The following is a 72,089-nucleotide window of genomic DNA, read 5'->3' as shown; positions in this document are numbered from 1 at the left end:
GATGCAGATAAAAATTATATTCAATTTGCAACCTGATGGAGGTCAGTATAGATGGACTAATAGACCAAGTCCCACACACTGCTAGAAGCCCAAATATTTTTTCAGAGCTAGATGCAGAAAAAAATTATATTGAATTTGCAACCTGATGGAGGTCAGTATAGATGGACTAATAGACCAAGTCGCACACACTTCTAGAAGCGCAAATGTTTTTTCAGAGCTAGATGCAGAATTTTTTTTTTTTTAATTTGCAACCTGATGGAGGTCAGTATAGATGGACTAATAGACCAAGTCCCACACACTGCTAGAAGCACAAATATTTTTTCAGAGCTAGATGCAGAAAAAAATTATATTGAATTTGCAACCTGATGGAGGTCAGTATAGATGGACTAATAAACCAAGTCCCACACACTGATAGATGCCCAAATATTTTTTCAGAGCTAGATGCAGAAAAAAAATATTTTTAATTTGCAACCTGATGGAGGTCAGTATAGATGGACTAATAGACCAAGTCCCACACACTGATAGAAGCCCAAATATTTTTTCAGAGCTAGATGCAGAAAATAAATATATTCAATTTGCAACCTGATGGAGGTTAGTATAGATGGACTAATAGACCAAGTCCCACACACTGCTAGAAGCCCAAATATTTTTTCAGAGCTAGATGCAGAAAATAAATATATTCAATTTGCAACCTGATGGAGGTTAGTATAGATGGACTAATAGACCAAGTCCCACACACTGCTAGAAGCCCAAATATTTTTTCAGAGCTAGATGCAGAAAAAAATTATATTGAATTTGCAACCTGATGGAGGTCAGTATAGATGGACTAATAGACCAAGTCCCACACACTGCTAGATGCCCAAATATTTTTTCAGAGCTAGATGCAGAAAAAAAAATTTTTTAATTTGCAACCTGATGGAGGTCAGTATAGATGGACTAATAGACCAAGTCCCACACACTGCTAGAAGCCCAAATATTTTTTCAGAGCTAGATGCAGAAAAAAATTATATTGAATTTGCAACCTGATGGAGGTCAGTATAGATGGACTAATAGACCAAATCCCACACACTGCTAGATGCCCAAATATTTTTTCAGAGCTAGATGCAGAAAAAAAATTATTTTTAATTTGCAACCTGATGGAGGTCAGTATAGATGGACTAATAGACCAAGTCCCACACACTGCTAGAAGCCCAAATATTTTTTCAGAGCTAGATGCAGAAAATAAATATATTCAATTTGCAACCTGATGCAGGTTAGTATAGATGGACTAATAGACCAAGTCCCACACACTGCTAGAAGCCCAAATATTTTTTCAGAGCTAGATGCAGAAAATAAATATATTCAATTTGCAACCTGATGGAGGTTAGTATAGATGGACTAATAGACCAAGTCCCACACACTGCTAGAAGCCCAAATATTTTTTCAGAGCTAGATGCAGAAAATAAATATATTCAATTTGCAACCTGATGGAGGTCAGTATAGATGGACTAATAGACCAAGTCCCACACACTGCTAGAAGCCCAAATATTTTATCAGAGCCAGATGCAGATAAAAATTATATTCAATTTGCAACCTGATGGAGGTCAGTATAGATGGACTAATAGAACAAGTCACACACACTGCTAGAAGCCCAAATATTTTTTCAGAGCTAGATGCAGAAAAAAATTATTTTTAATTTGCAACCTGATGGAGGTTAGTATAGATGGACTAATAGACCAAGTCCCACACACTGCTAGAAGCCCAAATATTTTTTCAGAGCTAGATGCAGAAAAAAATTATATTCAATTTGCAACCTGATGGAGGTCAGTATAGATGGACTAATAAACCAAGTCCCACACACTGCTAGAAGCCCAAATATTTTTTCAGAGCTAGATGCAGAAAAAAATTATATTGAATTTGCAACCTGATGGAGGTCAGTATAGATGGACTAATAGACCAAGTCCCACACCCTGCTAGAAGCCCAAATATTTTATCAGAGCTAGATGCAGATAAAAATTATATTCAATTTGCAACCTGATGGAGGTCAGTATAGATGGACTAATAGAACAAGTCGCACACACTGCTAGAAGCCCAAATATTTTTTCAGAGCTAGATGCAGAATTTTTTTTTTTTTAATTTGCAACCTGATGGAGGTTAGTATAGATGGACTAGTAGACCAAGTCCCACACACTGCTAGAAGCCCAAATATTTTTTCAGAGCTAGATGCAGAAAAAAATTATATTGAATTTGCAACCTGATGGAGGTCAGTATAGATGGACTAATAAACCAAGTCCCACACACTGCTAGATGCCCAAATATTTTTTCAGAGCTAGATGCAGAAAAAAAATATTTTTAATTTGCAACCTGATGGAGGTCAGTATAGATTGACTAATAGACCAAGTCCCACACACTGCTAGAAGCCCAAATATTTTTTCAGAGCTAGATGCAGAAAAAAAATTGTATTCAATTTGCAACCTGATGGAGGTCAGTATAGATGGACTAATAGAACATGTCCCACACACTGCTTGAAGCCCAAATATTTTTTCAGAGCTAGATGCAGAAAAAAAATTATATTCAATTTGCAAGCTGATGGAGGTCAGTATAGATGGACTAATAGAAAAAGTCCCACACACTGCTTGAAGCCCAAATATTTTTTCAGAGCTAGATGCAGAAAAAAAATATATTCAATTTGCAACCTGATGGAGGTTAGTATACATGGACTAATAGACTAAGTCCCATACACTGCTAGAAGCCCAAATATTTTTTCAGAGCTAGATGCAGAAAAAAATTATATTGAATTTGCAACCTGATGGAGGTCAGTATAGATGGACTAATAGACCAAGTCCCACACACTGCTAGAAGCCCAAATATTTTTTCAGAGCTAGATGCAGAAAAAAATTATATTCAATTTGCAACCTGATGGAGGTCAGTATAGATGGACTAATAGAACAAGTCCCACACACTGCTTGAAGCCCAAATATTTTTTCAGAGCTAGATGCAGAAAAAAAATATATTCAATTTGCAACCTGATGGAGGTTAGTATAGATGGACTAACAGAACAAGTCCCACACACTGCTAGAAGCCCAAATATTTTTTCAGAGCTAGATGCAGATAAAAATTATTTTTAATTTGCAACCTGATGGAGTTCAGTATAGATGGACTAATAGACAAAGTCCCACACACTGCTAGAAGCCCAATTTTTTTTTCAGAGCTAGATGCAGATAAAAATTATTTTTAATTTGCAACCTGATGGAGGTCAGTATAGATGGACTAATAGAACAAGTCCCACACACTGTTAGAAGCCCAAATATTTTTTCAGAGCTAGATGCAGAAAAAAATTATATTCAATTTGCAACCTTATGGAGGTCAGTATAGATGGACTAATAGAATGATGCTATGTCCAAAAGGTTTTACTTCACTAGGTGCAGTAAATAAATTTGTATTCTATACACAGGTGGTGTAGCTTGCAACACAGATAGGCTACTCCACTGACTAACACACTCAGCAATAGGCCAAAAAGGATTAGCTTTGCTAGATTTAGCCAAATGCTGTGAAAAAAACTTGCACAGCACTGGCACAGACCTGCCTGGCAAAAACTAATAGGAACTGATGTAACTTAGTCCTGAAAAGGACTGCAATTACAATTAGTCTTTACTCCCAACCTATCTATTTAAGAGCACAGACCTGCCTGATAAAAGTCGTAGGAAATGCTGTAACCTAGTCCTTAAAAGGACTGCAATCACAACTCTTCCCTACTCCCAAGCTATCTGTAGATTTGTGCGAAAATTGGCTTTAAATTAACAAGGTATAGAGCACACAGCAACAGCGGTGCCGTCTAACACGCAGCTGCAGCAGTGAGAAAATGGTGGCGACGGGGAAAATGGCTGGGTCTTATAGGGCAAGGACATGTGACATACACTGGCAATGACACATGCCCTTGCTTGTGTGAAAAAAAGCAGTTCGCTCTGTGTGTGCTCTGCTGATATCCTGACAGATTGCACCTCCCCACTGTAAATGCGGGAAAGAGAAAAAAAAATGGAGATCTTCATTATTCCTGCAGAGATCCATCCCCTGCCCCTCCCCCCGCCCCGCTGAACACTCAAACTGCTTATTAACATTAATTTTCTGCATTACTGAGAAAAAATCCATTTATGATTTTGGTGCACGAACAGTTATCGAACATAACCTCGAACAGCCAAATTTTTTTCAAATTGTTTGTGTTCGCCGAACGGCTCGAACTCCGCCCAAAACAGCTCGAATTTGAGATTGGAGAACAGTTCGAGTTGAACAACGCTCATCTCTAGTCCCTACTACAATTATCCCCTGGTCCTTCAGCTCCACTCTTCCCACCTTTACAGTCACATTCTTAACCCCGAGTAGGTTAAGGGGGAGTCCATTTGAGGCATATACAGTCAAATTTGGAGCTAGCGGACGTAGGTCGTCCATGGACCAGAACCTCTTGTAGAGGACATCAGGCATGATGGTTACCTGAGATCCTGTGTCCAGCAGGGCATGCGTCGGGATCCCGTCCAGTACAATGGACAGGAAAGGTCTTCCTCCGACGAACCTGTTGTACCAGTCTGATGGGCCTGGTGAGTTTACTCCTGGGTGTCGGCCCTCGGACCCAGGGTTTTCTCGTTTAAAGGAGAATTCTGGGCGATGTGTCCGGTCTTGCGACAGCAGTAGCAGGTCGGGTCCCTTGATGGACGGCGCTAGTCACTGGTCCTCGAAGAGGGTGGTGTTGGCCTCCTCCTCCTTCGCATCCAGGGGACATCCTCAGGGCTATCGGCTAGCAGGATCTTCCCTCCTTCCTCGGGCTCTGTCCGCAGCTGCACAGCACTCAGCACAGTGGTCAGGGTTTTGCTCTTTGTTCTTTAGGGGATGTCGCTGGGACCTTGGCTTCAGCAGCCACTGAGGAAAAGGTGGGTGTTGCAGGCTCTGGGGAAGCCCCACCCTGGTAACGTTGGATGGCATTTGTTTCCAGGGGCTGCAGTCCTTTTAAAGCCATGTCCTTGAGATTGTCAAAGGTGGCATCTGGATGATCCAGGGACCACCAACGCACAGTCCTGCTTTCCTCTGGAGACCTTAGCCCCCAGACAAACTGTTCCTTCAGCATTTTGTTCTCATTTTCAACGCTGGTTGGACTAACCTGGTTCAGAGCCCGTAGGGCCCCCTGTAGACGCCAGGCGTAGTCCTGAACATTGTCCTCTGGTTGTTGGGAGCAGCTGTAGAACCTCATCCGGAGGTCCGCCTCAGTAAGGTCCTCAAAGACAGTCTGTAGTTTTTGGAATATTGCGGACACTGATTCCTGTTCTGCGGCCGACCATGTTTCCACTTCCCGTTCCGCAGCACCGGTCAGTTGTCCTAATACAACGGTGGCTCTTTGTTTTCCGGTCATAGAGTACATGTCCAAGATACCACATATCTTCCGTTTGAATCCAGACAGGGTATCTGGTTTGCTGTTGTACTGGGGGAGCCACTTTGCTCCAGAAATGTACGGTAAAGTCACGGGAATAACAGGTGTTATAGGCGCTGCCGGTGGAGTGGCGGCTTCGGCCTGCACATCATCGGGCGCGGGCTGAATATCAGGGACGTTGGCCGACATGTCGGCGTTCTACTGTTACCTGTCGGACATCTTGGCGCCCCCCCTAGTTAACCGTGGCCTATCTTTTTGTTTTTCTTCCGGTAGGCCGCAGCTCCGCAGGTGACGGTCGTCTTCAGGACCTTGCGTCGCTTGCGTCCTACGTCAGCGCGTTCAGCGACGCTCCTTACAGGACCTGGCGCTTGTTAGTTTGACGTCAAGGCATGGGGCGTGTCCGAGGCTTCGCGCTCTTTTGCAGCTACGCCCCTTATTTTCCCGCTGTTACGCCCTTCTTCTCGCTCAACGGCCCAACAATGGCGGAAATCTTCACCACAGTCAAATATACACAGTTCAGAATTTAGGCGCATAGTACCCGGTGGCAACGGGCAAAACAGGGCGTCGTTGCAGCGGGCAAGCAATCCTGTTTGTGACGCCAGTTGGAGATGACTAGCCCAGGGGATGGGGATGACTCGGTACCCGGGCCTTTAGCCTGGCTTCTAGGGATGTCGCGGTGGTCAGCTCCCGGGCCCGTACCCTGGGGTCGCTCCTTAAAAGGGGGCAGTTGGTTTATATTATAAAAGTTCGTGACGCCACCTGTGGCTTCTGGTGATATTCACCAGCGCTGCGCAGTCCACTGAGGCCGGTGATAAGGCAGCTGAATGGTATAGCTCCCCAAAGGTGGAGCTAGGCCTCAGGGCAGTGTATGAACGGGGAAAGCAGGACGAAGAGACCCAGCCGGGTCAGAGCAAAAACAGGGACAGACACGATAGTCACTTCAGTACCTTTTACTGATGGAATTTCAGACACGTCCCGGAGCACTGTAGGGTGAAGGGTGCATGTCTGGATCCTCCCTAATGAGCGGGTTTTGGGCCTCCTGTTACTTGCTTCTGCGTAGTAAGTATCTGACCTGCCTGGAGCTAGGCCTAACTTTGTCTCTGTCCTGCGCTGGCTGATCTTGTGGTAGGGCCTTTTCTTGGATTACACGCTCCCGACTTACGGGGCCTATGTGTCTCCTGGCTCTGGTACGTATCAGGACTTTAGCGATCCTGGGACTTGTAGTTCTCCACGGAATCCGATTATATCTTACTGTGTCGTGGAGATCCCGGTAAGCTTCGGACCCAGTGTCCGGTAACTGCTTCTTCGGGGTGAGCTAGTTAAGCTCCTCTGCCCCCTATGAACTAACTCTCTACTTGCCTTTGGCCTACTCGGGCCCTCAATAGGCTATTCACACTAACGGCAGCTTGCCTCACTTCACCGATCTTATGGCGCCGGAACACATAAAGTGCACTACTCTGAGCTACACTGAGTCTTGATCTGGATAAGCTCCACTGCGGGATAGCAATTGCAGGAGCTAAAACAGGCTTTTGTCCTCTGAGGTAACTCTTCTCAGACTGCACTGGACTCACTGCTAAACCAGACTCTGACTCCAACTTGACTCGACTCACTGCTGCCTGGCTCCACCTTCCCTTATATATCTATCCCTAACGGGCTCCCTCTGGTGGTCTGAGGTGGAAGGTGGAGATGTGTGAATGGTTATGGTGGCCTCTTGTGGAGGAATCCTTCCATACACCCTTCTAGGATCTGTGATACCAAGCGCAGCTGGGCTTCACAGATGCAAACTAGATGTAGGTAATATGACACATATCTTCTGGTCATGATCGAAGATTAGACCATTTTGGAGTAAGGTGGAAGTGACCTTAAAAAAACTAGGCCTGATAAGGCAAACATTAGAAATTTTACTATCCTGTCCAACAGATAACTGCAAGCCAAGAAACCACTACTTGATTCCCCTGTTGTTGGGAACAGCAAAACAGTTGATTTCTTTACATTGGAAGCAAGAATCCCCCCACCACACTCATTCGGAATGGATAAATAAGGTTACTATGATACGGTGCTTAGAGGAACTTACCAGTTGGGAAACTTATAGACACCCTCAATTCATTTATTTTTGTTCTTTTTTTTTTTTCTCTCTTTAGTGAGGTCTTACTTGTGGGCTACGAACTTGTTTATGTTCTTGTTGTTTTATGGGATATTTGTTTTTATGTCTTTATGGTGTATTAACACGATTGCTGTGATTTTGAAAGCCATGTTGACATGTTTTTCATTACCCTTGTACAATACTTATTTGTCGTGATGCTTCAATTTTCCATGTTCTATACCTTATTCAGAAATAAAGAATGTTTAAAAAAAATAAAATGTTATGATTGTACGAATTAAATGTAAACTGAAGATATTTGGATGTTTATAAATGGTAAAGAAATCTCTGTCACAAAATTAAATTTCTTATTTGAATTATCATGTGGACATGCAGTCTGATATCTCTGATGTCTCGGCAGATGTGTAACTTAAAGTTCGTCCTAATGCAAAATCTAAGTACACATAAAGAAAGCTTGGCACTTGGAACAATAAAGTCTCATTTGTGCCACACTGTATACCTGAAGAAAAAAAACAATAAATATAGACTAAGGGCCCAATTCATCAAAGCTTTTACTCCAGTATTTTTAAAGCTTTGAAAAATCGCATAATTTTGGCGCACGTAGAGGTTGTGCTAAAATTATGCCACTTTTAGCATTCTCAGGTCATTTTTACCAAGCTCTGATAAAGGGGGCAGAGCTGCGGAGGGACAGATGCTTGGTCACCACCACTCATCAAATTCACGATGAGCTACGGTGTTTGCTATGCCACAAACCCTAAAGAAGTTTTTGTGGTGAGGTGTACACAGAGGTATACGCCTCTCATCCAACACTCCTGATTCATGAAATTGCTACATCTCTTTATGAATCAGGACCATCTGACTCCATCCCATCTCCTCGTAAAGATAGGTGTGAGCCTCGTCGGTCTTGATGAAGGTCTAATTTGTAATATTGTAAACTGCATTTCGGCTTGTGCAGTTTGTGTGCCCTAATGCAAAGTCTGCAACAGAACCTCCTACCTACAAAATGCTTTTAAAGGGTTATTCTTGACTTTCTCCTTTAAGTCATAGACTTGCATTTTGACTTCATGATTTATGTGTGGGTTGGTGCTCCTTTTTAACTGACTGCTTCACAGTAAAAATTACTGTTTTAGAGCTAGTGCCCTGTCACTGCCCCAAGAATGTTGTCTAAAAGTCTACAAAATTGATGCATATCCAGCACCCATCGTAAAGACCTAAATGGGGAAAGAAAGAAATTGCACAAACTACCCAGCATAGACTGTAGAAAAATAAAGAATAAGAAAGGCCTGCACTTCTAGATCATACAGGAGATGTAATGAAATATAAACAACAAATTTGGTTAGGAGAAAATGGGACAGTTTTGGATTAGGATTTCAATTAATCAGTTTCAAATTGCTGGATGTAGGGGGTTACATGCTTTGAATAACCCTTTAATAATATAGAATCCTCATATAATAATCACTAATAATCATCTTTTCACATATTTTTGAAATCCTTGCATTTTTTGGATCGGTTTTTCTGCCATCTTTGACAGTTGTTCTTTTAAATAATATTGTCAGCAGCAGGAAAAAAGTGTTTCATTCATTAAGTTATGGAAGTAGCCTCTTTAGAAAAGAAAAGGATTTAAATTCTATTGCCACTTACTGGATGGTAATCCTAAAACCTTTAACGAGCCTGTCACATTACTTCAGATAAGAAGCCAAAACAGAAACTTAATTTCCAGATGCATGTTTCAGGATGTTTGCCCCAGCACAGCAAAGGCTGTAGATTATATCAGTAGAAATCTGTACTGTTGTCTGATGAGTCAAAATTTTAGGTTTTTGGTTCCAACCACCATGTCTTTTTGAGATGAAGAAAAGGTGAGCAAATTATTTCTACTTGCGTGTTGCCTATCGTGAAGCATCGAGAGCAATTACTGATTAGAATTTTGACATTCAAAATATTCTTTGTGATCTCTTTGTGTAGTTGATGCCTTGAGTTTGTGATAAAGTCTATGCTGAGTTTATGACACTTGAATTCTTAAGACCATATACTGTAAACATTAAACTAATGGTAGCTGAACCTGGCAATATAAATAGGCTTGAGTGACAGTTTAATGTGTATAGGAGTACAAACAATTTATAGTCTGGGGAAATATTGATCCAGGATGTCCGATTTCGGACTGCTGATCACATTGTCTGCCAGAGATAGGCCACCTCCAGACATGTATGGAAACAGCTCTCTCATAAAGAACACAGGAGACCTCTACCGAACTAACGAGCGCTGTTATTTATGGGACAGCCGACTGAGATGGCTGATGATCGAATGATTGGCCAAACTGTTGTTACAGCCATCTAATGTGTATGACAGGCTGTATGACTGTATGACTGTAGATGAAATTGAAGCATGTTCCTGTGTAAGATTTATTTGGCTGGAATTCCTTTGAAAATAGCTAACATACTGCATAATATTATTAATGATAGACATGTGTGTTACAAATACTGCAACTCCTGTGTAGCTAGAATAAGACCAAGATATATTTTCTTTTATAGGTATGTAAGCTAAAGATAGGAGACTAATTGTGGCTTGGATCATTTGTTTTTCCTTGATTGCACTGCAAATGCATGTCTGCTCCTCTGTTTACCCAGCTCAGTAATTAAAAACTTGAATAATGTCCCACAATGCCAGAAGTGATGAACACTGAATAATGTAAATCCCCAAATACTTCATATTTTAGAGAAAAAGCAGCTTGTGTTTCCAAACTTTGCAAGTTCACAAACATGCAGTTAACTATTATGGTAGTAAAGTACAGAATAATTTTAGAATTATGCAGAAAACAAAATTACTGTAAATGACTAGACATGATTCATTAGACAAAATGGAAATTATAAACTGAGTATAATCTATAGACTTTTCTTAAATATGAATTACTAGATTGAAGTAAAAACTAAACTTCAGGTACCTGAAAGAATATGTTTGTAATTTATAGTTAAGGTTAAACAGACCGAATATAATTGCTATCAGCAGCACATTGTCTTGTTTAAACGAGGGATATACTGTAAACGGTGTGATGCTATATATGCACAAAATTATAGCATTAAGTATGATAGATCATTCTGCTCCCATCAGAATTAATCAGCTTGTTATTTAATCAGGCCCATATGTGTGTGCAGTTCGCCTTGCATATAGTTGATCAGCTCTTGGTCCAAAATAGTCCTGTCTAAATGCACTCTTAGAGAGTACTCCTAACCAAGGTTGATTAAGATAGTATGGACCCCATGGGCAGGGCTGATTCTACCTTTTCTATTAGCTGAGGTGAAAATTTAAATGGCACCCCTCAGCATAGTTCAATTTAAACCTGTAGTAAAGAAATACAATTTGGTCATTGATTTTGGGGTTTACTTTTATAGTATTCATTCATATATTAATATTTTGTTCCTTTAGGAGACTTGAACATGTGATCATCTCTTTGCTTATACTATATACTGTAATAATATCACCAAACCTGAGCTTGAAAAAAACGCTCAATAGACCAGAGTCTTAATATCCAAACAGTAACACTTTATTAAACATATATAGGGACATATAAAATAGCACAGTGCTGCTACAAGAGGATACACAAATCACATAAGAGAAGTTCCTACTCTGTATTGCTCAGCTGCTCTAGTATGAATGGTGATAAAATTATGCAATTCTGGTGAGATATCCCCACACTATGTAAAGTGCTATGTGCTTAGTGCAAAAAAAGTAAATACCATGGGATTCATTTATCCTCGTGGTGTAATACCAGGGGAGATGGGGGGATAGTGGGATCAAATACCTACCAATTCTAAACCATATACTGTATACAAAGTTGTATGTGAAGAAGATTTGCTGCCAGCCTGCACCCAACTACCTGGAAAGTACAAGTCAGTAGTCCAACCCTCCTACCCGCGTTTCGCCCTCGCTTCATCGACGACGCACACTACACATCGGACGCTTAATGTAAGTATTGAAGCTCTCTACTAGCATGGCCCCTCCTGACTTGTACTTTCCTGGCAGTTGGATGCAGGCTTGCAGCAAATCTGCTTCACATACTACTTTGTATATATGGTTTAGAATTGGTGGGTATTTGATCCCACTATCCCCTAGTCTCCCTTGGTATCACACCACGGGGATCAATTAATCCCATGGCATTTACTTTTTTGCAATAAGCACATAAGCACTTTACATAGTGTGGGGATATCTAACCAGAATTGCATAATTTTATCACCATTCATACTAGAGCAGCTGAGAAATACATGGTCGGAACTTCTCTTATGTGATTTGTGCGTCCTCTTCTAGCAGCACTGTGTTCTTTTAAATTTCTCTAATGTCTCTATATATGTTTAATAAAGTGTTACTGTTTGGATATTAAGACTCTGGTCTATTGAAAATTGTTTCAAGCTCAGGTTTTGTGATATTGATATTTATACGGAGTTGAGGTCCAACAATATTTATAGGACACTGTGTGAGTATAATGTCGTTTATATACTGTAATAACTAGGTATTGGAGTATATAGAAGATTAAATCACTGTTTTTATAAAGGTATACAGCACCAGAATCACTATCAGTTCAGGAATATAGCTTCAGAACCAACATCAGTACATGAAAAATAAGAAATCGTATAGCACCAAATATATTTCCAGGTCTCGAACATACCAATGTATTTAGTTCCCCCTACTTCTAAAAATTAATTACTGAGAGGTGAAGTATTCCTAGACTATTATATACCTAAAGAAACCATTAGTAGAGTACCACAAAGATGAATTTAAAATAAATAAATTTGATTTAAAAATACTAAAATAATATAGCCAGGAATAACATACCAGCATAGCAACATGCAGCGAAGTATTTCTGCTGAGGAGCGTCATTATGTCAGACTAAGGTATCTGTTTTTCTTTAAAGTAATGCTGTTTTTAAACATTGCTTCTTCAGGCTCATCACAGGTTTAAGGCATACTGTGTGACTTATGTACCAAATGTTTTAATTTAATTTTTTTTTTACCATTTATTTGCTTTATAGCTAGGGACATCTATGTGGCCTTAGCTTTCAATAGTGGATGGACATGTCTGTGGATGTGTTTGTTGACAACTGTAGCTGCAATTGCTTCAATTTGTCCTATGTTTGTGTATTTAGAACTTCATATAATGTTGCCTTTAGTAATGTCAGCTTCTGAGAATGCCTAGTATAGTATTCCTAGCATGGTGGCTAAATTATTTTTTGTGGTTCCTTTTTTTTTTATTAAAAACTCATCCTCATATGTATTTTTATGATAAAAAATACTCAGACAAAATTATGCATTGTTACCTTTTTCAAATAGGTTCCTAGCTTCTGATTTAACATATTCCACACTTCAATTGAAGTTCCTACTGGCAAGTCAACAATATCTGGAATTGTCAGTAACACATGTGCCCAGATGTGGGACAGACTCCATTCTGTTATGATGCTGGAGCCTGCATAACCTGACTGGGGGTGGATAACACGTGGTTTTCCAACTGCATCGGGACCTTGGAGGGGAAACATATCCGGGTCAAGAAGCCGCCAAATTTTCCCACGCTGTCAGTGATGTACATGAGGTGAGCCTAGTTCATTGGACATGAGCTCACCTCATGCACGTCACTGACAGTGTGGGAAAATTCTCCTGCACTCACTGCATGCGCAGGAGAATTTTCCCACGCTGTCAGTGACGCGCATGAGGTGAGCTGAGTTCATTGGACATGAACTCGGCTCATCTGGATGCTGTCACAGCCTGACACTGAGGAGCGCAAGTATGCCTGCGCTTCTCAGTGTCTGCGGCATGGCAAGCTGGATGGCAGCATTCTGCTGTGGTCCAGCCTGTCATGTGAATGTAGCAGAGCTGAAGCTGTCATGGGAACCATGGAAAGGTAAGGATGATGTTACTTTATTATTTTACTTTTATTGCAGGAGATCGGTGGCTTCAGCTGGAATGGGTGTGATGGTAAGTATGGTTTAATTTAGAACAATAAAGAATTGTGTGTATATTTCAATTAAAGGACTTTATTCTGGGTGTTTTTGTTTTTTTGTAACTTTGACTATGGGGTTAGTAATGGGGGTGTCTTATAGATGCCTCTCCATTTCTAACCTGGGCTTGATGTCAGCTGGCATTATAAGCTGACATCAACCCCAACCCTATTACCCCACTGCCACCGCTACAGGGCAGTGGGAAGAGCAAGGCTAAGTGCCAGAATTGGCGCATCCTATGGATGTGCCATTTCTGGGGCGGCTGACGGCTGGTGTTTCCAGCCTGGGAGGGGGCCAATATTCATGGCACCCTTCCTGGGCTATTAATATCAGCCCCCAACTGTCTGCCTAGCCTTTGCTAGCTATTAAAATAGGGGGGACCCCATGTCATTTTTTTGGGGGTCCCCCATTTTAATAGCTAGTAAACGCTAGGTATTCAGCTGGGGGCTGATATTAGTAGCCTGGGAAGCTCCGTGGGTATTACCCCCTTCACAGGCTTCAAACATCTGCCCCAGCCGTCTGCTTAACCTCCGCTAGAGACTAAAATTACGGGGAACCTCACGCCAATTTTTTTTTTAATAAATCTTTTATTTTAACACTAAATGACAAGTACAGTAATCAACACTGTCACTGTACTTCTTATATATGTGACTGACATGTTTCTATCTATCTAATCTATGTGTGATGCTCTATTCTTTCTGTTATAAATTGTCGGGTACCGATGCTGATTTGCCGGACGGCTTTTTTAAAGAGACGGTGCATGAAAACACTAATATTTTTTTATATAAATCCTTTAACACTAAATGACAAGTACAGTAACCAACACTGTCACTGTACTTCTTATATATGTGACTGACATGTTTCTTTCTATCTAATCTATGTGTGATGCTCTGTAACATACCTGGCGGCGTCCTTGCATAGTGGTCCATCTCCCACTGTGCAAGAGCGCGCACTTGATCTCCAATCCAGAATGCTTCTCTGGCTTCCCTCCATGCTGTCTGTTTGCTTCTGTTTCTGCTGCTTAAGGGCGGCGCCCTATCACTTCCTGCTTTTTGTACCTGCTGCAGGCATACCCCTTGTGTGTCCTCAGCCTATTGCTGTCTGTCACCTTGAATTTAAACCAGCTGCTCCAATTAACCCATGCCTGAGCATCTTGACCTGTCAGTTGGCTTCTTGTCTCTGACATGCCAGGTCCTGTGTATGTTACCTGTCTTGCAGTATCTGTTCCCGTATCTGTACTGTGTCCTACCTGTGTACTCTAACCTGCAGTCTGTACACGCTCTCTAGCCTGTTGTCTTCTGCCTATCCTGGAGGCTGTATTTCCAGGCCAGTGTGAACACGCTCCTAGCCTGTTCTTTCCGCCTTCTAGGGGCCGCATACCTAGACCTGTTCCTGTATCTTGCCTGTTCTTGTCTGTATACTCTCCTAGCCTGTTACCTGTTTTTCTCCATGTCCGTACCTTCCCTTTTCTTGCAGAATCTGATCTCGTACCTATCTCCTACTCGTTGTCTCTGTACTCCCGTTTGTGAGTTTAGAGTCCACTCGCTACTTCATTGCAATTATCCTGTGTGTACCTGGTTCTGCCTTTCCTTTCCAGTCTGTTCAATGTGAACAGAGCCCTGTCCCCTCCGCTCTGCCTTGCTTGCCGCTTCGGCGGTTCTTGCCTGTTCAGCCCTGTCCACCGCGTCTGCGGTTTCGCTTTGCTTAGCCCTGTCAACCGCGTCTGCGGTTTCGCTTTGTTCAGCGCTGTCCACCGCGTCTGCAGTTTCGCTTTGTTCAGCCCTGTCCACCGTGTCTGCGGTTTTGCTTTGTTCAGTTCTGTCCACCTCGTCTGCGGTTTCGCTTTGCTCAGCTTTGTCTACCACGTCTGCGGTTTTGCTCTGCTCAGCCTTGTCTACCGCGTCTGCGGTTTTGCTCTGCTCAGCCTTGTCTACCGCGTCTGCGGTTCTGCTCTGCTCGGCCTTGACTACCGCACCTGCGGTTTCGCTTTACTCTGTTTGTTTACCGCATCTGCGGCTCCGAATTTGTCTCCCAGTCTGTACTGGACCCTACCCAGCCTGCGCTCTAGTCTGCCTGTTCCTGTATTCCCCGGTGTGGGTCAACAGCCGTGTCTGGAGTCTGACCTGGAGTAGACCCTGGTCCCTCTGCTCGATTCCTCCCTGGTGCACTGGCGTCGTATGCTGTCGTGCGACCTTGGTCGGATCGGGCAGATACTTAGTTACGCCCCTCCAGGCACTCTCCGGTTCATGGCACAGTGGAACCACTAAACACGCACATGCCAGTCAGTCCGGGCGTGTGCATTACATGTTCTATTCCTTCTTGTCTAAATTGTCGGGTACCGGTGTGTGCCGCTGCTGAATTGCCAGCCGGCTTTTTTAAAGAGTGTGTCTTCTGAGCAGTTTTTCAGCTTTTGGACACCTTTGAAAGTGTTTTCTATGTGTTTCTATGTGTTTTTGTTTGCCTGCCATTGGTTTTAACCGTGTTCGACGGTGTTCGACGGTGTTCTAAGGTGTTCGACGAACAGTTCCACAAACATCCCGGTGTTCGACGAACCGAACCAAACCCGAACACTACGGGGGTGGCTCAACACTAGTGCTGATTGTGTTTGTGGCAGCAAGTGTGGGTTAGAGGAACCTGAAGGGAAAGGAGGCTTCTGTGGATGTTGTTCTATGGGTAAATGGTATGGCCCACTTGCATAATAGGCACCTTCATTGGTCACATGGCTGGACCATGGTCATTGCATCCGGCCCCCAATTTAGCTGGCATTGAAGCTCCTGCCACAGTCCACTCCCCTTGCCTTTGGCAAGTCATGTGGCCATAGTGACTGTGTGGCGGTTGAGACACTTTGGGTGATGGTGGTGATAGTGGAAGCTGTTGGCGGCATCTGTTTTGTCTTGACTCTACTTGCTGCTCAACTTCCTCTGGCAGGAGAAGACGGTTTCTCTCAGACCGCTGCCAGCTTTGAAGGTAGTCAAATATTTTGTATGGATTGATGAGTGTGGAACATGCATCCAGCACAATGTGGATGGCATTCCTAGCACACAGTCACACAGGCCTGGTGATTTCACGCAGATAACGTGCCAGGCTATGTGCAAAAGTCTCCTCCCCATTATCATTCACCATTTGCGATAGATAATCTAAAACACCACTATCTACCTCACGCCTGGTGTTAATGCTTTGAATGACTTGCCTTGGGATGGCTGCAGCTAAAGAGAAGATGTCAAGCGGAAGGGTAGGGCTGCTGTTCCGGCGTCCTTCAACATCCTAACAGGCATGTGCTGGTGCGGCAGGTGGGGTTGGGTCTGATGATTGTGCTGCTCCAACTTCCTCCGTGTAATCGCCAACTGGATACAACATAGCATCTGACTCAGAGGACGTCTCCCTGTCACGTAAGTTGGATTCCGTTAAGCAAGGCAAAAAACTATGTTATAGTGGATGAAATGGCACAACATAACAAATTTTTAATCTTGGAGAATGAGGAAACATGCCAGCACTTACGAAAGTTGGTCCATAATGGGGGCCAGGATATTTAGGTGGTCCATATATGTATAGAGCCATTTCTTACAGGCTGCAGTTCCACTTCTGGCCCGCTGTTGGCACTCACACCTAAATGTGTCCTGGCAGCTGTACCAGCGGTCAGGTGATATCATTCACTGTAATTAAAAAAAAAAAATTGCTAACATATCACACAATTTAGAAATTATATTACGTATGGTTCACAAAATGACTAGTGTGAGCCATGATCTGGAAATTCAAAATGACATTTGGGCTAATGAAAAAACAATGCCATGCAAATCTGGAGACAACATGCAGCAACAAAAAATTTTGGTACAGGATTATGTAAAAAAAACATCATGCAACTGTGCATGTGTGGTAAATTAAATAGTATTGATGAAGTGCTGATCTACAGGGTGGGCCCTCTCATATACTAGTGTGCCACAAACAGTAAGTTGATATCACCAACCATTCGCATTTATTTTAGTTGTATCCATATAAATGTCCCACCCTGTATATGTATAAATTTAGATAGTGGAAATTATATACATCATAATGCTGCTTGTTAACAAACTCAGACTACTGACATGAATTGTTTTGGCCATACAGACACAAAACTTTATGAATTATGGAGTACTTACTAATTGTTGTTTGCTCCTCTCGTGAGCTGTCCTCAAAGGTAGGATACATCTGGCAGCAGATGTGTGTCCAGGATGTATTTTGACGGCTATGATCCTGGTAGTTGGTGTCACATTTGTCCCACAGTTATGGCCGCTCTTGGATCAGAGCGATAAGTATCTCTGCATTAAAGAGTGATGGCATGGTCCTGATCTCAATGGAGGCATATCCATGAAGATTTTTATAGGTTGTCTGGATGCTTTGGGATTAGTGTTGAGCCACCCCCGTAGTGTTCGAGTTCGGTTCGGTTCGTCGAACACCCGTGTGTTCGCCAAACTGTTCGTCGAACTGTTCGTTGAACACTTTCGAACACCGTTTAAACCAATGGCAGGCAAACAAAAACACATAGAAACACATAGAAAACACCTTCAAAGGTGTCCAAAAGCTGACAAACTGCTCAGAAGACATAACTAACACATGGAAAAGTGACAAGTACATATAGTCATGCGAAAAGAAAAGAGGTGGAGGAGTAAAAGGAGGGGGAGACACAGATATAGGCATGTCATGCCCTTCTAAAATCCAAAAAGTGAGAAGCCGACACGGCCAGTTCGTTCCTGCCCGTGCCACCTCCGTGTCGCCGGGTTTGTGCCAGAGCCGCGGTGGACCCTGACGGCAAGCCCCCCTCTCCCAATACTGGTGCCTGTCCGCTGGTGGGTCGAGCCCCCCCACAGTGGGGGGGAGGGTAACATCTGCAGAAGAAAGACCATCTTCCAGCCAAGCTAAGATGTCGACTTCTTTTCGTGGACAATGTGATACGATCCCTTTCTTACGGACACGCCCATCGCTACAAATTCCAGATGAGGCACAAAAACAGCAGGTGCTTCAGCGGATATCAAGTGCTCCTTCAAGTGGGCTCTCCTCCACCTCAATTTCAACATCACAAATATTCCAGTCCTCAGAGGTGTCACCCCAATCGCACTTGCTTCCTCACAGCTCCCAAGTCTCCAGCTGCCCGTCTGAGTATGGGGTAACACAGATGGTTGAGTCTGCAGAGCTGTTTACTCATACTATAGCCTGGGAAACGTAAGTCTGCTCCAGAGCTTCTGTTAATCCAGACGAGGAAATGATCTGCACTGATGCCCAGAATCTTTATAAGTCGGATCCAGGACCAGATGAAGAAGGTTCTGAGCATAATGTAGACCCTCGTTCCCAAACTGTCACTCCTGTTGGTGGAGACAATGATGAAGACGATGATGAGACTCAAATACCTGATTGGAGCGACAACTTGACTTTTCGGTCAGGGCAGGAAGAGGTTGGCTTTGAGGACGACGGGTGTGATAACGCACAGGGTGATGATGACGAGGTTGGAGATCCCACTTACTGTCAACCCACAGTCAGCCAGTCGATGAGGTCAACAGAGGAGGTGGAGGAGGATGTGACTAGCCCAGGGGATGGGGATGACTCGGTACCCGGGCCTTTGCCTGTCCTTGGGGATGTCGCGGTGGTCGGCTCCCTGGCCCGTACCCTGGGGTCACTCTTTAAAAGAGTGGATAATTGTTAATTTTATAAGAGTTTGTGACGCCACCTGTGGTATCTGGTGAGAAGCCCCAGCGCTGCAGCAGTCCACTGAGACCCGTGAAAAGGCTGCTCGATGGTATAGCTCCCCACAGGTGGAGCTAGGTCTCAGGGCAGTGTATGCAGGGGGAATGCAGGACAGGCGAGACCCAGCTGGGTCAGAGCAAGAACGGGAACGGACACGGTAGTCACTTCAGTACCTTTTACTGGAGGAAATTCAGGCACATCCCAGAGCACTGTAGGGTGAAGGGTGAATATCAGGATCCTCCCCAATGAGCGGGTGTAGGGTCTCCTGTTTCTTGCCTCTGCGTAGTAAGTTTCTGACCTGCCTAGAGCTAGGCCTAACTTTGTCTCTGTCCTGCGCTGGCTGACCTTATGGTAGGGCCTTCTCTTGGAGTTCACGCTCCCACTATGCGGGGCCTAAGCGTCTCCTGGCTCTGTTACGTATCAGCACCTTAGCCATCCTGGGACTTGTAGTTCTCCAGGGATTCCGATTATGCCTTACTGAATCTACTTAGCAGGAGCCTCGTGCTCCACTGCTGAACTATTAACTGAGTTCTCTAGACTAGACTGAGCTCCACTGCAGACTGACCTCTCTTAGGCTTCTCTACTGCAGGAACTCTTCAGAGGAACTGAACTGCCTAGCTCCACCTTCCCTATTTATATCCCTAACGGGCTCCCTCTGCTGGTCTGAGGTGGAAGGTGGAGATGTGTGAATGTTTATGGGGGCCTCTTGTGGAGGATTCCATCAATACACTCTTCTAGGATATGTGATACCAAGCACAGCGGGGCGTCACAGATGCTATTGACGACGAGGTTAGGTTGCGCCTTCCTGGATACAGATGGAGTACTGGAAGCACGTCAACAACTGCATCCTCAACCACAACTCTGCCTCTGACCACAAGTCGTAGTGGCTCTTCAGGTCGCATGGGCTCTAAGCCTTGCATAGCCTGGGCATTTATTCAGAATGATAAGGATGACCCAACTCGTGTTATCTGTAATATTTGTAACCAAAACATAAGTAGAGGCCAAAAAATCCATAGTTTGAGTACTTCATGCATGAACCGGCACATGGATATGAAGCATAAGTTGCAGTGGGAAGCTCACTGTGCTACAATGCGGCCTAGCAGGCTGGGCCAACCACCGTCTGCCCCATCTTGTGCATCCGCGGCCTCTTCATCCTCTGTGACTGGGGGGACAGCAGTCACACATGTTTTTGGACGCAGACCTGCCACCTCTTTACCTGCAACAACCAGTGTGATTGGCAGGTCATCAGTTCATTGGGAAGTGGAAACACCTGCTGGTGTTGAGCGCTCTCTGACATCGAGAGCACCAGCTTTGGATCAAGGCAATCTAACATGTCCGCCTGCATCTTCCTCACAGACCGGCACTTTGCCGGGGACATCCTACTCAACCCCGTCTAAGCACAACAGCCAGCCCTCGGTCCCTCAGATGTGGAAAAGTAAAAGACCATTTCCTCCTTGCCATGAGAAAGCTAAGAGGTTGAATTTCACCATCTGCAAGCTCTTGGCTACAGAAATGCTGCCTTTCCGCCTGGAGGACACAGTGGATTTTCGAGACCTTATGTCCGTCTCAGTGCCCCAGTACCAGATGCTCAGTCGGCACTACTTCTCAAAGAAGGTGTGTCTGCGCTCCACCAGCATGTCGCACACAACATCACCGCTTCTTTGAGAAACTCTGTGTGTGACAGGGTGCATTTCACCACAGACACTTGGACGAGTAGGCATGGACAGGGGCGTTATATGTCGCTGACTGGGCACTGGGTAACTATGGTGACAGCAGGACAAGGGGCTGCTGTCCAAGTCTTACCGTCCCCACGAGTTGTGCATCAATCCTCTTTATCTCGAAGTTCCTCCACTGCTTCTGCCTCCTCAACCTCCTCTCTGTCCTCCACCTGCACCCAAAGCCTGTCTGGTAATGCCACCTGCATTCTAACTGCGCAGAAGGAATCCTGCACACCTCCTTACTAAGGCATCAGTGTTTACTTTGAAATGTCTGGGAAATGTGAGTCACACAGCTGAGGAGTTGTGGTCAGCTCTCAAGACCCAGTTTCATGAATGGTTGTCTCCACTGGACCTGCAACCAGGGAAGGCCGTGTGCGACAATGCTGCATCGCCGGGGCAATGTCACACACGTGCCTTGTATGGCTCACGTGTTGAACCTGGCTGTCCATAAATTGTTAGCCCACTATCCCGGACTAGATGGCCTTCTGCAGGGGGCACGGTCGCTGTGTGCTCACTTCCGCCGTTTGCATCCCGCAGCTCAATGACTTACATCTCTACAGAAGTCGTTGGGCCTGCCAGTTCGCCGGCTGAAATGCGATGTGCCGACACGGTGGAATTCAACTCTGACCATGTTGCAGCGACTGTGGCAGCACCGACAAGCCCTGGTGCAATACGTTCTGACGTATAGCCTGGGCCAACGAGATCCAGAGGTGGGGCAAATCACGCTGCAGGAGTGGTCGCAGATCAGGGACCTATGAAGTTGACGCGCCCCCTGGGCCGTGGGGTACCCTGAGCCGGGCCGGTAGACGCTGGGGGTTGTAGTCACTGTGGCTGTGACCCGGTCCGTGATCCAGGGCGGTCAATCCAAGGGTAATTTGTATATATGGGTTTTATAATGTCCGACTACGCCACCTCTGGAGTGGGGCAGAAGGGGCCGCCGCTGCGGAACAGTCCTCTGAAGCTGGTGGTTTTGCAGCAAAGGTATTATTACTCACCACAGGAAGAGTGTAGCTTGAGGGCAGTGTGGGTGGATGATGGTGGTTGTAGTGCAGGGAGTCAGTAATGAACACAGAGTCCGTGTGATGCAGTCCCAAGATCTTTACTCACAGTTGTTGCAGTCCAGATTACAGGTACCAGAGCAATCTCACCCGTCGTGCTGTGCGTACTCAGTGAGGGGCTCAGTCCACCCCCAGAAAGCTCCGGAGTACTTAGCAGGACCCCCTTCTGTGTGTCCTTTCTCTGGCCTTCTACCTGCACCTGCACCTCACACCCAGTGACACTTCTATCCGGTATCCTCGGGCCTTGGCGGGCGACTTGTGTTCCGTCCCCTGGGTCCTATGTGGCTACCTTCTTAGTGAGACTGGTGTGGACTTGCAGTACATGAAATGCTGCAGCCTCCGGTTTCTAGTTGAGCCTTGCTGTTTCTCCGCTAGTTGAGGGACCGGTTCCCCTTTTCTGGTCTGACCCCTCTACCTCCTGGTAGCAGCAGGAGTACGGGTGGCCTTCTGCACGGCCCATAGCCCTAGGGTCCCTTCGGATCCTGGAGCCTTCCTGCTCCCACTCCTCTCTTCTCTCCTTCAGTCCTGGGCCTCCCAGGCTAGGCCCGCCTCTGGAGCAGAGCTCATGCAGAGCCTCTGCTCCTGTCACTTTTCCTCCTCTGACTGGCTTGCTCTTTCTAAGATAGCTTCCTATTTATACACTCCCTGTCATGTGCTCCGCTAAGCTGCTCCCCTAAGCACCCACTACATAGGACCCTTCCACCAGCTAGGGACCTGGGACTGTGCTCTCCCTTAGGAGCAATCTTGCCCTACCCCCACTGCGGGTATGTGTTGGATGCAGGTGTTAGGGTCCCGAGCCATATGCCTTCCTTACCTGAGGGTGAGATACCACACCTCTGGGTGAGATGCAGTTACTCTGTGGCGACTGAACCCTCAGGGGCGCCACACACCCTTCTGCACAGTTTTGAAATGGCGACGAAGATGTTTAGTGCTGACGACGATGCCATTATCAGCATGACTATTCCGGTGATTTACATGCTGGAGCACACACTAAACAGAATTCAGAGTCAGGTGGTTGGACAAGAGGAGGTGGAGGAAGTAGAGGAGGAGTCGTATGCGGAAGGGATAACATCTCCAAGGTCCAGACGGTTGGCAGCACCAAGGCGGCAGGCATGGGAGGGTGGGGGAGAGGGATTAACCAGGGCGCATGGTAGCAGCCAAACTGTTGAGGAAGGTGCAGGAGCCGAGGAAGAAGTGGAGGACGAACTGGCGATGGGCATGGAAGACTCATCAGATGAGGGAGACCTTGATCACATTTCTGTTGTGCGAGGTTGAGGGGAGAGGGCAGAGGAAGGAAGCATGATTCTTACCTCGCAACCAACACAACAAGGACTTGGTGCTCCTGGATGCGCAAGACTCATGAGTGCCTTCTTGCTGCACTACCTGCAACATGACCCTCAGATTGTCAGAATTCGAAGTAATCCCGACTACTGGGTTGCCACACTCTTAGATCCCCGGTACAAAAGTAAATTTGCCGAAATAATTCCTGCCATAAAAAGGGATTGACGCATGCAGGAGTATCTGCAGACGCTGTTGCAGAATCTTACATGTGCTTTTCCACAAAACACCAGTGGTGCACGTAGTGAATCTCACAGTTCTAACTTGCCAACCGTGGGACTGTCGAGTCTTCATCACTCAAACCGTAACAGTAACACAGTATCTGCTGGTAACAGCAATTTTGTGGAATCGTTTCACCACTTTTTTAGCCCATCCTTTGCAAGGCCACAGGAGACAAGAAGTCTGACACATAGTCAACGCCTAGAGACGATGGTGCAGGAGTATCTCCAAGTGAACATCGAAGCCATGACTGTGTCACTGGACCCTTGCTCATTTTGGTATTCCAATCTGGAAAAATGGCTGGAGCTCGCCACTCACGCCTTGGAGATCTTGTCATGCCCTGCAGCCAGTGTTCTCTCTGAACGTGTGTTCAGCGCTGCTGGTGGTGTGCTGACAGATAAGCGCACGCGTCTGTCCACTGAGAATGTAGACAGACTCACGTTCATAAAGATGAACAAATCATGGATTCGCAAGGACTTTTCTAGCCCTGTGTTATTCTTGGGAGACTAAAACCTTGAGGATTTGGTAAAATCACCTCACCAACTGTTTTAAGCAACTGTGGGGCAATTGATGCCACTTAACCCTAGAACGCATGACCATAAAAATCTACACTTTCATATACCTGGGGCCTTTTAGGCTAGTGTGCAAATAACATGGAAAACTCAAACTCAAATGACAAACAACTATATACATGAAGAATACCTAGAGTTTCAAAATTCTAACTAAAGTAATCTTGCAGAAAATAAAAAACAATTAACAGGGCGGGCCTGCGAGGCCCCAGGTATGCGTTCTAGGGTTAAGTGGTGTCTGTGCCACAATTTTGGGAAAAAATGGAGACTCTTTTTGGAGTCCCCTTGCTGTGTCTTACGTGACGTTGTCATCGTCAATTCCAGGTGGGTTGGGTCGCTCCCCCCCCTTTTTAACTGTAAGAAACTAGATACACTATGGCTTGGGGTAACACAGATGGTTGAGTCTGAAGAGCTCAGAGGTCTGCTCCAAATCTTAAGTGTCTGCTAGTCAGAGTAGAATCTTTAACTGCATCTAGCCTAGGCAATACTTTGGGCGTAGTAGCCCAGCTGCGAAGCAAGCTGCACCGCCTGTGTATCTAATAAGAATTTTTAAATGCATCTAGCCTAGGCAGACTGTGGGGACCCCCAACCAAACCTAGACGCTCAGCCCCCCTACCGCCCCCCTTTCCTTGACAATACAATAATGTAACTCTTACAACTGGATGGGTGAGGATCGGTCACAGGTTTATTAACTCTTTATACTCATTCCATTAGAAAGGCATTTTATTTCTACAATAATTCAGCTTGTTGCAGCATGCCCTGGGTCTCCACTCCGGCAAGTTGGCCAACAAGTGTAACTCTCCATCATGTCCTTTCTATTTCCAGGCCACGGAGGATCCTGCGTACTCGTATGTAGGACTCTGACCCCCACCCATCACTCTTAACGCTTGTTCCACTCCGTCCTGGAGTCCTGACAGGAATATGTCCAGTTCAATATTCATTAAGTGAACAACGTCGGGCCGTATGAGGCCTGCTTTATCTCCTTCCAGTTGTCGGTGTCGTACCACTGCGCCGCCTCTGTCTCTTCTAAATTTTGCCATCCGAATATTTATTACCCGCCTTGTCCGTTCGATGGCCGTGATGTCTCGCGCACCTTGCCATACCGCTATCGGCACAATCTCTGACCATACTATCGCTAGTTTTGTGAAAAATTCTCTGAAGCGCTCAGTGTCTAGTTTCATTATTGCCATTAGTTATGCACTGTTATGATGACCTAGGTTGTTTCCCCCGGCCTGTATAACTAAGATGACCGGACATCTTGCCTCTCCCCCTTCCTTGATTACCTCCATTAGTAACTGTGGCCATAGCAGGCCTCTAATACCTCTCTAGTTGAAATATGTGTTATGAAACTCTAATTTCCTCCCGCCTGGGCAGACTTTCGCCCTTTTTTCTGCCCAATACATATACGAGTGGCCTATCACCCACACTGTTGGCTTAGCGTCCCTGTAAAAGAAACAAACCACGTTAGGATAACAAGTCCGGTCTTATGTATCTTGCCAAACACGTGGATCACCATCTCCCTATCCTCTGAACTTCCGTTTCTGACAGTCCTGCTCTTGCTGCTTCCGTGGCCGCGCCTAAGCGGAATGAGTGTGTCCCGTAATCTTTGGGGTGGTTCCCTGCCGATGTTATGCATTTATTAAATATAGCTTGGAACTGGTATCTTGATAATGGCATTCCATCAATGTGTGATAGGAAGAAATTACTTTGTGATCTGATGGTTAGATATGTTTTTACTATTGTTACCCAACTCAGTGTACCGTTTGTGGGTTGTAGAAGTACCCAAGTGCCCCTGCCCGCTGGAACCATTTTCGATTTGTGTATGCGTAGATGTATTGCATTATTGGCTATGACTATGTCCTGGTGTAATAAGCCTCCACTGGTGGTAATTTTGGATTGAGGGACTAATTCGCTTATGCATAGCCCCCCGAAGAAGGCGATCACAAATGCAGTAGACAGTAGTGTTGCTTCAAATTGTGAGTGTCATGTTAATGGTGTTAGGGATATGATGTGAGAAATCAGTTTTAGTGACACGGGACGGGACGTCTACACTCCTGACTTGGCTGACCCCTTTTCCATCCTTTTATGGATTGTCTGATGATGAACCTTTGTCACATCTCCCCAATTCAGTAGTTGGAAGTGAAATACTACTCCGGTCAGACACCGCTGCGCTGACGCCCCTGATATGCCCCTCATAATTAGCTGGTGGAGAAATTCTATGGTGACTTGTGATCTGGCTTGTTCACATTGGTCAACCCGTCTGCCTGCTACTAGTCGTGTCCACTCTTCCCATGCCTTACCGTATGCTTGCCACGTCGACGGGGCAACTGACGCTCTGATTAATGGCATCAACTATTCGCCACTAGATCCCATAGGGAAGGTGGGCAACTGTTGCCCGATGGGTGGGCGTTGTGGAAGAGCTCTGTGAAAATCTGCTAATTGAATTGTTATAAAGCGTTAGCAGCAGCTTTAGACATCTCAGCATAGTGGCTAGCGCGGACCCATACATTGTGTTTTAGGCACAGGAATGCTAGCCTGGGTAGTAGGCCTAGCACTGGGGGAGACGATGATGCCATCTTATTAATGCAGTGCACTAGGCTGGTGTTTTTTGTTATGAAGCGTATATTTTTGTAAGCCAGGCGCGCGCCCCATATTTCTATTGCTACCACTATTGGGAAGAAAAATTATTTTCAGGGCTAGATGCAGCTAAAAATTATTATTAATTTAAAAGCTGGTGGAGCTTGGTATAGATGGACTAATACAATGAGTCCCACACACTGCTAGAAGGCCAAATATTTTTTCTGAGCTCGATGCAGATAAAAATTATTTTTCATTTGCAACCTGATGGAGGTCAGTATAGATGGACTAATAGACCAAGTCCCACACACAGCTAGAAGGCCAAATATTTTTTCAGAGCTAGATGCAGATAAAAACTATTTTTAATTTGCAACCTGATGGAGGTCAGTATAGATGGACTAATAGAGAAAGTCCCACACACTGCTAGAAGTCCAAATATTTTTTCAGAGCTAGATGCAGACAAAAAATTATTTTGAATTTGCAACCTGATGGAGGTCAGTATAGATGGACTAATAGTGAAAGTCCCACACACTGCTAGAAGGCCAAATATTTTTCAGAGGTAGATGCAGATAAAAATTATTTTTAATTTGCAACCCGATGGAGGTCAGTATAGATGGACTAATAGAGAAAGTCCCACACACTGCTAGAAGGTAAAATATTTTTTCAGAGCTAGATGCAGACAAAAAATTATTTTCAGTTTGCAACCTGATTGAGGTCAGTATAGATGGACTAATAGAACAAGTCCCACACACAGCTAGAAGCCCAAATATTTTTTCAGAGGTAGATGCAGAAAAAAATTATATTCAGTTTGCAACCTGATGGAGGTCTGTATAGATGGATTAATAGAACAAGTCCCACACACAGCTAGAAGCCCATTATTTTTTCAGAGGTAGATGCAGAAAAAAAATATATTCAGTTTGCAACCTGATGGAGGTCAGTATAGATGGATTAGCTTTGCTAGATTCAGCCAAATGCTGTGAAAAAAACTTGCACAGCACTGGCACAGACCTGCCTGGCAAAAACTGATAGGAACTGATGTAACCTAGTCCTGAAAAGGACTGCAATTACAATTAGTCTTTACTCCCACAATCTATCTATTTAAGAGCACAGACCTGCCTGATAAAAGTCGTAGTAAATGCTGTAACCTAGTCCTTAAAAGGACTGCAATCACAACTATTCCCTACTCCCAAGCTATCTGTAGATTTGTGTGAAAATTGGCTTGAAATTAACAAGGTATAGCGCACACAGCAACAGCGGTGCCGTCTAACACGCAGCTGCAGCAGTGAGAAAATGGTGGTGACGGGGAAAATGGCTTGGTCTTATAGGGCAAGGACATGTGACATACACTGCCAATGACACATGCCCTTGCTTGTGTGAAAAAAGCACTTCGCTCCGTGTGTGCGCTGCTGATAGGCTGACAGATTGCACCTCCCCACTGTAAAAGCGGGAAAGAGAAAAAAAAATGGAGATCTTCATTATTCCTGCAGAGATCCATCCCCTGCCCCTCCCCCCACCCCGCTGTACACTCAAACTGCGTATTAACATTAATTTTCAGCATTACTGAGAAAAAATCCAGTTCTGATTTTGGTGCACGAACAGTTATCGAACATAACCTCGAACAGCCGAATTTTTCTCAAATCGTTCGTGTTCGCCGAACGGCTCGAACACCGCCCAAAACAGCTCGAATTTGAGATTGGCGAACAGTTCGAGTAGAACAATGCTCATCTCTATTTGGGATTACAACTTCCTGCAATATGCTGATGCAATTTCCTGGCCCATTGGAGATATTTGCAATAAAATCGCATGACATTCAGCTTGTCCATGTGGCATCTGATTTTAAAATCACATCCATTGACTTGCATTGGCAACTGCAATTCGATTTTCACATCCACTCTCAGCATGCTGCAATTTTTTCCTCAGTCCGATTTTAGCTGAGATAATAATCGCAGATCTGCACACACTCATTGATTAACATTGGTCCGATTACATTTGTCCGAATTATTCGCTCGTGTGATGAAAGAATTATAAATATTCCCTGATATACTAGTGCATGCTGTGATCCCATGCTGTAGTATATATATATTATTTTGTGTCTTCCGCTGCCCAGGAGATGTGGTATGATCAGACCAAGTTCCTGTAGGCAAGACACAGCCATAACACAGTACATAGCAGGGGCACATTTATAAGTTTATCTCAGCACAGGAACATTTTTTTAAACACATCCTATTGTGGAACTTATTATTATTCCAAGATCTGTTGATTCACATATACAGTACTTCTATTCATGGCACAACCCCTTTAAGAGATCTGGAACACATTCCCACTTCTTTTTGACTGGATAGCATAACAAAACATATGAACATATTTGAGATATGTACAATACCAAACAATGAATAAAAAACCTTCACAACTGAATTAGGTAGAGGGAAAACTTTTGATTGGCTGCATTCTTTCAACTTTGAAAAAAACATGGCAAGGTATATGTCCTGATTTAGTCAAGAGTTTAATAACCAGTATGAAAGGTGTTGGAGGCCCAGAGGCTCCTTGTGCTCCTTTAACTCAGCCCCGCTCCAGGTATGAAAAAGAACAAAGTATAGGAATTATTTTCGTATACATTACATTTTCTAATACAGTACAGACCAAAAGTTTGGACACACTTTCTCATTTAAAGACTTTTCTGTATTTTCATGACTTTGAAAATTGTACATTCACACTGAAGGTATCAAAACTATGAATTAACACATGTGGAATTATATACTTAACAAAAAAGTGTGAAACAACTGAAAGTATGTCTTATATTCTAGGTTCTTCAAAGTAGCCACCTTTGGCTTTGATGACTGCTTTGCACACTCTTGGCATTCTCTTGATGAGCTTCAAGAGGTAGCCACCGGAAATGGTTTTCACTTCACAGGTGTGCCCTGTCAGGTTTAATAAGTGGGAATTCTTGCCTTATAAATGGGGTTGGGACCATCAGTTGTGTCATGCAGAAGTCAGGTGGAAACAAAGCTGATAGGCCTACTGAATAAACTGTTAGAATTTGTATTATGGCAAGAAAAAAGCAGCTAAGTAAAGAAAAAAGAGTGGCCATCATTACTTTAAGAAATGAAGGTCAGTCAGTGCGAAAAATTGGGAAAACTTTGAAAGTTTCCTCAAGTGCAGTTGCAAAAACCATCAAGAGTTACAAAGAAACTGGCTCACATGAGGACCCCCCCAGGAAAGGAAGACCAAGAGTCACCTCTGCTTCTGAGGATAAGTTTATCCGAGTCACCAGCCTCAGAAATCGCAGGTTAACAGCAGCTCAGATTAGAGACCAGGTCAATGCCACACAGAGTTCTAGCAGCAGGCACATCTCTACAACAACTGTTAAAAGGAGACTTTGTGCAGCAGACTTTCATGGTAAAATAGCTGCTAGGAAACCACTGTTAAGGACAGGCAACAAGCAGAAGAGACTGGTTTGGGCTAAAGAACACAAGGAATGGACATTTGACCGGTGGAAATCTGTGCTTTGGTCTGATGAGTCAAAATTTGAGATCTTTGGTTCCAACCACCGTGTCTTTGTGCGACGCTGAAAAGGTGAACGGATGGACTCTACATGCCTGGTTCCCACTGTGAAGCATGGAGGAAGGGGTGTGATGGTGTGGGGGTGCTTTGCTGGTGACACTGTTGGGGATTTATTCAAAATTGAAGGCATACTGAACAAGCATGGCTACTACAGCATCTTGCAGCGGCATGCTATTCCATCCGGTTTGCGTTTAGTTCGACCATCATTTATTTTTCAAAAGGACAATGACCCCAAACACACATCCAGGCTGTGTAAGGGCTATTTGACCATGAGGGAGAGTGATGGGGTGCTACGCCAGATGACCTGGCCTCCACAGTTACCAGACCTGAACCCAATCGAGATGGTTTGCGGTGAGCTGGACCGCAGAGTGAAGGCAAAAGGGCCAACAAGTGCTAAGCATCTTTAAATGAGAAGGTGTGTCCAAACTTTTGGTCTATACTGTACATCGCATGTATTAAAGTATGATATATATTACTATTACTTTGGAGAATACTTCTACAGCTGACAGGCACAGACTAATTCTCATGTTAAATGTAAAGCAACATCTAAAGCAAATATACAAACGTAGAAATAATTTACAAAAGATGAATAAATAGTTAATAGATGAATAATAGTTCAATCCATAAGATCCACAATTTATTTATTTTTCAGCTGTCTAAAATATTTCTGTATCAGGATAATTGTTTTAGAGGGTGTAGACTTTTTCTATTTCTTTTATTAAAGATAAAAATTGAAGCATTTTTGTACCTAATGCTGGAAAATTATATATTTTTGTACTGTGCTAGCCATTAGATAGAAAAATATTTAGATTCGAGAGTCATCAGTGGTTGATACCTTTTAATGGCTAACTGAAAAGATGTTAACAAATTGTGATCTTTCAAGACTACTCAGGTCTCTTCATCAGGCATAGTATAACTTATGTAAAAGAACAATTGGACAGCGACATTTTTTTCTTATCTAAAAACAATTGGACAGCGACATTTTTTTCTTATCTAAAAACAATTGGACAGCGACATTTTTTTCTTATCTAAAAAGTGACTCTTCAGATTTCATGTTATACTGTGCCTGATGAAGAGACCTGAGTAGCCTCGAAAGCTTTCAATTTGTTAATATATTTTCAGTTAGCCATTAAAAGGTATCAACCACTGAGGACTCTCAAATCTAAATATTTTTGTACCTAATACAAAAACTGTAACAGAGCTTGTTATCTACTCTACCGTGCATTATTCATTGTATTAGTGTACAGAAATGGGCAAGAGGAGCAATTTAAAGCACTCAAAACTCTAGCACATAGGCATCCTCTGCATTGCCAATTCTTAAAACTATCCATATATACAAATTCTCAGTGCAGCTATACAATAATTATCAAGGCTTTCAGTGGGAGCCCAACTTTCTGTCACCATCTGCTCACCTTGTGTTGCCTATTAAACTGTTTACTTCTTTTATATTTGTTAAGTTCACTTTCATGTTCGTTCCTTCTGTTTTTGCATCTGTCGTCAAGTAGCGCCTCCATTGCAGACACCGCTGGACAACAGTGCAGACGTTTTGGGTTATTCTGTGACTAGTGAAACCTGCCAGATTTAGAGATTGGGGTTAATTCCTAATTTGTTAATTAAGTTTCTCCCTTCTGTGATGCGGGGCTAACACTATTTAATCCCCTGATTTTCACCACTAGTAGCTAGTTAAAAGCTTAGCTTCCAAGTTGTTAACAATCTACAGCCTCAATTATGCTTATTTGTATGATGTGCTTTGATCACATTCTGAATTTTGATACCCCCTCTGCCTGATGTTTCTGCTCATGTTTTTGACCTCCCTTCATGATGTGGCCATTAGGATTTCCGTAGAAGACCTTTTATATATCTATCCGGCTATCATGCACAGAGTCTTCATGACAGAATGCATAATTCATTGTTATCCAGATTTTGTTATACTTTTCATTAGACATCAACTTCATTTTTGGTAATTTATTTTATATTACTGTTTATTTTCTCGATTCCACCAATCTCATGGTGCCAAAGCAAAGCATCATCTGATCAGGAAGACTCTGTGCTATATTTGTGCGCTGTCCAAGTAGGAGGAGGTCTGTATGGTATGATTAATCTTTCCTTAATATTATGTATTAGCAATTAAAGCCAAGGAAGTTGAACTGTGATCTCTTAAATTTTAACTGCGACAGAAATCTGTCTAATCATCATCAGTAACTATGATAAGAATTTGTGCCACCCTGCTGAGAGTCTGGAATATTAAATGTACCAGGGAGATCTGGTGCTTGTATCAGTAACACAGGTTTATCCCCCATGACTTACAAGGAGAAAGCTTGTCACCTAAGATGGATTTAGACTGTTGCTATGCAACACCTGTGTGATAAATCTGTTATCTAGTTTTAAAAGCAGCAATGAAAAAAGACAAGACAAAAAAGACTTATACATGAAAATGAATAAAGGAAAACATCAGATTCTTTAATTTTCAGTAAAAATTTATTTTAATTTACATTGTAATACTTAATTAATCAGTTAATTTTTTTTCAAAATTCCTCTAGCTGCAGATTTTTTCGTCTCATTTTGCTTTCAATGAGCATATTCTTTCTATTTCTACATAATAAATAGATACATTTGAATAATACATTTTTGAGTAATCTGCAAAACAAAATGCGTGACCTGTTCTTTGTCAGCTATCTTTGTAAGCCAAACCACTAAAAACAAAATTGATTTCTACCTCAAGATGCAGCATGAAGGAGTGTGTGTCAGGTAAGACTTTAAAACGAAACGTGTTAGCTTTTCTTTCTATTGAATTTGCACATTGGTACTGGAGGAGGTGCGTGGATAATGAGTTTCTCCACATCAGTTTGTGTTTCATGGCCTTCAACACAGTTCCATTCCACTCCCCTTGGAGCCTATAGATCTAATTACTTACAGAAATTTTACTTTGATACCTGTCATGGGAAACAGCAGAAGTTGATTTTAGCAAGTTGCTGTCACTAACATATGGCATGCTCTAAACAATTACATGAATATCGCTTGTTTTCAAAGTCATTGTCAGAATAAAACTTTGAATCAGATGGGGAAAACCATCTCTTTACTACATTTTAGCATCTTGAATTTTAAGAAACTCATCGTTTCAGAAAATGTTTCAAAATAGAGGAACTTGAAGTCATATAGCTCTGTTTTAAAAACAATTCTATCTGTGCCTTTGGATTACTTCATTTTTAATTATTTTAATTTTTGTTTTAAGAATTTATATATAAGTAAAGATGTCTACTGATCTATCTAGCTATCTATGGTCTTTTGAAATACACTAAACCAGGTTGTTATACGACCACCTATTGACATTATACAAGCTGACTGGTGGTCATTTATTTAGCTATTTAGACAGATCCTGGGCGCATAGAAATATAACTAATATTCTCATTCTTTGTGCATAAAATGTCATGTTGTAGGCAGCACATCTCCTGTCTACACAGGGAAACGCGCTGTCAATAACAGTGATTATTTTAATGGCATAAAATTCATCTCAGCCAAAGAACAAACTTTTCGCTTGTTTGTTGAGTGATTGTCTGCCTGTTTAGATAGGCCAATTGTCAGGAACATTCATTCTCCAATTATCTGATTGTCTAAATATTTCATAATCCTTCATGCCCTACATATGTCTTCCCAGTTGGGATGCCATAATGTTTCTGAAACAGTAATGACAAAACCATATCATTGGCAGTTCTAGAGTTTATGACATCAGGACTAGCTTCCATTGTTAAATGACTTGTCTATATAGCAAACCATCTATTTAGCAGTCAATGTTTGCCTTTTCATCGATCTGCAAATTCCAATACTTCTAGAAATCTAGAAATAAGCAAATTGTTTCAAAGCAAGTTGTATTCCCTGAAAATTTTTACAAAAAAATCAGAATCTCCTGAATCTGGTTTTGAGTAAACTCAGCAAAATAGCAATCTATTGAACATCATTTAGTTGACCTGTAGAGGTGAAAAAAAATTTACTTTGTCACTCAACTGTTTTGCTGCTACAGCCCTATTTTTGGCATTCCTCTCATAGCCTCTAAGCTTCTATCCCTCACTTTATCCTTTGGTCTTACCCAGTGGTCTTCCACACCCACCCACAAAGATGGCCATACACTGGACCTCATCTTCACCCGCCTCTGTTCCCTATCTAACCTCTCTAACTAACCTCTCCCTCTCTCTGACCACAACCTACTTACATTCTCTACCCTCTCCTCTCCAGGGCAACAATCCCCACTCCACAAACTTGCACACCCTCGCAGAAATCTCAAACACCTTGACTTACACTCACTCTCTGAATCCCTTCTTCCTCTTACAGACATTAGTTCCTTAAATGATGCAGATGTTGCTGCCACTTTATACAACACCACAACAGCTGCAGCGCTTGATTCAGTCGCCTCCCTCACACATACCAAAGCTCGCACAATAAACAGACAACCCTGGCACACCAGCCTAACTAAAGGACTGCGACGGGCCTCCAGGGTTGCTGAGCGTAGATGGAAAAGGTCCCACTCCAATGAGCACTTCATCGCATTCATACAGTCCCTCACTACCTTCAAGTCCACACTCACTGCAGCAAAACAAACATACTTCTCATCTCTCATATCCTCCCTGTCTCACAACCCCAAACAACTATTCAACACCTTCAATTCTCTCCTCCATCCCCCAGTGCCTCCTCCCTCTCCTCTTATTTTAGCCGAAGACTTTGCCTCATTCTTCAAACAGAAGATTGACACCATCAGACAAAGCTTTTGCCTAAAGCCCCCACAGCCCCTCCCCACACCTGCTCAACCCTCCTCCTCCAAAACCACATTCTCCACCATTACGGAAGATCAACTTTCCTCTTTACTCTCCAAATCACACCTCACCACCTGTAAACTTGACCCAATCCCGTCCCACCTCATCCCAAACCTTACCACTATCTTTATCCCAGCCCTAGCCCACCTCTTCAACTTGTCACTAACAACTGGTGTCTTCTCCTCATGCTTCAAACATGCCTCAATCACACCAATCCTCAAAAAGCCCTCCCTTGACCCATCCTCTCTGTCTAGCTATCGCCCCATATCACTTCTCCATTATGCCTCAAAACTACTGGAACAACACGTCCATTCAGAGTTGTCCTCCCACCTCTCCTCCTGCTCCCTCTTCGAAAGCCTACAATCTGGTTTCCGACCGCACCATTCTACTGAAACTGCACTGACCAAAGTCACCAACGACCTACTAACCACCAAATCTAAGCAACACAACTCTGTCCTCCTCCTACTAGACCTGTCATCTGCCTTCCACACAGTGGACCATTCCCTCTTACTACAAACTCTCTCATCTCTCGGCATCACAGACTTGGCCCTATCCTGGATCTCCTCATACCTAACAGACAGGACATTCAGTATCTCTCACTCACAGACCACCTTCTCATCTCACTCCTTATCTGTCGGTGTCCCCCAAGGTTCAGTTCTAGGACCCCGGCTCTTCTCCATCTACACCTTAGGCCTGGGACAGCTCATAGAGTCTCATGGCTTTCATTATCACCTCTATGCTGACGACACACAGATCTACCTCTCTGGACCCGATATCACCTCCTTACTAACCAAAATCCCACAATGTCTGTCTGCTATTTCATCCTTCTTCTCTGCTAGATTTCTAAAACTTAACATGGACAAAACAGAATTCATCATCTTTCCGCCATCTCATTCAACCCCCCCAACTGACCTATCCATCATAGTCAATGGCTGCCCTCTCTCCCCAGTCCATCAAGCTCGCTGCCTTAGGGTAACCCTGGACTCTGAACTCTCCTTCAAACCACATATCCAAGCCCTTTCCACTTCCTGCCGACTCCAACTTAAAAATATCTCCTGGATCCACACATTCCTCAACCATGAATCTGCAAAAACACTCGTGCATGCACTCATCATCTCCCGCCTTGACTACTGCAACCTCCTGCTCTGTGGCATCCCTTCCAACACTCTCGCACCCCTCCAATCCATCCTAAACTCTGCTGCCCGACTAATCCACCTGTCCCCCCGCTATTCCCTGGCCTCTCCTCTCTGTCAATCTCTTTACTGGCTCCCCATTGACCAGAGACTCCAGTTCAAAACCCTAACCATGACATAAAAAGCCATTCACAACCTGTCTCCTCCATATATTTCTGACCTAGTCTCCTGCTACATACCCGCACGCAACCTCCGATCCTCACAAGATCTCCTTCTCTACTCCCCTCTAATCTCCTCCTCCCACAATCGCATACAAGATTTCTCCCGTGCTTCCCCCCTACTCTGAAACTCTCTACCCCAACACATCAGACTCTCGTCGACCGTGGAATCCTTCAAAAAGAGCCTGAAGACCCACCTCTTCCGACAAGCCTACAACCTGCAGTAATCACCACTCCACAAATACCGCTGCACGACCAGCTCTACCCTCTCCTACTGTATCCTCACCCATCCCCTGTAGACTGTGAGCCCTCGCTTGTGTTCAAGATTATTGTAATTGTTCTTGTATGTATACCCCTTCTTTACATGTAAATGGAATAAATGGTGCTATAATAATAAATAATAATAATAATAATAGCCCTTCAGTCTCATCTTTCTTTGGGTCCTCTTGTTGCATCTTTATTTTGCACCTGAACTTCTAGAACCGACTAAGCCTCAACATGTACTGTATGTGGTGACATCACTACACATGTGGTGATGTCGTAACATTATAATGTTTTTTTCTAGAGGCAGAGATCAACCAACAAACGTCTGGTAGCACATGTCATGACAGGGTGAGTGGATCATTACACAAAGGTTTGACTTTCCTGAAATTTGCAGGTCACTATGAACGCGAGCACTGTAGTATAGCCAAACAGGTAGGCCATCACAACCGGTGTAAAAGATAGGGTCTGGAAAGATCGTGTCTATTTTATGATTATTCAGTTTAGGGATAGTATGTCAAAGCACACAGCCCACAGCTCATTACACTTAGGGATATAAAGCAAACATTTAAGTGTAGTGTACAACTCTCAGTGCTCAAGCAGATTGAAAATGGGAGTGCTAGTCTGAGTCTTTGAATAGACATGAGCAAAGCTTTTGAAATTCTAATTCAGCGACTTCAATTAATTTTCCCCCCAAAATTAATTTGCAGCGAATAAATTCAAGCAAATTTCAAAACTGGAAAACTTGCACTTGCTCAGAAAATACACATTGGGTAAAGTTGAAAAAGAGAAAACATTGCTGATTATAAGAGCTTACACTTTACAAACGAAAAAGAAGCACGCTGACCACAAAAGCTTACACTCTACTGAAGAAAAAGACTTACTCAGTGACTCAGCAGATAGAAAACAACTCTAATGTACAATCTGTGCTTTATTGGGAACTGCTGATTTCTGATGACTCAGAGAATGACCATCACTGCATCAGGTTTAACAATTCGTAAAATATCATAGCTGCAAGGCATTATGTGGAAGCCCATAATAATGGGCAATGCAAAATGATATACGCCTGCTCTCTGATGCACCATCAGTGTGAGAAAGGTTTTTATTACGGACCTCTAATCGAATCTCAAAATGTTCGAATGAAATTCGTGTGAAATTGACAAATTCTGGAAATTTGACTCGAACTAGATCTTTTGCCAAATATTCAAGTTATGAGTGTTCTGTACTTGTATAATCACTGATTTGGAATGGGATATTTTTTAAACTGGAGTCAATGTACTCCTATTAAGACACCAGGCTTTGGTCATGTAAAAAATTCATGCCAAGAAGAATCATTTCAGAACCTTTTCCACTTTTACTGTCGCCCATAATCTGTACAATTCAAATGAAAAACAAACTGAAATCTTTTTTTGGCTGAAAAAAGAGAAATTTAGAACTAAATAATATGTTTGTATAAACATGTGCACACTTTAAATAATACTTTAAGAAAATTTTGCATTTATGATAACAATCAGTTTTTGGGGTAGGTCTCACTCAGCACGGCATGGCACATCTAGAACTGCCAATCTTTTTGTTACATAGCAAGGTCATATCCTGGTCCAGCCCTCTACAGGTCAACCTAAGATTTTCAACTGGATTCAATAGGATTCAGAAGTGAGATTTTGCTGGGCCATGCCAAAACTTTGATCTTCTGTTGAAGCCATTCTTTTGTTGATTTAGAGGTATGCTGTATGTTGTTTGTTTTGAAAGGTGAAATTTTTAATATTAAGGTTTTTAAGAGAGGAATTAAGGTTTTGATGCAAAATTGACTAATATTTGTAATTGTTCATAATTCCCTCTACCTTGACTAAAGCCCCAGTTCCTGCTGCAGAAAAAAACAAGCCCAAGGTATAATGCTGTGTCCACCATGCTCACTATATCAATATAAAAATAGTTAACCTGGACAGTAAGTATTATGGAGAGAAAAAAAATCAAAACACAGGCATTCATTTTCTTCAGTAGCTGCTTATATCTAGAGAAATGCAATATAAGCTATCAAAACATATTACTTGTCCCAAAATGGCATCAATAAAACCCTCACCATGCAAAAAAGGACTTGAACAGCTTCATAAATAGAGAAATAAAAAAGTTACCGGTTGCAGTAAATGGTAAAACAAACCACTTTATTATTATTTACAATTTCTTTTTAACTTAAAAATAAAAAAATAAAAACAAAGCAAAAACTATACGAGTTTGATATTGCCTTTCTCATACTTATTTATAAAATCATATTGAAAGGTAATTTTTACCATGCAAAAAAAACACCATAACGTCAAAACTATATTGTCAGAATTGCATTTTTTCACCATTTCTATCAATTTTTTTCCATTTTCCAGTACAATGTATTGTAAAATGACCAGTGTCATTTAAAAGCACAACAAACAAAAAATAAGCCATCATAAGACGATACTATTAAAAAAATCTAAAGGGTATGACCTTTGGAAGAAGGGGAGCAAAAAATGAAAGTGGAAAAATGAAAATAGGCCAAGATGGGAAGGGTTTAACCCATCACCCCAAGCATGTTTTCACCTTCCTGACCAGGACAAATTTTACAATTCTGACCATCCTCGCTTTATGAGATAATAACTCTGGAATGCTTCAACATATAACAGTGATTCTGAGACAGTTTTTACGTGACATGTTATACTTCAAGGTAGTGGTAAATTTTTGTCGATATGTTTTGAGTTTATTTATGAAAACATGGAAAATGTGAAAAAAATGTGTACATTTTGCAATTTTCAAACTTTTAATTTGTATGCTCTAAAAATTTATTTATAGATATAGCACACAAAACAGATAATTAATAACATTTACCACATATCTACTATACATCAGCAACATTTTTAACCAGAATTTTTATTTGTTAGAAAGTTAAAAGGGGTTAAAAGTTAATCAGCAATTTTTAATTTTTCCAACGAAATTTACAAAACCAAAATTTTTAGGCACGACATGACATTACATTTGAAGTGACTTTGCGTGGCCTATATGTGGAAAATACCCAAAATTGAAACCATTTTAAAACTGCACCCTTTAAAGTACTTGAAACCACATTCAAGAAGCTTATTAACCCTTTGGATGCTTCACAAAAATTAAAGCAATATGAAAGAAAAAATAAAAATTTTAATTTTTCCCACAAAAATTTTGTTTTATACCAATAGTGAGCGAGAACTAAAATGTTCGAGTACTCGCTGCTTGGGTCGAAAAAATTGGAATGCTCGAGTGCTCGGTCCGAGTAACGAGCCCAATGTAAGTCTATGGGAAACTCGAGCATTTTTATGGCGGCCCGCCTCGGCGGTTGGCAGAGGTCCTAAAAATTGCCCAAATCAATGGGAACAGTGCTCAAATGACATGGGAATTGCATGGGGAAGACTCCTGGAACCATCTCTGACTCCCAGGTCACTGCTGTCAATAACATTGTCAGAGGTATTATGCCACTTTTACGGACTCACAATAAAACATACAAAAACTAAACAAAAAGGGATTTTCCTGGGAAAGATGTTAAAGAACATCCTTTCCAAGGTAATGACTTATATATCAGGCAAAATAAATAACCAATAACAAAATGCTCCTCCACAACCTTGAGCTATGTTCACAAGTAGCGTTTTTGATGTGTTTTTGCACTTTTGCATTGCTTTCAATGGTGGAAAATGCATTCAACAGGAAATGTCATTTTAACATTCTACTACCTTATCTGGCCATGTGGTGTGTAAGACATTATCAGACACATCCTGTTTCATTTTTGAAGGAGGGACTCTGAAAGACACAAAGACTACTTTTATAGGGCCATCAGGAGACACTTACTATTCTTAAAGGGCCAGCAGTCGGAGATGCTTTGCTGTTCCCATTATTAAAAGGAATCTATCACCCCCCTGGGTGATATCAGACCTCTACTATGGCCATAGAAAAGTAAATCTATACATACCTGTATTGCCCATAGTAGAGGTCTGATTGCAGAGAAATCTGTTTTTATAAACTCTGTTTTCCAAACGCCTCCTATCTGCTTATTATTCCCCTAAATCGCTGCCTCTGTGATAAATTATCATATTGCCCCCTCCCCTGCACATCACTGGTTCCTGTGAAGTGCCCTGTTCTGCCTCCCCTCCCACGCATGCGCAAAGTGCCTCTCACATGGAGCACGCCTTGTTTCCCTCTAGCCCTATTTGGCTGCGTACTGAGTCGCACCCTTGAATTGCGCAAGCGCCGGGGAGTCACTGAGACTTCCGCTCCAGTGACCCCCAGCACATATTGGGAAGGTCTGGTCCCTATTTCTGCTCTCCATCCTGAATCTTTTCGGCCATGCGTTCTATATATAAAGGTACATACTGTGTGTATATATATATGTATATAGACATACAGTAATTGTACCTTCACACTGAAGGCATCAAAACTATGAATTAACACATGTGGAATTATATACTTCACAAAACAGTGTGAAACAACTGAAAATATGTCCTATATTCTAGGTTCTTCAAAGTAGCCACCTTTTGCTTTGATGACTGCTTTGCACACTCTTGGCATTCTCGTGATGCGCTTCAAGAGGTAGAAATGGTTTTCACTTCACACGTGTGCTCTGTCAGGTTTAATAAGTGGGATTTCTTGCCTTATAAATGGGGTTGGGACCATCAGTTGTGTTGTGCAGAAGTCAGGTGGATACATAGCTGATAGTCCTACTGAATAGACTGTTAGAATTTGTATTATGGCAAGAAAAAAGCAGCTAAGTAAAGAAAAACGAGTGGCCATCATTACTTTAAGAAATGAAGGTCAGTCAGTCCGAAAAATTGGGCAAACTTTGAATGTGTCCCCAAGTGCAGTTGCAAAAACCATCAAGTGCTACAAGGAAACTGGCTCACATGAGGACCGCCCCTGGAAAGGAAGACCAAGAGTCTCCTCTGCTTCTGAGGATAAGTTTATCCGAGTCACCAGCCTCAGAAATCGCAGGTTAACAGCAGCTCAGATTAGAGACCAGGTCAATGCCACACAGAGTTCTAGCAGCAGACACATCTCTTCAACAACTGTTAAGAGGAGACTTTGTGCAGCAGGCCTTCATGGTAAAATAGCTGTTAGGAAACCACTGCTAAGGACAGGCAAAAAGCAGAAGAGACTTTTTTGGGCTAAAGAACACAATGAATGGACATTAGACCAGTGGAAATCTGTGCTTTGGTCTTATGAATCCAAATTTTATATCTTTGGTTCCAACCACCGTGTCTTTGTGCGACGCAGAAAAGGTCAACGGATGGACTCTACATGCCTGGTTCCCACCTTGACGCATGGAGGAGGAGGTGTGATGGTGTGGGGGTGCTTTGCTGGTGACACTGTTGGGGATTTATTCAAAATTGAAGGCATACTGAACCAGCATGGCTACCACAGCATATTGCAGCGGCATGCTATTCGATCCGATTTGCATTTAGTTGGACCATCATTTATTTTTCAACAGGACAATGACCGCAAACACACCTCCAGGCTGTGTAAGGGCTATTTGACCAAGAAGGAGAGTGATGGGGTGCTACGCCAGATGACCTGGCCTCCACAATCACCAGACCTGATCCCAATCGAGATGGTTTGGGTTGAGCTGGACCACAGAGTGAAGGCAAAAGGGACAACAAGTGCTAAGCATGTCTGGGAACTCTTTCAAGATTGTTGGAAGACCATTTCCGGTGACTACCTCTTGAAGCTCATCAAGAGAATGCCAAGAGTGTGCAAAGCAGTAGTGTTGAGCGAGCACTAAAATGCTCGGGTGCTCGAAGCTCGGGCCGAGCTCGCCGTGATACTCGGGTGCTCGACCCGAGCAACGAGCCCAATGTTAGTCTATGGGAGACTCGAGCATTTTTGCGGTGGCACCCCCGGCAGTCTTTTAAAAGCCTAACAAGTGCCCAAATTGATAGTGACAGTGCTCAAATGACATGGGGACAGCATGGGGATCGCCCCAGGAAGCATTTCTGACCCCCAGGTCACTGCTGTCAACAACGTGGTCAGAGGTATTAAGCCACTTTTACAGGCTCACAATAAAACGTTCAAAAACGAAAGTGAAACTTTTTTCCTGTGAAATATGTTAAGGAACATCCTTTCCAGGGTAAAGACTTGTGTATAAGTTAAAATAAATGACCAAAAACAAAAATACTCCTCCACACCTTCGGCTATGTTCACAAGTAGCATTTTTTATGCGTTTTTGCACTTTTGTATTGCTTTCAACTATGACAAATGCATTCACCGTGAAATGTCATTTTAACATTTTACAACCTTATCTGGCCATGTGCTGTGTGACACATGCATAAAGTGCTGAAAAGACAAGGGAACAGCATGGGGAAGACCCCTGGAAGCATCTCTGACTCCCAGGTCACTGTCTAAAAGTGTGCCCATCATAAGTGATCCTTACCGCATCAGAAGATGCAGACTTGCAACTATCCCCATGCAAGTTCTAGTCCCAGGGCAGTGTTCAATTGTACCTCCCCCATTCCTTGCAATACAAGCTCAAGTATGCAGCCTGCCACCCACCCACCCCCAGGCTGCATTACCATACTGCTTGCTTGCTTGAACTTGAAATTGGGCATTTTAGGCATGTGGAGGCGGAATCTGGCCACCACGTCATGGCTGTGTTGGCGGCCTGGAATCCATACTCAATCCCCAGCCGCCTGGCGGCCGGGTGTCCATACTCGGTCCCCAGCCGCCCCGCGGCCGGGTGTCCACACACGGTCCCCAGCTGCCTGGGGGCAGCCGGGTGTCCATAAACGGTCCCCAGCCGCCCCTATTTCTCCTTGGAACTCCCCCCACACACTTTTCTTAGCCCGGCCTGCTTTAGGCAGCATTGGACGAGCCCACCAGAGAACCAGACTCCTCCGGTGGGCCCTGACTTCTCCATCGGTGGAGTTGAGAGTGCCAAGGTGAGGAGCATGATGATGATGACAGAAGTTAGCATCTGCTATGTTTTCTTTTAATGCAAGTGTAAGTGTCCAGCCTGCCACACACCCACCCCCAGACTGCAATTCCATACTGCTAGCTTGCACTTGAAATGGGGCCTTTTAGTTTGGAGGAGGCCGAAGCTGGCCACTACCTCATGGCTGCTTTGGCAGTGAGGTATCCATACTCAGTCCCCAGCCGCCCATATTTGTCCTGGTGTGCCTTATACATAAGATTAAGCGCGTATACCAAAACATTACCTGTGCCCTCCCCAGTGCATTTAGTGGGAAAGAGAGCCTATTCCGCTGTAGTGTGTGCATGCCAAACCCCTGTTCATGGTACATGCGAAGATGCCTCCCACCTTGCACCTGTCGTTGCAGACTTGCAACTATCCCCATGCAAGTTCTAGTCCCAGGGCAGTGTTCAATTGTACCTCCCCCATTCCTTGCAATGCAAGCGCAAGTATGCAGCCTGCCACCCACCCACCCCCAGGCTGCAATACCATACTGCTTGCTTGCTTGCACTTTAAATTGGGCCTTTTAGGCATGTGGAGGCGGAATCTGGCCAACACGCCATAGCTGTGTCGGCGGCCTGGTATCCATACTCAGTCCCCAGCCGCCTGGTGGCCGGGTGTACCCGCTTGCTCCCCAGCCTCCAGGGGGTGACCGGGTGTCCATACTCGGTCCCCAGCCACCCCTATTTGTCCCGGTAATGTTTCCCACAATTTTCTTAGCCTGGCCTGCTTTAGGGCAGCATTGGCCGAGCCCACCGGACTATCAGACTCCTCCGGTGGGCCCTGGCTTCTCCATCAGGGGAGTTGAGAGTGCCAAGGTGAGGAGCATGATGAGGATGATAGAAGTTAGCATCTGCTTTGTTTTGTTGTAATTCAAGCGCATGTATGTAGTAGCGGCTAGGCCTGAGGTGGTCAGCGTTTTGGCGCATATCCTACCTCCTCCGAGGATTGCTGGATGTTTTCCTGCTACTATCCAAGTTCTATGACTCCCGTTAAAACAAAGCTTCAGGTGATAAATGATGGATGAGGTAGTGGCAAAGGAGAAAGAGCAGGAGGAACAGGGACCATTCACATCAATATCAGGCCAGTCAACCAGATATGTCTTGTAGGATATGTTTCTGTAACAAAAGGAGCGGTTCGGCTACACAGTTAAAGGGCATACAGTGAGTGCAATGCCTACCAAAAATTTCGAGCCACTCCAATGCCCCTTGGAAATGACATGGAGGTCAGAGGGCGTTAACTAAACCTTTTTTTCCATTTATAGCAACTCGGTCTCCCGTGCACTGTTGGCCTAAGCAGTGAATGGAAGGCTTTCCAAAAATTATGAGGTACTGCAATGCCCCTTACAAGAGCCATGTTTCTCACCCCAGGGGTCTGGTCACCACAGTAATAGAGATATTACGTCGGAGAGCAAGTGGGAGGTTTCCTGGTCAGGATCCCTTAAACATGCAACATCCTCCGGCCCCAATCCTGGGAGGGGAGGATTCTGCCCTTATAAACTGGATCTGGGGCGGGGTTGAGTGAGTCAGAGAACAGTCAGAGTCAGAGTGAGAGCAAGGGAAAGTAACAGCAAGGAGCTCTGTAGGAGCTAGAAGCTAAAGACCAGGGGCTGGAAGCTGAGCAGAGCTTGCTCTGGCAGAAGACAATAGGAACCGGACACAGGAGTCCGAAGCTGTGAGGACTTATATATCCAGCAGCAGAAACCAGCCGGCAGGGGATTTCAGGTCCTCTTGCCATAGAAGCCCGGAGGCTCAGTCACAAGCAAGGGACCAGCAACGCCGTCGTGGAGCGGAGGCTAACAGAAGGCCCCAAGTCACCAGCCATACGGGTGAGCACTACACGGTACACTCAGGGACGTGGGCTACTTTTACCCGCTTACAGCAAGGTAGCCAGGAAGAGTGCAGACAGACGGGGAGGCCTACAACTCCACCTGGCCAGGGGAACTCCTGCTTGCTCACAGACTGACCAGGCCTCTTATGCTAGCCAGTACTCCCGGGAGGGTCTACCTTATAATCATCAGTAAAGACCCTGAACTGCACTGCAAAGACTCTGAGTCATTTCTGCTGCGCTCGTGCACCATCACCCCCATCATCCACACTCACTGCCCTGAGGCTATACTCCTCCCTAGGGGAGTTATCCCATTCTATGCTGCGCACACAACACCAGCCTCAGCGGTCTGCCTCGCAGCGGTGGTACTCCCTGACCGCAATCCACGGGTGGAGCAGTCAGACAATTAACCTCAAAACCTAAGAAAGACTGCCACTGGTTTGAGCAGCCTGAGCCACGGGACTGGGTCACCACCACGGAGACTACAGACCCCAGAGACCAGGCACCGGGTATCCCACACACGTGTACACACGGCCCAGGGGGCGCGTCACATGCAGTACAGCCTGTTACAAACATAAGTCCCATTATTGGAGAGTGGGTGTCCCATGGTATTTGCTTATGCTTTCCCAGCAAAAGCTGCCAAAAATTAGGATGGAGCAACTTGCAATGCCCCTTACAAGAGCCATGTAGTACAGCATATTACAAACATAAGTCCCATTATTGGGGAGTGGGTGTCCCATAGTATTTGCTTATGCTTTCCCAGCAAAAGCTGCCAAAAATTAGGATGGAGCAACTTGCAATGCCCCTTACAAGAGCCATGCAGTACAGCATATTACAAACATAAGTCCCATTATTGGGGAGTGGGTGTCCCATAGTATTTGCTTATGCTTTCCCAGCAAAAGATGCCAAAAATTAGGACGGAGCAACTTGCAATGCCCCTTACAAGAGCCATGCAGTACAGCATATTACAAACATAAGTCCCATTATTGGGGAGTGGGTGTCCCATAGTATTTGCTTATGCTTTCCCAGCAAAAGCTGCCAAAAATTTGGACAGAGCAACTTGCAATGCCCCTTACAAGAGCCATGCAGTTCAGCATATTACAAAAATAAGTCCCATTATTGGGGAGTGGGTGTCCCACAATATTTGCTTATGCTTTCCAAGCAAAAGCTGCCAAAAATTAGGACAGAGCAACTTGCAATGCCCCTTACAAGAGCCATGTAGTACAGCATATTACAAACATAAGTCCCATTATTGGGGAGTGGGTGTCCCATAGTATTTGCTTATGCCTTGCAAGTAAAAGCTGCCAAAAATAAGGACGGAGGAACTTGCAATGCTGGCACCCTGGTGGTTTAGTGGTGGTGGAGGCTGAGGATAAGGAGTAGAGATGAGCGTTGTTCTACTCGAACTGTTCGCCAATCTCAAATTCGAGCTGTTTTGGGCGGTGTTCGAGCCGGTCGGCGAACACGAACAATTTGAGAAAAATTCGGCTGTTCGAGGTTATGTTCGATAACTGTTCGTGCACCAAAATCATAACTGGATTTTTTCTCAGTAATGATGAAAATTAATGTTAATACGCAGTTTGAGTGTACAGCGGGGCGGGGGGAGGGGCAGGGGATGGATCTCTGCAGGAACAATGAAGATCTCCATTTTTTTTTCTCTTTCCCACATTTGCAGTGGGGAGGTGCAATCTGTCAGCCTATCAGCAGCGCACACACGGAGCGAAGTGCTTTTTTTCACACAAGCAAGGGCATGTGTGATTGGCAGTGTATGTCACATGTCCTTGCCCTATAAGACCAAGCCATTTTCCCCGTCGCCACCATTTTCTCACTGCTGCAGCTGCGTGTTAGACGGCACCGCTGTTGCTGTGTGCGCTATACCTTGTTAATTTCAAGCCAATTTTCGCACAAATATACAGATAGCTTGGGAGTAGGGAATAGTTGTGATTGCAGTCCTTTTAAGGACTAGGTTACAGCATTTCCTACGACTTTTATCAAGCAGGTCTGTGCTCTTAAATAGATAGATTGTGGGAGTAAAGACAAATTGTAATTGGAGTCCTTTTCAGGACTAGGTTACATCAGTACCTATCAGTTTTTGCCAGGCAGGTCTGTGCCAGTGCTGTGCAAGTTTTTTTCACAGCATTTGGCTGAATCTAGCAAAGCTAATCCTTTTTGGCCTATTGCAGAGTGTGTTAGTCAGTGGAGTAGCCTATCTGTGTTGCAAGATATACCACCTGTGTATAGAATACCAATTTTTTTACTGCACCTAGTGAAGTAAAATCTTTTGGGCATAGCATCATTCTATTAGTCCATCTATACTGACCTCCATCAGGTTGCAAACTGAATATAATTTTTTTCTGCATCTAGCTCTGAAAAAATATTTGGGCTTCTAGCAGTGTGTGGGACTTGGTCTATTAGTCCATCTATACTGACCTCCATCAGGTTGCAAATTAAAAATAATTTTTTTCTTCATTTAGCTCTGAAAAAATATTTGGGCTTCTAGCAGTGTGTGGGACTTGTTCTATTAGTCCTTCTATACTGACCTCCAGCAGGTTGCAAATTGAATATAATTTTTTTCTGCATCTAGCTCTGAAAAAATATTTGGGCTTCTAGCGGTGTGTGGGACTTGGTCTATTAGTCCATCTATACTGACCTCCATCAGGTTGCAAATTAAAAATATTTTTTTTCTGCATCTAGCTCTGAAAAAATATTTGGGCTTCTAGCAGTGTGTGGGACTTGGTCTATTAGTCCATCTATACTGACCTCCATCAGGTTGCAAATTAAAAATAATTTTTTTCTTCATTTATCTCTGAAAAAATATTTGGGCTTCTAGCAGCGTGTGGGACTTGTTCTATTAGTCCATCTATACTGACCTCCATCAGGTTGCAAATTAAAAATAATTTTTTTCTGCATCTAGCTCTGAAAAAATATTTGGGCTTCTAGCAGTGTGTGGGACTTGGTCTATTAGTCCATCTATACTGACCTCCATCAGGTTGCAAATTAAAAATAATTTTTTTCTGCATCTAGCTCTGAAAAAATATTTGGGCTTCTAGCAGTGTGTGGGACTTGGTCTATTAGTCCATCTATACTGACCTCCATCAGGTTGCAAATTAAAAATAATTTTTTTCTTCATTTAGCTCTGAAAAAATATTTGGGCTTCTAGCAGTGTGTGGGACTTGTTCTATTAGTCCTTCTATACTGACCTCCAGCAGGTTGCAAATTGAATATAATTTTTTTCTGCATCTAGCTCTGAAAAAATATTTGGGCTTCTAGCGGTGTGTGGGACTTGATCTATTAGTCCATCTATACTGACCTCCATCAGGTTGCAAATTAAAAATAATTTTTTTCTGCATCTAGCTCTGAAAAAATATTTGGGCTTCTAGCAGTGTGTGGGACTTGGTCTCTTAGTCCATCTATACTGACCTCCTTCAGGTTGCAAATTAAAAATATTTTTTTTCTGCATCTAGCTCTGAAAAAATATTTGGGCTTCTAGCAGTGTGTGGGACTTGGTCTATTAGTCCATCTATACTGACCTCCATCAGGTTGCAAATTGAATAAAAAAAATTTCTGCATCTAGCTCTGAAAAAATATTTGGGCTTCTAGCGGTGTGTGGGACTTGGTCTATTAGTCCATCTATACTGACCTCCATCAGGTTGCAAATTAAAAATAATTTTTTTCTGCATCTAACCCAGCCAATAGTTTTGGCCTAATACCACAGTTTGGCCACTCAGCTCTGCTCGGTTACCATCCATTGTTTTTTTGTGCAAACAACTCCAGAGTTGTGAATTAGTTAACCACCAAAATGAGTGGAAAAAGGCCTGCTGCTGGTGGAAAGGGGAATAGGCATGTTGGGAAGGGGAAAAAAGGTTGTGTCCGTGGGGTAGGTGCAGAAGAAAGACCATCTTCCAGCCAAACTAAAATGTCTACTTCTTTTAGCGGACAATGTGATAAGATCCCTTTCTTACGGCCACGCCAATCGCTACAAATTCCAGATGAGGCACAAAAACAGCAGGTGCTTCAACGGATATCAAGTGCTCCTTTAAGTGGGCTCTCCTCCACATCAACTTCAACATCACAAATACTCCAGTCCTCAAAGGTGTCACCCAAATCGCACTTGCTTCCTCACAGCTCCCAAATCTCCAGCTGCCCGTCTGAGTATGAGGTAGAACAGATGGTTGAGTCTGCAGAGCTGTTTACTCATACTATAGCCTGGGAATCAGAGGTCGACTCCAGCGCTTCTGTGAATCCAGACGAGGAAATGATCTGCACTGATGCCCAGAATCTTTATGAGTCGGATCCAGGACCAGACGCAGAAGGCTCTGACCATAATGTAGACCCTCATTCCCAAATTGTAACTCCTGTTGGTGGAGACAATGAGGAAGACGATGATAAGACTCAAATACCTGATTGGAGCGACAACTTTAGTTTTTTGTCAGGGCAGGAACAGGTTGGCTCTGAGGACGACGGGTGTGATAACGCACAGGGTGATGATGATGAGGTCGGAGATCCCACTTACTGTCAACCCACAGTCAGCCAAGAGATGAGGTCAGCAGAGGAGGTGGATGAAGATGCTAGTGACGACGAGGTCAGGTTGCGCCTTCCTGGACAGAGACGTAGTACTGGAAGCACGTCAACAACTGCATCCTCAAACACAACTCTGCCTCTCACCACAAGTCGTGGTGGCTCTTCAGGTCGCATGGGTGCTAAGCCTTGCATAGCCTGGGCATTTTTTCAGATCGATAAAGATGACCCAACTCGTGTTATCTGTAACATTTGTCAGCAAAAGCTAAGTAGAGGCCAAAAAATACATAGTTTGAGTACTTCATGCATGAACCGGCACATGGACATGAAGCATAAGTTGCAGTGGGAAGCTCAGTGTGCTACAATGCGGCCTAGCCGGCCGGGCCAACCACCGTCTGCCATATCTTGTGCATCCGCGGCCTCTTCATCCTCTGTGACTGGGGGGACAGCAGTCACACCTGTTTTGGGGCGCAGACCTGCCACCTCTTTACCCGCAACAGCCAGCGTGATTGGCAGGTCATCATTTTCTTTGGAGGTGGTAACACCAGCTGGTCTTGAGCGCTGTCCGACATCGATAGCACCACCTTTGGATCAAGGCAACCTAACATGTCCGCCTGCATCTTCCTCACAGACCGGCAGTTTGCCGGGGACACCCTTATCAACCCCGTCTAAGCACAATAGCCAGCCCTCGGTCCCTCAGATGTGGACAAGTAAAAGACCATTTCCTCCTAGCCATGAGAAAGCTAAGAGGTTGAATTTCACCATCTGCAAGATCTTGGCTACAGAAATGCTGCCTTTCCGCCTGGTGGACACAGAGGATTTTCGAGACCTTATGTCCGTCGCAGTGCCCCAGTACCAGATGCCCAGTCGGCACTACTTCTCAAAGAAAGGTGTGCCTGCGCTCCACCAGCATGTCGCACACAACATCACCGCTTCTTTGAGAAACTCTGTGTGTGACAGGGTGCATTTCACCACAGACACTTGGACGAGTAGGCATGGACAGGGGCGTTACATGTCGCTGACTGGGCACTGGGTAACTATGGTGACAGCAGGACAAGGGGCTGCTGTCCAAGTCTTGCCGTCCCCACGAGTTGTGCGTCAATCCTCTTTATGTCAAAGTTCCTCCACTGCTTCTGCCTCCTCAACCTCCTCTCGGTCTTCCACCTGCACCCAAAGCCTGTCTGGTCATGCCACAAGCTTTCTAACTGCGCAGAAGGGATCCTGCACACCTCCTTACTATGCTGGCAGTAGGGCTCAACGTCATCAGGCGGTTTTTACATTGAAATGTCTGGGAAATGTGAGTCACACAGCTGAGGAGTTGTGGTCAGCTCTGGAGAACCAATTTCATGAATGGTTGTCTCCACTGGACCTGAAACCAGGGAAGGCCGTGTGCGACAATGCTGCAAACCTGGGTGCGGCCCTTCGCCGGGGCAATGTCACACACGTGCCTTGTATGGCTCACGTGTTGAACCTGGTTGTCCAGCAATTTTTAGCCCACTATCCCAGACTAGATGGCTTTCTGCAGAGGGCACGGTCGCTGTGTGCTCACTTCCGCCGTTCGCATCCCGCAGCTCAGCGACTTACATCTCTACAGAAGTCGTTGGGCCTGCCACTTCACCGGCTAAAATGTGATGTGCCTACCCGGTGGAATTCAACTCTGCACATGTTGCAGCGACTGTGGCAGCACCGACAAGCCCTGGTGCAATACGTTCTGACGTATAGCCTGGGCCAACGAGATTCAGAGGTGGGGCAAATCACGCTGGAGGAGTGGTCTCAGATCAGGGACCTATGCACCCTTCTGCACAGTTTTGAAATGGCGACGAAGATGTTTAGTGCTGACGATGCCATTATCAGCATGACTATTCCGGTGATTTACATGCTGGAGCACATGTTAAACAGAATTCGGAGTCAGGTGGTGGCACAAGAGGAGGTGGAGGAAGTAGAGGAGGAGGAGTTGTATGCGGAAGGGCTAACATCTGCAAGGTCCAGACGGTCGGCAGCACCAAGGCGGCAGGCATGTGAGGGTGGGGGAGATGATTTTACCAGGGCGCATGGTAGCAGCCAAACTAGTGAGGAAGGTGCAGGAGCCCAGGAAGAAGTGGAGGACGAACTGATGGAAGACTCATCAGATGAGGGAGACCTTGATCACATTTCTGTTGTGCGAGGTTGGGGGGAGAGGACAGAGGAAGGAAGCATGATTGTTACCTCGCCACCAACACAACAGGGACTTGGTGCTCCTGGATGCGCAACACACATGAGTGCCTTCTTGCTGCACTACCTGCAACATGACCCTCGAATTGTGAGAATTAGAAATAATCCTGACTACTGGGTTGCCACACTGTTAGATCCCCGGTACAAAAGTAAATTTGCAGAAATTATTCCTGCCATAGAAAGGGATGCATGCATGCAGGAGTATCAGCAGAGACTGTTGCAGAATCTTACATGTGCTTTTCCACAAAATACCAGTGGTGCACGTAGTGAATCTCACAGTTCCAACTTGCCAACCGTGGGACCGTCAAGTGTTCAGCACTCAAACCGTAACAGAACCACAGTATCTGCTGGTAACATCAATTTTGCGGAATCATTTCACCACTTTTTTAGCCCATCCTTTGCAAGGCCACAGGAGACAAGAAGTCTGACACATAGTCAACGCCTAGAGACGATGGTACAGGAGTATCTCCAAGTAAACATTGAAGCCACGACTGTGTCACTGGACCCTTGCTCTTTTTGGGCTTCCAATCTGGATAAATGGCCGGAGCTAGCCACTTACGCCTTGGAGATCTTGTCATGCCCCGCAGCCAGCGTTCTGTCTGAACGTGTGTTCAGCGCTGCTGGTGGTGTGCTGACAGATAAGCGCACGCGGCTCTCCACTGATAATGTAGACAGACTCACGTTCATAAAGATGAACAAATCATGGATCCGAAACGACTTTTCTACCCCTGTGTCATCCTGGGGAGAGTAAAAGCTTGATGATTGGTTAAAATCACCCTACCAACCGTTTTAAGCTTTCAAATTACTAATCATGTTTATCTGTATCTTGACTGGAAAATAATTTGGGCTTTGTAGCAGTGTGCAGCACTGATCCTATTAGGCCATCTATAATAAGCTTCACCAGATTTAAAATTAAAAATAATTTTTAGCTGCATCTAGCCCGGAAAATAATTTTGGGGCTCCGAGATGCGCAAGACACATAAGTGCCTTCTTGCTGCACTACCTGCAGCATGACCCTCATATGGTCAGAATTCGAAGTAATCATGACTACTGGGTTGCCACACTCTTAGATCCCCCAAACTTTTCGATCAACCTTTTCATTTTAATAAAGACCAAAAAAATTGTCATTTTTGAAATTATAAGCATTAGCAGGTTGTTAGAAACTGAAATCAAACAGTTTTCAACTCAAAACTTTATTCTAGGTGATGTTACATTTTCACATAGGACCCCTTGTTCGAAAGGAGCTTCTGAACTCTCTCGTCCATTGAATTTGTCAGGTTTTGGATGGTTTCTGCTTCAATTGTTTTGCATGAGGACAGAATACCCTCCCAGAGCTGTTGCTTAGATGTGAACTGCCTCCCGCCATCATAGACACTCCTTTTAATGATGCTCCAAAGGTTCTGAATGGGGTAGAGGTCAGGGGAGCATGGGGGTCACACCATAAGTTTGTCCCCTTTTATGCCCATATCAGCCAGAGATGCAGATGTTTTATGTGCAGCATGAGATGGTGCATTATCATGCAGAAAAATGATCTTGCTGTGAAATACACGGTTCTTCTTCTTGAACCATGGCAGGAAGTGCTGTTTGAGAAAATCCACATACATTATGGAGTTCATCTTTAGCGCCTTCAGGGATCCTAAAGGGGCCGACAATCTCTCTCCCCATGATTCCAGCCCAAAACATTACTCCACCTTCTCCTTGTTGGCGCTGTAGCCGTGTTTGCGTGGGGTGTCCATCAACCAGCCATCCTCCACTCCATTCATCTGGACCATCGAGCGCTGCACGGCACTCATCCGTGAACAAAACAGTTTTGAAATCAGTCTTCATGTAATGTTTGGCCCACTGGAGCCGTTTCTGCTTGTGTGAAGTGGATAGAGGAGGTCGACAGGATGGCGTATGCACAGCTGCAAACCTCTGAAGGACCCTGCATCTTGTTGTTCGGGGGACGGTGGAGGCACAAGCAGCTTCAAAAACTTGTCTGCTGCTATGACAAGGCTTTTTTGCCGCTGCTCTTTCAAGCTGACGTAATTGCCTGTAGGAAAGAGTCCTCAATTTGCCCTTATCAGCACGCACACGTGTGTACTGTGAATCAGCTACATACTTCTTGATTGCCAAGACACTTCATCCTGATCATCGCACAATGTTGATTGTAGTCATGCCTTGACCTAAACACTCCACAATTTGTTGCTTCTCAGCAGCCGACACATCCTTTTTCTTTCCCATTTTGGCAGAAAATGTAGGCTGCTTAATAATGTGAGAGAGCCTTCTTAAGTAGTCTTGCCTTTCATTGGACACACCTGCCAAACTAATTAGCACAGGTGTCTGCAATTGCTTACAGTGATATAAAGAGCCCTGACACACATCACCATCAATGAGTTTAACTGACAAACAAACTAATTCTTCCCTTATCACTCCTAAACACTTTTTGCATAATAATTTGGAACGCGGTGTACATGTGCTTTTCCACAAAACACCAGTGGTTCACGTATTGAATCTTACAGTTCTAACTTGCCAACCGTGGTCTGTATGGAATTGTTCAATAAAGGGCCCAAAATTAAGATAACATAGATGGGAGAGGTCTCTATGAATAGGAATTCCTAAGTATTTGATACCCTGTGAGGGCCAGGCAAAGGGAAAGTTGGACTGGATGGAATCCTATATGGATTTAGGGAGGGAGACATCGAGGGCCTCAGACTTCGCTGCATTGATTTTAAAATTTTACCATGTAACAAAGTGATCTATTTCAGCCATAACAGCAGGGATGGATATATGTGATTGAGTGATATATACTAGGACATCATCAGCAAATAGAGAGCACTTGTACTCGGTGCCTCCCACCTCAATCCACCTAATATTGGGGTTATGGCGAATTGATGAGAGCAGGTGCTCCGTCACTAGGATGTATAAGAGAGGGGACAGAGGACATCCCTGCCTTGTCCCATTGGTGATTGTGAAAGGTGATGAAAATGTTCTGACGCACCCCCTGGGCCTTGGGACACCCGGAGCCGGACTCTTTTTGGTGGATGCTGGTGGTTGTAGTCTTCGTGGCGGCGATACGGTTCCGTGGCTCAGGGCGGTCAAACCAGTGGCGGAACTATTTATGTGGTTTTGATGTTTAAATGTCCGACTACGCCACCCGTGGATTGCGGTCAGAGTGAACCGCCGCTACAGGGCAGACCGCTAAGGCTGGTGTTGTGGGTGCAGCAGAGCGTAGCATAACTCCCCACGGGAGGAGTATAGCCTCAGGGCAGTGTATGCGGAGGATGGGGGTGATGGTGCAGGGCAGCAGCAGTAACGACACGGAGTCAGTGATGCAGTTCAGGGCCTTTACTCACAGTTCTTATTATCCAGACCACGTCTGCAGGTAACGGCTGCCCACGTCGTACTGTGCTCACCAGGTGAGGGGCTCAGACAACTCCCAGATAACTTTGGAGCGCTTCACAGGACTCCCTTTGTGTGTCCTTTGTCTGGCCTTTCTTACCAACACTTCTGTCCGGCTGCCTCGGGCCTCCTCTTGGTAAACTTGGTGCCAGTTTCCCTGACCCTATGTGGTGCCTTCCTAGCGGGTGGAGCAAGGGGCTGCGCCACATAAAATGTCAGAGCCTCCGGTTTCTAGCTGAGGGTCGTTTCCTGCCTCCACTAGTTCGGGGACCGGTCTCCCCCTTTGGCCTGACCCCTCCACGCAGGTGGATTCGGGCGTGCGGTGGCGACTCGCCCGTCCGCACCCCTGGGATCCCTTCATTCCTCGTTCCTGGAGCCTTCTCCGCTCCTCTTCCTTCCTTCTCCCTCTTGCAGGCCTGGGCCTCTGTTACTAGGCCCGCCTCCGGAGCAGAGCTCATGCAGAGCCCCTGCTCCCTGCCACTTCTGCTCAGACTTCTCTGCACTGAACTAAGATGGTGCCCACCTTTTATACTCCCTTCTCAATGCACCCAGGAACTGCTTCCTCCCTGCTCCTGCACTGCAGGGTTCCCCTTCCTCAGTGTTCCCTCCCCCCACTCCAGCCAGGGACAGGGACTGTCGTGCCCATCTCAGGGGCATATTGGTCGCCCTGCCCCACGGCAATGTGGTGTAATGCATGCAGGTGTCGGGTCCTGATCCACACTCCATCCTTATCTGAGAGTGAGATATCACACCTCTGGGTGAGGTGCAATACGTCTGTAGCAACCGAGCCCTCGGTGCTACAGTTCCATTTATCTTCAGCCTAGGTGACGTATTGTGATACAGGGCCGTGATTTTGGCTATAAAAGGGTCCCCTAGACCCCTACCCCAAGCTTTTTAAGAGAATCATATATGGCGTGCCAGGAGACTCTATGGAATGCTTTCTCAGCATCCAACGAGAGTATCTACTTACAAATGTTTAACTGCATCTAGCCCAGGAAATACTTTGTGCCTAGTAGCAGTGTCTGCTAGTCAGCGGATTATCCCGGCTGTTAAGCAAGCTACACCACCTATAGTTTGGACACTTAATTTTTTCAAAGGAAATGCTTCGGGACCACGGGATACTCAGTGAAGAGCATCAGGAGGCACCCCAAGGCATAGGGGCTGGGACTGGCACTAGGATGCCTTGTGGTGGACAGCCGAGCTCGATCCTTATAAAAGCTTTTTAACTGCAGCAGCTTTAGTGGACGCTACTGGAGCTGGAATTACGCGGCTGCTGGCATGAGACTTGCCCTCCAATAGATCCTTGTAAATGGATTTAAAGTGTATTCATTCAAATTAGAGGGACAATTTAAATTAAAAAGCTTAGAGCTGCCTCCACCACAGGGGGGCTCTCTCGACCCACCAGCGGACAGGCACCAGTATTGGGAGAGGGGGGCTGGCCGTCAGGGTTCACCGCGGCTCTGGCACAAACCCGGCGACACAGAGGTGGCACGGGCAGGAGCGGACTGGCCGTCTCGGCTTCTCACTTTTTGGATTTTAGAAGGGCATGACATGCCTATATCTGTGTCTCCCCCTCCTTTTACTCCTCCACCTCTTTTCTTTTCGCATGACTATATGTACTTGTCACTTTTCCATGTGTTAGTTGTGTCTTCTGAGCAGTTTGTCAGCTTTTGGACACCTTTGAAGGTGTTTTCTATGTGTTTCTATGTGTTTTTGTTTGCCTGCCATTGGTTTTAACGGTGTTCGAAGGTGTTCGACGAACAGTTCGACGAACAGTCCGGCGAACACACGGGTGTTCGACGAACCGAACCGAACTCGAACACTACGGGGTTGGCTCAACACTAATAAGGAGAAGAAGATTAAACAACCGAAACGAGGAAGCGTATACCCATGTGTGGGTGTGAAGTGGTGCATGTGAATACACCTCCCGAAATAACACAGTGGATTTGACTTTATGTTACTCTGCTGTCATTTGTTGGTGATGAGAAGTCTGGCCCAATCCAGCCCTTGTTCATTTTGATAAGGCTCAGCTTGTCAGCATTGTCAGTTGACAGGCGAGTGCGCTTATCAGTTATAATTCCCCCAGCGGTACTAAAAACACGCTCCGATAACACGCTAGTGGCAGGGCAGGCCAGGACCTCCAAGGCCTGGCCTGGCCTGGCCTGGTACAGAGCGAGTTCATTCCAAGTGTCCAGCTTGGATACCCAATAATTAAAAGGCACAGAGGAATCACGGAGGACGTTGGTACGATCGGCAAGGTACTCCCTCACCATCTTTTGAAACTTTCCACTCCTTGTGAGAGTACCCCACGCCTCAGGGCCTGTAAGCTGGGCGGGTGTCAGAAAACTGTCCCAGAACATTGACAGTGTTCCCCTGCCTCTGCTGGATTGGAGTTGCATCTCTCTCACCTGTACGCCTTGGTTGGGCAATGAACTGTGACCTCTGCCGCTAGCGTTTTCATATGGGAATTTTTTTAAGAGTTCTGCAGCAAGGGCCTTCTGGTATTGCCCCATTTTTGTAGACCTCTCCACCTCAGGAATAAGAGAGTGAAAGTTCTCCTTGTAGTTGGGGTCTACAAGTGTCACCAACCAGTAATGACTGTCACCCAACATTTTGACAACGCGAGGGTCACGGTTAAGGCAGCTTAACATAAAGTCAGCCATGCGTGCCAGACATGTAACGGGCAAGATTTCCGTGTCCTCACCAAGATGATGACTGACCATGCTCTCCTCCTCCTCCTCCTCTTCCTCCTCCCCCCTGTCCTCATGCCACCCACGCTGAACCGACGGTATGACACTTGTACAGGTACTACCGTCTACAACGCATGATAGCAGCTCCTGTTCTTCCTCCTCCTCCTCCTCCTCCTGTCCCTCATTGTCCCCCAATGCACATTGGGATGAGATGAGGCTGGGCTGTGTGTAATCGCCCGCTACGGCTTCTTGATCCATCTCATCATACTCTGACTGAAATGCCTCCTCTTTAATTCTCTGCAGAGAGCGTTGCAAAAAATAGTCAAGTGGGATGCTGACACTAATGATGGCATCATCGCCACTCACCATCTTGGTGGCCTCCTCAAAGTTTGTCAGGATGGTACATATGTCAGACATCCAGGTCCACTCCTGAGGTCTTATGTGTGGAGTCTGACCTGAATATCGACGGCCTTGTTGCAGCTGGTACTCCACAACTGCTCTCTTCTGCTGACAAATCCTTTGCAACATGTGGAGGGTAGAGTTCCAACGTGTGGGGACATAACACACCAGTCGGTGTGCCGGAAGCTGCAAACGCTGCTGCAACACAGCAAGGACGGCGGAAGCTGTAGCCGACTTGCGAAAATGAGCTGACAGGCGGCGTACTTTCACGAGCAGATCTGGCAACTCGGGGTACGATTTAAGAAACCGCTGAACCACGAGGTTAAGCACATGAGCCAGGCATGGTACATGTGTAATCTCACCTCGCCTCAGAGCCGCCACCAGGTTACGGCCATTGTCACACACGACCATGCCGGGATGTAGGTTCAGTGGTCTCAGCCACAGATCTGCCTGCTCTTTCACAGATGTCCACAACTCACAAGCAGTGTAAGGTTTATCACCTAAGCTTATGAGTTTCAGCACAGCCTGTTGCCGCTTGGCGGAGGCAGTACTGCAATGCTTCCAGCTTGTAACTGATGTGGTGATATCTGAGATGGAGGCTGAACATGAGGAGGAGGAGGAGGAGGAGGATGATCAGGAGCTGTACACTGTGGGGGCAACTCTGACTGACATAGGGCCCGCAATCCTCGGTGTGGGGAGGATGTGTTCCGTCCCAAGGTCCGACTGGGTCCCGGCTTCCACTATGTTACCCGGTATGCCGTCAGAGAAATGTACCGTCCCTGGCCACAAGCACTTGTCCACGTGTCCGTTGTCAGGTGGACTCTCCCAGTAACTGCATTGTTGAGGGCACGGCAGATGCTTTGGGACACGTGCTTGTGTAGTGCGGGGATGGCACACCGGGCAAAATAGTGTCGGCTGGGGACCGAGTACCGAGGGACGGCCACCGCCATAAGATTTCGGAAGGATTCCGTCTCCACCAGCCTAAAAGGCAGCATTTCCAATGCAAGCAGTCGTGAAATGTGTGAATTTAGGACTGTGGCCTGTGGGGCGTTAGCTGCTAATTTCCGCTTTCGTTCAAAGGTCTGGGATATGGACAATTGAACGCTGCGGTGTGACGTGGACGTGGACGTTGATGCTGTTTCTTGAGAAACTGCCATAACAAGTGAAGACTGAGAGGAGGGGGCATCTTTACATGCAGTATGGACAGGGGATTGCCTTGCACATACAACAGGGGGTTCTATTGCACACACAACAGTGGAAGAAGCAGGGGTGACACCCGCTGACACTGGTCGTGGACCCGGGGTTTCGCCCCACAAAGTCGGGTGCTTTGCTGCCATGAGCCTGATCATGCTGGTGGTGGTCAGGCTGGTAGTTTTGGCACCCCTGCTGATGCTGGCATGGCAGGTGGAACATATGGCCTTTTTGGGGTTATCAGCAGAGTCTTTAAAAAAATTCCAGACTCTGGAAGACCTACCGCTTGTACTGGCAACGTCCCTCGTGTTGGTGTTACGGGGAACGGTTGCTTGACTTCTGTCTGCGGCCACCACACTGCTTCTTCCTGCCTGTTGGGGTACTCTGCCTCCCTCCCCCTGTGTGCTGCTGGCCTCACTCTGCATGTCCTCCTTCCACGTTGGGTCAGTTACTAGATCATCCACCACCTCCTCCTCTTCCACTTGCGCACCACGATCCTCCTCCTCACTTCCTGGCAATTGTGTCTCGTCATCGTCCACCTCTTGTGACAGATTGCCAACGTCGACTTCCTGTGGCCGTGGCTGTTCAAATATTTGGGCATCGCAACATGGGATCTCCTCTTCCACCACTTCAAGCGTATCCATCGAGGGGCACAAATATGGAAATGGACCAGTGAACAGCTCTTCAGAGTGTCCAAGTGTGGGATCACTTGCTGTCTGACGACAATCGGCATGGTGGGAGGAAGGAGCATCAGGGTGAGGAGGAGTATGCGGTTGAGACTCACGGCTACTAAGAGTTGACCGTGTAGAAGACAGACCGGAGGTGGTGGTGCCCAGGTAACTGGAAGTATTATCTGCTATCCAATTATTAACCTGTTCACACTGATCTGTTCTCAATACTGGTGTTGTTCTGTGCTTCCCTAGTAATTCGGTCAAGAAGTGGGAGCGAGAAGATGTGGCTGTTGGTTGTGGCACATTTTCACCTTGGCCACGGCCCCATCCTCTGCACGAACCATCACCAGAACGTCCACTTCCACGTCCCTTGCCACGCGCCTTGCCCATTGTAAATGAAGTAAAATAGCTTACACTTGCACTATCAATGGAAAAAGGGTAATAAAGAGGAGATTAGAACCGTGGAAGAGGAAAACCACAGTTATTGTTTACTGGGGTATACCACACTTTTTTAAATAGAGATATTTGCGGCTGAACAGTGAGCGACACACTCAAACTGCTTTTTTTTTAGATACCAAAGGCCCAAAACTGGATAGTACAGCGATTTGACCCATGGAACTGCGAAACCACACTGGGATGTCGGGCCTACCCAAGACTATTTTCAACAGATATATTTTTGTGTCACAACAGTCAGGAGACACTACTGTTTTTCTTTACGGAAAAAATGAACAAAAGCTGAATAATAGAGATTTTTTACCGTGGGATGGCCAAACCACAGTTATTGTTTACTGGGGTATACCACACTTTTTTAAATAGAGATATTTGCGGCTGAACAGTGAGCGACACACTCAAACTGCTTTTTTTTTAGATACCAAAGGCCCAAAACTGGATAGTACAGCGATTTGACCCGTGGAACTGCGAAACCACACTGGGATGTCGGGCCTACACAAGACTATTTTCAACAGATATATTTTTGTGTCACAACAGTCAGGAGACACTACTGTTTTTCTTTACGGAAAAAACTACCAAAACCTGAATAATAGAGATTTTTTACCGTGGGATGGAAAAACCACAGTTATTGTTTACTGGGGTATACCACACTTTTTTAAATAGAGATATTTGCGGCTGAACAGTGAGCGACACACTCAAACTGCTTTTTTTTTAGATACCAAAGGCCCAAAACTGGATAGTACAGCGATTTGACCCGTGGAACTGTGAAACCACACTTGGATGTTGGGCCTACACAAGACTATTTTCAACAGATATATTTTTGTGTCACAACAGTCAGGAGACACTACTGTTTTTCTTTACAGAAAAAACGACCAAAAGCTGAATAATAGAGATTTTTTACCGTGGGATGGCAAAACCACAGTTATTGTTTACTGGGGTATACCACACTTTTTTAAATAGAGATATTTGCGGCTGAACAGTGAGCGACACACTCAAACTATTTTTTTTTAGATACAAATGGCCCAAAATGGATAATACAGAGGTTTGAACCGTGGAAGTGCAAAACAACACTTCTGTTTCTCTAGCCTACACCAGACTATTTTCAACAGTTATATTTGTGTCTGAAAAATCAGAGACACGCTTTTTTTTTGGGGTGGGGGGGGGACACACCAAAAGGTTAATAAGACGGGTATTTGTACAGTGTGAAGGAGGAAAAAAAAAGGAGGATTTAGATGAATAAAAAAGGATCTTTCCTGGCCCCCGACACCTGGTGCTAAGTCCAGCAATTTCAGCAACAGGAGCACACAGGACTGTAATGCAGCGTTTGCTGGTATAACCACTGTGTCTCCTATACAGCCTGCTTGCCTGGTATCTGGGATGGATATTAGTCCTGAAAAGGACTGTTTGTTTGTTCTGGCAGCCTTTACAGACCCTACACTAACTATTTCGCAGTTTATATCTCTCCCTAAATCAGCAGTGCTGTCCCTACACTGTCTAATCCGGATCGACTGTGTCGAAGATGGCGGCGCCCAGTTTTAAATACTCGAGGTGACGCTGTGCGGCCAGCCAATCACTGTAATGCCCACAACCAACATGGCTGCAGCATTACAGTGACTGGCTGGCAATCCCTGCATGTTCATTGGCTCTGTAAAGAGCGCCAAACATGCAGGGCGGAGACCCGTGCTCCCGTCCGAGTAACCCGGAAATGCTCGGTGCTCGCCAAACATCCCGAGTAGCGTGATGCTCGGGCTAGTACCGAGCAGTGTTGAGCATGTTCGCTCAACACTACAAAGCAGTCATCCAAGCAAAAGGTGGCTACTTTGAAGAACCTAGAATATAAGACATATTTTCAGTTGTTTCACACTTTTTTGTTAAGTATATAATTCCACATGTGTTAATTCATAGTTTTGATGCCTTCAGTGTAAATGTACAATTTTCATAGTCATGAAAATACAGAAAAATCTTTAAATGAGAAGGTGTGTCCAGACTTTTGGTCTGTACTTTATATAAGTGTGTTTTTCCTGACACCAAGCCTCTGGAAAACAGAGTTTATAAAAACAGATTTCTCTGCAATCTGACCTCTGCTATGGGCCATACAGGTATGTATAGCTTTACTTTCTATCACCTGTATGGCCATAGAAGAGATCTGGTATCGCCCAGGGGGGTGACAGATTCCCTTTAAAGAGTATGTTTCCTTTATTGTGATTGGGTATTCAGTGACTGCAAGGGCTGCCAAAAATTTGGACACACCCCAATACCCCTTTGACACTAGAACTACTGATGGAGTCATTTTGACTCCTTTCGTTTTTTATTTCTCTTCTGTGACTACATTTTTCAGAATTCCGGCTTGAAACTCGGTGACTTTTCCTCAAATATGATGTGAAAAAAGATTTTGTGAGAATAAACAATTTTGGTGAAAAATTTGCGCGTTTTATTCAAAATTTACCAAGAACTACTGAAGGGAGTCATTTTGACTCCCTACTATATTTTGAGGTCCTTTTGTCACTAAATGTTGCTATAAAGTTTTGTGCATAATTTTTTCACTCTGTCTTATTTACCCTGATGTTCATATAGATGTAGTTCAATTTACATGTCAACTTTTCACATTTTCCTTGTGTTTTACCTGCTTGTATTACTGTGTAATGCTGAACAAAATAGATTGTTTACTCTAGGCTCTTATCTTATGCTAATGAAGGGTGGTGTTTTTCTAAGATCCTAGCAGGAGACAGTATTCTGGATAGTAACTTTACTTTCAGTTCAGCTGAAGAGACAAAGAGAACAGACGCAGACATACGAGCTCTGAAGACTCATACAGGTATGAATTGTTGTGAAATAGTTTAGCTGTCTGTCAACTGATTCAGCCCACCTACTTTTGAAGGTGGCAGAACAGTTATTATTTCTTTTAGCTTTCATTTCATTTCTATTTTTCAGCAGGGAACTATATAGAATTATGGAATTTGTGAGGAATATGGAGAGAAGACGTTTGATAAAGCCTCAGGATATTCTGGCTACTTTGCAATCCATACCGGAGGATGAATCGGAATCCGAATTGCAGGAACATGTATTTGATTCTGACAGTGATGAAGATTTCATTCCTCAGAACATATCAAGTGAATCTGAAGACTCAGAAGGAACAAATCCAGAAGGTAAGTAGTTATGTGTATTTATTTGTTCTTCCACACACTGAGTTAGGGCCTGTGCACACTAGCAGAATTCTGGCTGAATAGCCATCTGGATATTCTTGCCGCAATACAGGCCGTACCTGCCCGCTCATGCCTGAAGCTCCGCTCCGAACCCCGGGCTGGAGCCGCTGTCAGGGACAGAGCAGCGCTTGCTTACGTGCGAGCACGGCTCCGTCCCAGACAGCGGCTCCAGCCCGGGGTTCGGAGCGGAGCTTCAGGTATGAAACTCCGCTCTGTACCTGAGTGGGCAGGTATGGGCCGGATTGTGGTGAGAATATCCGGTCGGATATTCCGCCGCTAATCCAGCCAGTGTGCACGGACCCTTACAAAACAAAAATTCTAAATATTCATCAACTTTTTTACAGATATTCCAAGCACATCAACTGGGGATCGGGCTCATGCAGTTATGTTGCCTCGTGACCATCCTCCTGGTCGTGGACATAAAAAATCAGCAAAACGTCCCAGAAATGAAAGAACAACAGATAACGATGGCGGCGAAGGTAATGCAACAACAAACACCAGAGAAGGCGAATCTGAAGGAATACTAGTTTCAGCGGATGGTATTCAATGGAAACCTGTTGAAATTGGAGAACACTTGCCTGGTAGGCGTGACAGCCAAAATATTCTTCGAGAAGCACCTGGCCCTACAGGATACGCCAGAAGAAATATCATTATCGATAGTCCTTTGAGCGCATGGCGTTTATTTTTTGATTCATATATATTGACACATATAAAGAACTGTACGCTTGCAGAAGCATGCAGGAACAATAATTTACAGTTTACTCTATCTGATGAGGAGCTAGATGCATTCATTGCGATATTCTATGCTCGTGGAATATCTGGCACGAACCGTCACTCGATTAGCAGTATTTGGTGTAATGACTGGGGAATACCGTTTTGCAAAGCGACAATGTCTAGGGACCGCTTTGTTGAAATTATGAGGTTTCTCAGATTTGATGAGAAATCTACTCGATCGGAGAGACTGCAAACGCACAAGTTTGCTCTATTTTTTACTGTGTGGGACAGGTTTATTGAAAATTGTATTGCGTGTTACAAACCTGGCCCATACATAACGGTGGATGAGCAACTTTTCCCAAGCAAAACTAGGTGTCCATTCACGCAGTACATGCCTTCCAAACCAGATAAATATGGCCACAAATATTGGCTAGCTGTTGATAAGAGGAGCAAATATCTGGCAAATGGCTTCCCTTATCTAGGCAAAGATGACACACGCCGTGCTGAGGACCGTTTAGCTGACCATGTGGTAATGAAGTTATTGGACCCGTTTTTGAAAAAAGGTCGCAATGTTACAACCGATAATTATTTTACTTCAGTAAAATTAGCTAAACAGCTAAAAAGCAAAGGAACAACCATCGTGGGAACACTGAACAAGATAAGGCGAGAAGTGCCTAAAGAAATAAAATCCATGAAAGAGGAATTGTACAACACTAAAGTGTTTAGAAATGAAGACAATTTTACACTTACAGTATATCAAGGAAAGCCCAACAAAAATGTTGTCATTTTGAGTTCCGTCCATCCAGATGTTGTTGCGTCTGATTCCGCTAAAAAAACTCCAGAAACGGTAAAGTTTTACAATGAAACAAAATATGGAGTAGATGTAGTGGATCAGATGGCACGAAAATATACCACACGAACATGCACAAGGAGATGGCCTGTTCATGCATTTGAAAATGCCTTAGACTTTGCGGGTATAAATGCATGGATAATATTCAAGGAGATTACCCACCAAAAAATGTCACGCAAGGCATTTTTGCAAACGCTTGTGAGAGAGTTGAGTGGTCCTTATGTCACAGATAGGGAAAAGGGTTCCACGTCCCAAGTTTCTACATGCTCAGAAGTGATGGTTCAAACAAAATTTTGCCAGATCAAAGAAAAGTGCAAGAAAAATAGATCTGTCGGAAATTGTAAGACTTGTGGTAAGTCTTTGTGTGGGCAATGTACTGCCATAAATCAAAGGCAATGCCTAAAATGCGAAACACCAAATGTTTAGAAGGTGAATTCTGCGCCATATTTTCATTTTTATGCTCCTCCACCTACATTTTCTCTGCTTTTTGTTCTTCAGTTGTTGTTTATGTGTGCACTTGAATAAAAAAAAATGTTTGAAAAACGTCTATTATAATTATTGTTATTTTCTGTAGAAAAATAAGAAAAGCAGAAAAAAAACAATCAAAAGCATTACTGTTGGATCTCACAATAATAATACATTACAAAAAATATAATTATTAATAAATAACCACAAATGAAACTCTAAAAATAATCGAAAACAAGCAAGGAGTCAAAATGACTCCTTTCAGTAGTTCTAGGCGAGGTCACGAGTCCAGTAGTCCTAGTGTTGAAGAGACATAGAGGAGGGTCTCAGTAAAAAAAAGTTCCCACTATAATGGAGCGGGTCTCCTATAGTGGTAATGACCATGCTGTGACTGCAAGGGCTGCCAATATATGGGATAAACCCCATTAACAATTTAAAAACACATAGAACTGGGCCACAGTAACAACATGTTCCTATTAGAAAGTAGAGGGTCTGCTATACAGTTGTAGGGTATGCAGTGAGTCCAACGGCTGCCAAAATGGAGGAAATACCCCAATAACAATTTAAAGACACATAGAGCTGGGTCACAGTTATGACATGTTCCCATTAGACAGGAGTGGGTTTCCCATAATGTTTGCCTATGCAGTGAATGCAACAGTTGCCCAAAATTTGGAGGAACTCCAATGTCCCTTGCAAGAAACGTAGAGGTTGAAGGGCCTCCTGAAAACAATGCTCCCATTATTAGGAAGTGGGTTTCCCATACTGTTTGCCTATGCAGTGAATGCAACAGCTGCCATAAATTTGGAGGAACTCCAAAGTCTCTTGCAAGGGACATAGAGGTCGGAGGGTCTCCTGAAAACAATGTTCCATTTTTGGGAAGTGGCTTTTTCATACTGTTTGCCTATGCAGTAAATACAACTGCTGTCAAAAATTTGGAGGAACTTCAGTGTCCCTTGCAAGAGATGTAGATGTCAGAGAGCCTCCTGAAAACAATGTTCCCATTCTAAGAAAGTGGGTCCCCCATACTGTTTGCCTATGCAGTGAATGCAATGGTTGCCAAAAATTTGGAGAAACTCCAATGCCCCTTGCAAGAAACATAAATATGTTGATATAGTAGATATTGTAATGATATGGAGGAGGATGTGGAGGATGAGGATGAGGAGAAGGCAGAGGACAAGAGCAAATAGTCAAAATCAGGGAGCATATACACATGTCTTGGTGTGAAGACAGAGGTGCATGGGGATAGAGTTAGAACTCCCAAAAAAGACACTGTATTTGAGTTTATGCAATGCTGCTATCATTCGGTGGAGTTCAGAAGTCTGGCTCAATCCAGCCCTTGTTCATTTTTAAAAGAATCAGCCTGTCAGCATTTTCAGTTGACAGGTGAATGCGCCTATCAGTTATAATTCCACCAGCGGCACTAAAACCCCGCTCTGACAAAACACTAGCGGCAGGGCAGGCCAGGACCTCCAAGGAGAAGAAAGCCAGTTCATGCCACATGTCCAGCTTGGATACCCAATGATTATAAGACACAGAGGAATCACAGACGACATTGGTACAGTCGACAAGGCACTCCTTCAGCATTTTCTGAAACTTTTCCCTCCTTGGGAGAGTACTCTGCACCTCAAGGCCTGTGCGGTGGGAGTCTGAGAAAACTGTCCCAAAATTTTGACAGTGTTGCCCTGCCTCTGCTAGATTGCATTTGTGTCTCTCTTGCCTGTATTCCTTGGTTGTCCAACGAACTGTGACCTCTGCCACCCGCATTTTCAGATGGGAATTTTTTTAATAATTCCACAAGGGCATTCTGGTGCTGCCCCATTTTATTAGGCCTGTCCTTCAAGGGAATAAGAGACAGATAGTTGTCCTTGAAGCTTGGGTCTAGAAGTGTCACCAACCAGTAATGACTGTCACCCAAAGTTTGGAAAACGCGAGGGAAAGGCAGCGTAACATAAACTCTGCCATGTGTGCCAGACTGCAAAGAGGCAAGACTTCCGTGTCCTCACCAAGAGGATGACAGACCATGCTCTCCTCCTCCTCCTCCTCTTCCTCCTCCTCCCTGTCCTCAGGTCATCCACGCTGAACAGACGGTATGACAGTTGTGCAGGTAGTACCGTCTATAGCGCAGGAAACTAGCTCCTGTTCCTCCTCCTCTTCCTCATTGTCACCCAATCCACATTGGGATGAGATGAGGCTGGGCATTATGGTTCCTGGTTCCATCTCATCTTGCTCTAACTACAATGCTTCCTCTTTAATTGTGAGCAGAGAGCATTTCAGATGGGAGAGAAGTGGGATGGTGACGCTAATTATGACATCATCTCCACTCATCATCTCGGTGGACTCCTCAAAGTGTTGGAGAATGGTACAGATGTTTGACATCCATGTCCACTCCTGAGGTCTTATGTGTGGAGTCTGACCTGAATACAGACGGATGTGTTGAGGCTGGTAGTCAACAACTGCCCACTTCTGCTCACAAATCCTTCCCCACATCTGCAATGTAAAGTTCCAACGCGTGGTGACATCACACATGAGTCGGTGAGCTGGAAGTTGCGCACGGAAAGGGTGGCGGAAGCTGTAGCTGACTTCCTAAAATAGGCACACACGTGGCATACTTTGACAAGCAGATGTGACAGATGTGAGCAGGTTTTGAGAAACCACTGAACCACGAGGTTAAGCACATGGGCCAGGCATGGTATGTGTGTAAACTCGCCTTTCTTCAGAACCGCCTTCATATTCCGGCCATTGTCACACACGACCATGCCTGGCTGAAGGTTCAGCGGTGTCAGCTACAGATCTGCCTGCTCTTTCAGAGCTGTCCACAACTCTTCAGCGGTGTGCAGTTTGTCACCTAAGCATATTAGTTTCAGCACAGCCTTTTGCAGCTTGGCCGAGGCAGTGCTGCAGTTCATCCAGCTTTTGACTGATGTGCTCATTTCGGTGATGGAGGCTGAAGAGAAGGAGGAGGTGCAGGAGCTGTAGAATTTGGGGGCAACCCTAATTGACCTAGGGCCCGCAGACCTCAGCGTTGGGAGGACTTGTTCCGTACTGAGGTCCGACTGGGTCCCGGATTCCACTAAATTAACCCAGTGTACCATCAGTGAGATGTACTGTCTTTGCCCACAAGCACATGTCCAGGTGTCCATGGTTAGGTGGACCTTCCCAGTAACTGCTTTGTTGAGGGCACGGCTAATGTTGTGGAACATGTGCTTGTGTAATGCGGGGACGGCGCACAGGGAGAAATAGAGGCGGCTGGGGGTTGAGTACCAAGAAATGGCCACCACCATCAGATTGCGGAAAGCGTCCATCTCCATGAGCCTAAAAGGCAATATTTCGAGAGCAAGCAGTAGTGAAATGTATAAATTTAGTAGTGTGGCCTGTGGAGCGTTGGCTGCATATTTGCTCTTAAGTTCCAAGTATTGGGGTAGGGACAACTGAACACTGCGCTGGAATAAGGAAGTGGACGTGCTTGCTGATGGTGGTAGTTGAGAGTGGGCACCGACACATGCAGGGTGGGAGGCATCTTTGCATGCGTCATGGACAGGGGATTGGCGTGCAATCACAACAATGGAAGAAGCAGTGGTGTCACCTGCAGACACTGTTGAGTACCCTGGGGTTCGGCCCACTTCGTACGGTTCTTTGCTGCCATGATCATGCTGGTGGTGGTCAAGCTGCATGTTTTGCCATCCCTGCTGATGCTGGCCCAGCAGGTGGTGCAAATAGCCTTTTTGGGGTTATCTGCAGAGTCTTTAAAAAACAACCAGACTTAGGAAGACCTAATAGTTGTGCTGGCAATTTCCGTCTTGTTGGTTATTACTGGAAATGCTTTCCCGCCTTGTGTCTGTGGCCACCACATTGCTTCTTCCTCCTGCCTGCTGTGGTGATACTCCTCCCTCCCCCTGTATGCTGCTATCCTCGCTGTGCATGTCTCCCTGCCACGTTGGGTCAGTTACTATATCATCCACCACCTCGTCTTCCTCTTCTGCTCTCTGGTCCTCCTCCTGACGTTCTGGCAATTGTGTCTCATCATCATCATCCACTTCTTGCGACAGTAATTGCACTTTCCCATTGTTGCCTTCGTGTGCCCGTGGCTGCTCAAATATTTGGGCATCGCTACACGCGTTCTCCTTTTGACGCTTGAAGCTGCCCGGGAGAGAGGCCCGAATCTACAAATGGAAAAGTGAACAGCTCTTCAGAGTGTCCAAGTGTAGAATCAGTTGTCTCCAGGCACTCGGCATGGTGGGAGGAAGAAGGATCAGGGTGAGGAATATGCGGTCCAGACTCACGGCTACTGAGACTTGACCATGTGGAAGATAGGGTGGTACTGGTGGTGGCAAAGTGACTGTAAACATTATCCGCTATCCAACCAACAACCTTTTGACACTGCTCTGGGTTCAATAGTGGTGTGCTGTGGTCCCCTAGGAATTGGGACAGGAAGCTCGGGCGAAAAGATGTGGTTGTTTGTTATGGCACAAATTCAGCTTGCCCACGGTCTGGTCCTTGGCCTCTGCATGCACTATCACCATCACGTCCAGTTCCCCGTCCCTTGCCACGTGCCTTGCCCATTTTAAATGGAGGACAATATCTTCCACGCTCACTACAAATGACTGAGTTTGGAGCGGACTTATATGTGATCCGTGTGACGGAGAAAACACTGTTTTAAATATCTGGCCTGTAGAAAACTAGTTTGAACAGCAAACTGGTGTCAATTGCTTTGCTGACATACTGAAACAAATTTTTAATGGAGGCCAGAAATGGCAGTATTTTCTGAAAATGTATATGTGATCCGTATGATGAAGAAAACACAGTTTTAAATACCTGGCCTGTAGGTAACTAGTTTAAACTGCAATCCGGTGTCAAAAACTTCGCTGACACAGTGAAAAATAATTTGAATGGAGGCCAAAAATGCAGTATTTTCTGAAAATGTATAAGTGATCTGTGTGTCCCCTGTCCATGGTGCATGCGAAGATGCCTCTTGCCCTGCATCTGTCTTTGCACTCTCTCAAGTAGCAGCATCAGGAAGCACATCCACTTCTTTGTCCCAGCGCAGCGTTCAGTTGTCCATACCCTAGTCCTTGGAACGCAAGCACAAAAACGCAGCCAACGCCCCACAGGCCACACTACTAAATTCTCACATTTCATGACTGCTTGCACATGAAATGTTGCCTTTTAGGCTTGTGGAGACGGAAGCATTCCGCAATCTGAAGGCAGCGGCCGTCCCTGGGTACTCTGTCCCCAGCCGCCACTATTTCTCCCGATGTTCCGTCCCCGCATTACAGAAGCACGTGTCCCAAAACATTAGCCGTGCCCTCAACAATGCAGCTACCGGGAAAGTCCACCTAACCACGGACACGGGGACAAGTGCTTGTAGGCAGGGACGATACATCTCACTGATGGCACACTGGGCTAAAATAGTGGAAGCCGGGACCCAGTCGGACCTTGGGACGGAACACTTCCTCCTAAAGCCAAGGATTGCAGGCCCTAGGTCAATCAGGTTTGCCCCCATGGTCTACAGCTCCTGCACCTCATCCTCCTCAGCCTCCTCCTCCTCTTCAGCTTCCATCTCCGAAATGACCACATCAGTCACAAGCTGGAAGCACTGCAGCACTGCCTCGGCCACGTAGCAACAGGCTGTGCTGAAGCTAATATGCTTAGGTGACAAACAGCACAATGCTGAAGAGTTGTGGACAGCTCTGAAAGAGCAGGCAGATCTGTGACTCACACCGCCGAACCTACAGCCAGGCATGGTCATGTGTGACAATGGCCGGAACCTGTTGGCGGCTCTGAGGCGAGGCAAGCTCACACACGAACCATGACTGGCTCGTGGTTCAGTGGGTTCTCAAATCCTACCCGGAGATGCAGGATCTGCTTGTTAAAGTACGCTGCCTGTGTGCCCATTTTAGAAAGTCACCTACAGCTTCCGCCGCCCTT

Source organism: Phyllobates terribilis, unplaced genomic scaffold (assembly GCF_046119375.1).
Source record: "Phyllobates terribilis strain yellow unplaced genomic scaffold, ASM4611937v1 Scaffold_4__5_contigs__length_816908805, whole genome shotgun sequence".
NCBI classification, from domain to species: domain Eukaryota; kingdom Metazoa; phylum Chordata; class Amphibia; order Anura; family Dendrobatidae; genus Phyllobates; species Phyllobates terribilis.
Note: the sequence above shows the minus strand (reverse complement) of the source record.